The following is a 72,089-nucleotide window of genomic DNA, read 5'->3' as shown; positions in this document are numbered from 1 at the left end:
ATACAATGGACTCCAAATATATTAAATGTAATTCAATAAAGTTAAACTTAATTCAATAATGTTATGACCCAAAAACTCCTTTCCAATTGACAAGAAGATTACAGGGATGTTCTTATTCTCGTATGCACATTCCAATTCGCCAAAGAACATAATGTGAGGCCTTAGATAAAAGCTGGGGTCACTCTGGTCATTAATATTATTGTGAAATGTACATACAGATAGAATGTAATGAGTTATGTAAATATGACGAAAACACATTCTTTGAGTCTGTACCACTGTCTGAGTCACTAGCAGAAGTGAAGAAAACCGGTTTTTGGTCAGGCAAAAGATGTGTATTGACCTCTCTCTCTCTGTCAGATGTAAATTAAGCATTGTAAGCTAACACAATGGATGCCTGTTTATATATGAAGTTATCAAAGAGATGTGAAGTCTGCAGGGAAAAAGTAGCACGGGGGGGGAAAACAAGCCATGGGCAGTTAAACTGTCTCTGAGTACAGTGAACTTTGGGGTTCCCCAACCCGGATGCCTGCACCGTCCACTAGACCTGACTCCTCCTCTAATTACTAAGCCAGAGCCTACATCCCAGTGCATAAGAATGTCTTTTCGCAGTGGATTAGTGAGACAGGTGTTTTCATTTGTATGTGTCCAAAAGCTACAAGAACGGGTGAACACTTCGTATTAGCATATGGCACCCAGCTGTGTTTGAGTCTTTTTAATCTATTGTCATCTTTTCATGTTTGCAACAATATTTTAATAAAGAATTATTGGAGTCCAGGGGATCCCCTCCCAGCTCTGCCACTGGCCTAATGAATCATTTTACCCTCTCTCTACTTCACATTCCCTGTATCTAAAGCTGGGGATACTGATATTTACTTAGTTTGTTCAGGCATTTTGAGGTCTATCGATGAAAAGTGCTGTTTCAAAGATGAGGTTGATGAAGAGTATCCCCTATTTGCACATGACAGAATAAAGTCATTTTAAACCCCCTCCTCCTTTAAGTTAAGTTTAGTGTCTAGAAAATGTGTTATGATTGTGCTTTATATGTAAACATTTGTTTCCAGTCTTCTTACTCACTATTACTTGAATCTTGAACATTTGATAATAAACTTATTCTGCTGTCCTTTGTTGAAGGCAAAGTCTTGTGCTGAATGCGAGTATTTCTGTATGAGTTTGTGTGTCCTGGCTACCTCTGCTAGAGGACATGAGCCATGACGGTGTGTGTGCATGCAAGAGAGAAAAAGATAGAGCAAGAGGGTGAGCTTTGGCCATCTGCTAGACTGAGCGAGGTCTGCTCCATCTCCATGTTAGTGTGTGTCGAGTGAGGTGTCTATTTACAAGGTTATGATTTGCTGGTTATGATTATGCTGTCTGTATGTGTGTATCATTTTCATAGTTGAAGTTATGAATATGGGCTATATACTTGTATCTCAAATGTATTTAATTCCAAGTAGCCTCAGTGAAGCTTTTGGTCAGCTTCCTAAGAAAGGACTATTCTCAGAAAGTGCCCAATCAAGAAACACTTAACTGACAATGGACTTTGGGAGACACCAATCCACATCTAAGCTTTCCTGGGAATGTTCAAACTAACATGTAAACAATGGCATCGGCCTGCAAACTGAGTCATGCATGGACATGTGACTTGCCCATGTGACTCCAAACTCCATCTTGCTCCTGTGATTTTTCCACAGTAAGAACAGAGCGGTGTCCTTCCATGGGCAGAGAATATATAAGGCCCTCGAAACCCCTCCATTTTGTCTTCAGCCCTGCTTCTTACATCTGGAGGAACCTTGTTACAAACTGAAGCTCTGAACAAAGGACTGAATGACCCACCTCAGCTGTGGATGTACTCCAAATACTTGATTTAAACCTGCAGTTTATTCCATCGCTGCTACAAGCCTGAACCAAGAACTTTGCCATTACTGTATGTAATTGATTCCATTTAACCAAGTTTAGTTCTCATCTATATCTTTTTCCTTTTATAAATAAACCTTTAAATTTTAGATTTTAAAGGATTGGCAACAGCGTGATTTGTGGGTAAAATCTGAATTGTATGTTGACCTTGGTCTGGGGCTTGGTCATTTGGGATTCAGAGAACGTTTTTTCTTTTACTGGGGTATTGGTTTTCATAACCATTCGTCTCCATAACAAGTGGCACTGGTGGTGATATTGGGAAACTGAAGTGTCTAAGGAAATTGCTTGTATGTCTTATGGTTAGCCAGTGGAGTAAAACCAAAGTCCTCTCTGTCTGTCTGGTTTGGTGTGCCTTTGAAATGGAAAAACCCCAGCCTTGGGCTGTAACTGCCCTGCTCTAAGCAATTTCTCCTGAATTGGTACGTTCAGAAGTGTCCCGCCAAGGGCAGCATCGTTACGGTGTGTATGTGTCACTTTTGTCCACTGCTGGACGGAAGGGGACCTGACCATTGTGTATGTTTTCATTGATTCCAAGGCTTGAAGGAACCATTGTGTTCACCTAATCTGACCTGGTGTATAGCAGCACAGGTGAGACAACATCAATTCCACCACCACCCCGCCCCCCGCAAATAATTCCTAGAGAAGATCTTTTAGAAAAAAACATGCAATCTTGATTGAAAAAATTGCCAGTGATGGAGAATCCACCATGACCCATGGTAATTTTTTTCCAGTGATTAATTACTCTCATAGTTAACAATGTACACCTGATTTTCAGTCTGAATTTGCCTAGCTTTAATTTACAGCCGTTGGATCATGTTAGGCCTTTCTCTGCTAGATTAAAAAGCCCATTATTAAATATTTGTTCCCCATGTAGATACCTATAGACTGTGATCAAGTCATTGCTAAATCTTTTCTTTCTTAAGCTAAATAGATTGAACTCCTGGAGTCTATCACATGTTTTCTAATCCTTTAATTTATTCTCATGGCTCTTCTTTGAACCCTCTCCAAATTATCAACGTTCTTTTTGATCTGGACACCGGATTCCAGTAGCAGATGCACCAGTGCCTACTTGAGATTCCCTTCTATGGATCTAAGGATCACATTAGACCTTTTTGTATACAGCATCACACTGGGAGCTCATGTTCAGCTGATTCTCCACCAATCTTTTCCAGAGACACTAATTCCTAGGATACTGCCCCCCCATTGTGTAAGCAGGCCTACTTTTGTGTGCCTAGATGTATACATTTACATTTAGCCATATTAAGTGTGTGTGTGTGTGCGTGCGCATGTGTGTGTGTGCAAAACACATGTCTGTGTGTGATTGCTGCTGCTGGGAGAAAAAAAAGGAACCCTGTTCAGTGTGAATGTGTGTTTGTGTATATATGTGTGTCCCTTCCTCAGGAGAGAATAAGGCTGTGTGTGTGTGTGTGTTTGTCATTGCTACCCCGTTATGAAGAGAATGAGACCTGTTTCTTTTGTATGTATGTGTGCGCGCATATATCCGCTTCTGGAAAGAGTGAAAATTTGTGTGTGTGTGTGCGTATGTGTGTGTGCATGCCCTCCCCTTATGGAAGGAAGGAATCCTTGTGGGTTTGTTGGGGGGGGGTGTGTGCTGTCCCCTTATGGAAGGAATGAAACCTCATTATTGTTTGTGTATGTGTGTGTTGGGGCTGAGGGTGTGCAAGTTGTTGTTGACGCATTGAGACAGCTCAGTTTGGGCCCAGTACTGGGCTGGCAGGCTGTGCGGCATATCAGAATTAAGCAGAAATAACCGAGCTCTGAGGATGCCAGGCCTGGGCCAGCAAGGGCTTGCTGAGTATATCTACACTGCAATTAAAAACCTACAGCTGACCCAGGCTCATGAGGCTAAGGCTGTGGGGGTATTTAATTTCAGTGTAGATGTCTGAGCTAAAGGCTGACGCCCAGGCCTTACGAGGCGAGAGGGTCCCAGAACTTGGGCTGCAGCCCAAACCAGAACATCTACACTGCAACTGAACAGCTCCACACAGCCCGAGTTGGCTTCATGGGACAGTCGCGGGTGTCTAATTGCAATGTAGACATACCCTACTAAGGCTACAAAAACAACAAGGAGTCTGGTGGTACCTTAAAGACTAACAGATTTATTTGGGCATAAGCTTTCATGGGTAAAAACCTCACTTCTTCAGATGCATAGAGTGAAAGTTACAGATGCAGGCATTATATACTGACATATGGAGAGCAGGGAGTTACTTCGCAAGTGGAGAACCAGTGTTGGCAGTGCCAAGTCAATCAGGGTGGATGTAGTCCACTCCCAATAATAGATGAGGAGGTGTCAATTCCAGGAGAGGAAAAGCTGCTTCTGTAATTAGCCAGCCACTCCCAGACCCTATTCAAGCCCAGATTAATGGTGTTAAATTTGCAAATGAATTTTAGTTCTGCTGTTTCTCTTTGAAGTCTGTTTCTGAAGTTTTTTGTTCAATGATAGTGACTTTTAAATCTGTAATAGAATGACCAGGGAGATTGAAGTGTTCACTTACTGGCTTTTGTATGTTACCATTCCTGATATCTGATTTGTGTCCATTTATTCTTTTGCGGAGGGACTGTCTGGTTTGGCCAATGTACATTGCAGAGCGGCATTGCTGGCACATGATGGCATATATAACATTAGTAGATGTGCAGGTGAATGAGCCCTTGATGGTATGGCTGATGTGGTTGGGTCCTCTGATGGTGTTGCCAGGGTAGATATGGGGACAGAGTAGGCAACGAGGTTTGCTACAGGGATTGGTTCCTGGGTTGGTGTTTCTGTGGTGTGGTGTGTAGTTGCTGGTGAGTATTTGCTTCAGGTTGGGGGGTTGTCTGTAAGCGAGTACTGGCCTACCTCCCAAGGTCTGTGAGAGTGAGAAATCATTTTCCAGGATAGGTTGTAGATCATGGATAATGCACTGGAGAGGTTTTAGCTGCGGGCTGTATGTGATGGTCAGTGGTGTTCTGTTATTGTCCTTGTTGGGCCTGTCCTGTAGTTGGTGATTTCTGGGTACCCATCTTGCTCTGTCAATCTGTTTCCTCACTTCCCCGGGTGGGTATTGTAGTTTTAAGAATGCTTGATAAAGATATTGTAGGTGTTTGTCTCTGTCTGAGGTGTTGGAGGCATGTAGGTATGTATAGCGTATACCTGGGAAAGTGAGGAAACAGATTGTCAGAGCAAGAATTTCCCAGGTATATGCTATATGTACCTACATGCCTCCAGCTTCCATCCAAGACATATCACATGATCCATTGTCTACAGCCAAGCCCTAAGATACAACCGAATTTGCTCCAACCCCTCAGACAGAGACAAACACCTACAAGATCTTTATCAAGCATTCTTAAAACTACAATACCCATCTGGGGAAGTGAGGAAACAGATTGACAGAGCAAGATGGGTACCCAGAAATCACCTACTACAGGACAGACTTCAAAGAGAAACAGCAGAACTAAAATTCATTTGCAAATTTAATATAATTAATCTGGGCTTGAATAGGGACTGGGAGTGGCTGGCTCATTACAGAAGCAGCTTTACCGCTCCTGGAATTGACACCTCCTCATCTATTATTGGGAGTGGACTACATCCACTCTGATCGAATTGGCCCTGTCAATACTGGTTCTCCACTTGCGAAGTAACTCCCTGCTCTCCATGTGTCACTATATAATGCCTGCATCTGTAACTTTCACTCTATGCATCTGAAGAAGTGAGGTTTTTACCCACGAAAGCTTATGCCCAAATAATTCTGTTAGTCTTTAAGGTGCCACCAGACTCCTTGTTGTTTTTGTAGATACAGACTAACCAGGCTACCCCCTGAAACCCTACTAAGGCTGTGTGCAGTCCCAGGACTGGAACACCAGGGGGAGCTGCAGGTCACACCAGTGGTGCATTGAGAGACGTGTGTGTGAGGGAGTGAATTTGATGAGCACAGGGTCAGGATCCAGGGGAACTATCAGTATTGTGTGTTTGGGGCAGGACAGCCAGGACAGAGGGGGTGGTGACTCATGATTGTGGTGAATTGGCGGAGTGGGGAAGTAGTTTGGGGCAAGGAATAGTAGTGGTATTGTGGGTCAGGACTGAGGTACCTCAGCTGAGCTGTGAAGGGAACCAGGGCTGGAGTAGCAGGGGGCTGCTGGCTGGAATTAATGGCCATTGGCAGAGCTGCGTGTGTGAGACAGAGATGACCTAGCCGGGGGCTGCAGGTGAGGATCAATAAGCATTGACAGAGTGGGGAAATAGGGGGAACTAGAACAGGGGTGGTATAATGACACTGCATGAGATGGCTTCCCGGAGACTGGTATCATATTGAAACTTTGCCCTGTACTATATGATTATTAGTTTATAGAAAGGATGTCAGAGCCATCCCAAAAATGGGGGGATTCAGGGGCTCCACGGCTCCGCTCCCACCCCTCCTCTTTCCCCAAAGTCCCTGTGCCCGGCCAAGCCTGAAGCCGGAGCAGAGCCAGGGAGTCTGCCCCCCAACTGTGTCCCCAGCCTCTGCCCCCCCCAGGACAGGTGGAGGGTCTGTGCCATCTCCCCACAACTGCCCTTGCAGCTCTTATCATGGCAGGGTTAAAGCTCTGAGGCCCCCACTCAGCTGGAGAGAGCCGGGTGGAGGATAGAGCAACCTGGGGAGCTGTGGGGAGCTGGTGCAGAGTCACAGACCCTCCACGTGCCTTGGGCTGGGTGGGGAACTCACGGGGTGGTGACATGGGCAGGGGGACTTTTTTCGGCCTCACCCCATCCCGGGCTGGATGAGGGGTCCACACAGCTCCCACAATTGCCTGGGCTCCCTGGTCAGGCTCCAGCAGCTGCTGGCCTGGCCTGTGGGTGGGGCCTTGGGGAGAAAAGGAGGGGAAGGGGGTGGGGTCTCTGGCCGTCCTCCCCCATTGCAGCACCACTGGTTTATAACAATCAGCCTTGCTTTTTGCTGAGTTAGTCTCTTGCATCTATTTCGTACTGAACCAAAGTGTGATCAAGCAACTGACCGCACAATTTATTCCCAGGCACTGGGAGATTTGGAAGGAGGCGGACAGGGGGCAGGGTTGGGACATCAGGGTGTGTGTGGGTCGGGATTGAGGTGCAGCAGCAGCAGAGCTGTGTGTGTTGTGTGTGTTAGCCCAGAAATGGGATAGAAGGCGGGGGCCACAATCAGCATTAATGGGCATCGACAGAGCTTTATCGACAGAGCTTTACGGGACATGGAGGAGCCCAGGGCTGGTATTGAGGGGCACTGGCAGAGCTGTGGGGTGGGAGCAGCACAGGGCTGTGACAGCCAGGGGACTATAGTATCAGGATTGAGATGTGTGTGCGTGTGGGCCCAGAGATGGAATAGCATTGTGATAGTGGCTGTGGGTTAGGACTGAGGGGCACTGGCAGAGCTCTGTGTCTATGTGGGTCCAGAGATGGAATAGCATTGGGTAGGGGCTGTGGGTTAGGACTGAGGGGCACTGGTAGCACTGAGTGTCATGGGCAGACAGCAAAGCCTGTCACAATCCAGGTACTTTGGCTGATCTCTGTCATTGAGGCTTAGACACTTGGAATTGCCTTTCACTCTCTGCACCTGGGCCCTGCTGCCTCGGCTAACCCAGTGGGAATCTCCGGTTTGTTCACATGTCAGTTTCACTGCAATCCATTCCTTCCCCCTGCCCCCCCTGATTTTATAGGGATAATACCGATATTTGGGGCTTTTTTTATATGGGCTCCTATTACCCCCCACCTCCTGTCCCAAATTTTCACACTTGCTATCTGGTCACCCTATCCCCTAGCTAGGTGAGACTCTGGTGGAATTTATGAATGAAGGGATCACCCTTCACAGGAGCTGGTCAAACTGGCTTGACCCCTTTCACTTTACACAGTAGGGGCTCCTTGCCGTAGGAACAAACCCTCCCCCTTCCTTTGTCCAACATTAATCAATGTCTCTGACTTTCCTTCCTAATCAGCCTCAATGGGACTGCTGCCGCGACCTGCATTTCCCAACAGTGTTTCCATTCTAATGGCCTCCATGGGATCCATTAAAATGATGAGTAACTTTGTTTCTGCCACTGGCCCTTAATTCCTTGAGAGGTTTGTCAGATCTCCAGGCAGAACATTTCTCAGAGTGCTGATTAAGACATGAGGAGTTATAATGACCTCAGTGTCCTCCTGCAAATTCCTATAGCACCACAGGAGAGATTTCTCTTTAGTAGTTCTGTGTTGCTAATGACAGTGATTTTAATGAGCACATAACGAAGCAAGGATTTTTTATGTAATTATTATTTTTATCCTAAGCAAGAGTCAATGAAATTAATATGTTTCAAATGACACTGTTCAGGGTTCCTTTATGCTGGGGATCTGTCACTGCAGATCTGCAATCAGACCTACAGAAACAGCTGCATCCTTAAGGTCAAGCACTTTACACACTATGGACAGACTGTTCATTGCCACTTGTCTGGTCAGCCACCAGGGACTGAGATAGCTCTTGTTACAGTCTATCCTGTTGCCACTGCTGCCCTTAGCAGAATGTCACAGTCACACTGCAAGCCCCTTGTCAGCTCCAATTCCCATCTGCTTTGCCTGGGATATTAGTTTCCCACAGAGTCAGAAGGAATATCCTTTAGTTACCAAAAATCATGATATATTTTTAAATTAAATTTAATGTCCATGACTGTGAAAAGTACCCACACAGCAGCCCCTGCCTACATAAGAACATCCATACTGGACCAGACAAAAGGTCCATCTAGCCCAGCGTCCTGTCTTCTGACAATGACCGGTGCCAAATGGATCAGAGGGATTGAACAGAACTTGGCAATTATTGAATGATCTGTTGTCCAGTCCCAGCTTCTGCAAGTCAGAGGCTTATGGACACCCAGAGCATGGGTTTGCATCCCTGGCCATCTTGGCTAATAGCCACTGATGGCCCTATCCTCCATGAACTGCTCTAATTTTTTTAACTCAGTTATACTTTTGGCCTTCACAAAGTCCCCTGGCAATGAGTACCACTGATTGAGTGTGTGTTGTGTGAAGAAATACTTGCTTTTGTTAATTGTAAACCTGCTGCCTATTAATTTCATTGGGTGACCCCTGGTTCTTTTTTTATGTGAAGGGGAAAATAACACTTCCTTATTCACTTTCTCTACACCAGTCATGATTTTATAAACCTCTATCATGTGCACTCTAAGTCTTTTTTCCTAGTTGAACAGTCCCAGTATATTTAATCTTTCCTCATATGGAAGCTGTTCCATACACCTAATAATTTTTATTGACTTTCTCTGTACTTTTTTTCAATTCTAATATATCTTTCTGGAGATGGGGCAACTAGAACTGTAATAGTACAGTTAGCTTTTTTGATTGCTGCTGCACATTGAGTTGATGTTTTCAAAGAACTATCCATAATGACTACAAGATCTCCTTCTTGAGTGGTAACAACTAATTTAGACCCCATCATTTTAAATGTATAGTTGGGGTTATGTTTTCCAATGTGCATTACTTTGCATTTATCAACACTGAATTTTATCTGTCATTTTGTTGCCCAGTCACCCAATTTAGTGAGATCCCTTTGTAACTCTTTGCAGCCAGCTTTGGACTTAACTATCATGAATAATTTTGTATCATTTGCAAACTTTGCCATCTTACAGTTTACTCTTTTTACCAAATTGTTTATGAATATGTTGAACAGCACTGGTCCCAGTACAGACCCTGGGGGACCTGCTACTTACCTCTCTCCATTGTGAAAACTGACCACTTATTCCTACCCTTTGTTTCCTGTCTTTTAGCCAGTTACCGATTCATGAGAGTGTGGTTAGATGTTGATAGATGTTTGGCTGTGCGTGTGTGTTCCCTCTGTTTGCCACCTCAGCCCTGCACAGACAGATGGCATGGCAGACCTTGAGCAAACTGCCCAATGACCACAAGATCCGTTAAGGGATGAAGGCACCCAGCCAGGTTTATTGTCGAAGAAGCATGGCACTAGTATCCCACAGCCTCTATAGGACCACTAACACATGTATACCCATAACAACGGACCAGCTCAGTGAATAGCGGGACTTTCCATTCCTCCCTAGGCCAGACAACAATACTCCCTCTGAGATACATTTTTATACCCAATACAGACAAGTTAGTACTGCCCCTCTGACATAGTTAATTACTGCCCCCTGATGTGGCTAGTTATAACTCGTCACCTTGCACATGTGTTTGCGTAAGTACTCTGTAACTAGCACTTCTTAGGGATGTGTATTTCTGCAATATCAACCCTGTTCTTGCCAAATTCTGTAGACTTGCAAGCAGACAGAGCCTGATGTTTGCTCACAGCCTGACTTTTGTTAACTTTGCTTTATATTAAAAAGCTTGCCCACTACTTTAATTCAGGCCTTATACCCGGCCTCTGATACAAGGGCATATATCTTAGGCTCTCTTTCTACTACAGAGTGGTCTTATCCCATGACAGCTTACTTTGCTTAAGAGACTTTGGTGAGGGAAGTTGTCAAAGAGTTTCTGAAAATACAAGCACACTATATCCACTGGATCACCCTTGTCTACATGTTTGCTGACCCCTTTAAAGAATTGAAACAGATTGGTGAGGCATGATTTCCATGTACAAAAGCCATGTTGACTCTTCCCAAATAAATCATGTTAATCTCTGTGTCTGATAATTCTGTTCTTTACTGTTTCAACCAATTTGCTTGGTGTTCCAGTTAGATTTACTGGCCTGTAATTACCAGGATTGACTGGAGCTGCTTTTTAAAAATTGGCATGATGTTAGCTATCCTCCACTGAAGCAGAACTCTCTGTAACCTCAAAAGCTCGTCTCTTACACCGACAGAAGTTGGACCAGTGAAAAATATTAGCTTACCAAGTCTAGATGGGCAGTTAGACAGATGGATAGATAATTGGGTGGAGAAAAAGCAGGAGGTAAAATGGACAGACATCTTGATGAACAGAGAGCAAGATGGACAATTTGGTGGATTGACAAATGATTATACAGATGAATAATTAGATGGACAGTTAGATGGACTGATAGATAATTAGAGAGAGCAGTGGGAATACAAGCTCATTTACTCACACATACACACACGCATGCTCCCATCAGGCAATATGTTTCAAAAATGACCCAAAGGAGATAATTTCTATGGGCCAGAACCCAGAAGTTAGTTCACATGCCATGTCTGTCTTCCCTTAATGTGACTTCTGAGCCTACCTTTAAATAGGCCAATTGGCATCATACACAGTATTGTAGTTTTCATGTGGCTTCCTGTCAACTTCTTCTTCTTCTTAGGCCTGGTCTACACTATGACTTTAATTCGGATTTAGCAGCCTTAATTCGAATTAACCCTGCACCCGTCCACACAACGACGCCATTTAATTCGAAATAAAGGGCTCTTTAAATCGATTTCTGTACTCCACCCCGACGAGCAGAGTAGCGCCAAAATCGATTTTAGCAATTTGAATTAGGGTTAGTGTGGCCGCAATTCGATGGTATTGGCCTCCGGGAGCTATCCCACAGTGCACCATTGTGACCGCTCTGGACAGCAATCTGAACTCGGATGCACTGGCCAGGTAGACAGGAAAAGCCCCGGGAATATTTGAATTTCATTTCCTGTTTGCCCAGCGTGGAGAGCACAGGTGACCACAGATAGCTCATCAGCACAGGTTACCATGCAGTCCGATAATCAAAAAAGAGCACCAGCATGGATCGTATGGGAGGTACTGGATCTGATCGCTATATGGGGAGAGGATTCAGTGCTAGCAGAACTTCGTTCTAAAAGATGAAATGCCAAAACTTTTGAAAAAATCTCCAAGGGCATGATGGAGAGAGGTCACAATAGGGACTCAGATCAGTGCCGCGTGAAAGTCAAGGAGCTCAGACAAGCCTATCAAAAAACAAAGGAGGCAAACGGTCGCTCCGGGTCAGAGCCGCGGACATGCTGCTTCTACGCCGAGCTGCATGCAATTCTGGGGGGGGCCCGCCACCACTACCCCACCTGTGACCGTGGATTCTGGGTCGGGGATAGTCTCATCAGCTACACCTGAGGATTCTGCGGATGGGGAAGAGGAGGAGGAGGAGAACGAGCTTGCAGAGAGCACCCAGCACTCCGTTCTCCCCAACAGCCAGGATCTTTTTCTCAGCCTGACTGAAGTACCCTCCCAACCCAGTATCCAAGACCATGACCCCATGGAAGTGACCTCAGGTGAGTTTACCTTTCAAAATATAAAACTTGTTTTAAAAGCAAGCGTTTTTTAATGGTTACTTTGCCCTGAGGACTTGGGATGCATTTGCGGCCAGTTCAGCTACTGGAAAAGTCTATTAACGTGTCTGGGGATGGAGCGGAAATCCTCCAGGGATATCTCCATGAAGCTCTCCTGGAGGTACCCCAAAAGCCTTGCCACAAGGTTTCTGGGCAGTGCAGCCTTATTCTGTCTTCCATGGTAGGACACTTGACCACGCCATGCTTGCAGCAAGTAATCTGGTATCATTGCCTGACAAAGCCTGGCAGCGTATGGTCCCGGTGTTTGCTGGCATTCAAGCAACATCCGTTCTTTATCTTGCTGTGTAATCCTCAGGAGAGTGATATCGCTCATGGTAACCTGGTTGAAATACAGGAACTTAATTAAGGGGACAGAGGTGGCCGTTCCTACTGGGCTGTTTGCCTGTGGCTGAAAAGAAATCCTTCCCTGCAGTTAGCCAAGCGCAGGAGGGGAAATTGGCCCTGAGCTTTTCACGTTTGGCTAGCAGGGATCTTCCCTGTTACCAGCCACGCGGTGGGGTACAGCGATCATCCCAGAGAATTCATGGCGGGAGGGAGGCGGGGGGCTTAGTTTGGTTCCTGCAGGTATCTTCCCTGATACCAGCCACGCGGTGGGGGGAGGGGTACAGCAATCATCCCAAAGAATTCATGGCGGGAGGGGGGGCGGGGGGGTTAGTTTGGTTCCTGCAGGGATCTTCCCTGATACCAGTCACGTGGTGGGGGAGGGATAAAGCGATCATCCAGAGAATTGGATGGGGGGGTGGTTAGTTTGTTTTCTGCTGCTGCTGAATGTTAACAGGAAAACCGCAGCACTCAACGGGCTTTGCTTGGTATGTGGGAAAAGAGGGCACAGAAGCCGAAAGACAATGGCTTACCATGGCCGCATGCAAGCCGAATTCTGTTGCCCGGACCTGTGATCTCTAGCAGCAAAGCCACAGGCACTCAGTATTAAGAGGCAAAATGCGACCTTGCACAGAAATCACATGTGCTATGTAATGTGAATAGTGTTGGTCACCATGAAAGAGTATAAGCATTGTTCTGCAAAATGTATCTTTTTAAAAAATTCTCTCTTTTTTCCCCTCCCTACAGCAGCTGCAAATTCTTCAAGCCTCCCTCCTCCGTCCCGAAGGCTATCACAGATAAGGTGTCGGAAAAAGAAGACGCGAGACGAGATGTTTGCAGAAATCATGGAATCCACCCGCAGTGACAGAGCTCATCTGAATGAGTGGAAGGACACGGTTTCAAAGTATAGGAAAGAAGCCAGTGAACGTGAGGACAGGAGGGACCAATGTGAGGACATGAGGGACCAACGTGAGGACAGGAGGGACCAACGTGAGGAGAGGAGAGGTGGCGGCAGGAAGATCAGAGGAGGCAGGACGCAAAGCTGGGGCTGCTGCGTGAGCAAACAGACATGCTCCGGCGTCTGGTGGAGCTTCAGGAACGGCTGCAGGAAAACAGAGTGCCGCTACAGCCCCTGTATAACCCCCCTCCCCCCTCCCCATGTTCCATGTCCTCCTCACCCAGACGTGTAAGAACGCGGGCGGGGGGGGGGAGGCTATGTACACCTTCCCATTCCACCCCAGTGGACAGCCCAAGGAAAAGGCTGTCATTTTTTTTAACCTTTTTTTAGTGGCCTTTTCCTTCCCACCGATCCTCCTCCCAAACCCCACCCGGGTTCCCTCCCTCTTTTTATGATCTATTAATAAAGAATAAATGATTTTTAAATAATAGTGACTTTATTTGGTTTGAAATCAAGCTGGGGGAAGGGGGAGGGTGGGTTCCTTACAGAGAATGAATTAATAAAGGGGGCGGGTTTTCATGAAGGAGAAACAAACAGATATTTCACACTGTAGCCTGGCCAGTCATGAAACTGGTTTTCAAAGCTTCTCTGATGCACAGCGCTTCCTGGTGTGCTCTTCTAATCGCCCTGGTGTCTGGCTGCGCGTAATCAGCAGCCAGGCGATTTGCCTCAGTCTCCCACCCCGCCATAAAGGTCTCTCCCTTACTTTCACAGAGATTGTGGAGCACGCAGCAAGCAGAAATAACAATGGGGAGATTGGTTTGGCTGAGGTCTGAGCGAGTCAATAATGATCGCCAGCGACCTTTTAAACGGCCAAATGCACATTCTACCACCATTCTGCACTTGCTCAGCCTGTAGTTGAACAGCTCCTGACTCCTGTCCAGGCTGCCTGTGTACGGCTTCATGAGCCGTGGCATTAAGGGGTAGGCTGGGTCCCCAAGAATAACTATTGGCATTTCAACATCCCCAACGGTTATTTTCTGGTCTGGAAAGTAAGTCCCTTGCTGCAGCCCTTTAAACAGAGTAGTGTTCCTGAAGACGCGAGCGTCATGAACCCTTCCCGGCCAGCCCACGTTGATGTTGGTGAAACGTCCCTTGTGATCCACAAGTGCTTGCAGCACCATTGAAAAGTACCCCTTGTGGTTTATGTACTGGGTACCCTGGTGCTCCGGTGCCAAGATAGGGATATGGGTTCCATGTATCGCCCCACCACAGTTAGGGAATCCCATTGCAGCAAAGCCATCCACTATGGCCTGCACATTTCCAAGAGTCACTACCTTTCGTAGCAGCACCTGAGTGATTGCTTTGGCTACTTGCATCACAGCAGCCCCTACAGTAGATTTGCCCACTCCAAATTGATTCCCGACTGACCGGTAGCTGTCTGGCGTTGCAAGCTTCCACAGGGCTATCGCCACGCACTTCTCAACTGTGGGGGCTGCTCTCATCTTGGTATTCTGGCATTTCAGGGCAGGGGACAGCAAGTCACAAAGTTCCATGAAAGTGCCCTTACGCATGCGAAAGTTCCGCAGCCACTGGGAATCATCCCACACCTGCAACACTATGCAGTCCCACCAGTCTGTGCTTGTTTCCCTTGCCCAGAATCGGCGTTCCATGGATAGAACCTGCCCCATTAACAACATGATCTCTAAAGCACCGGGGCCCGCGGTTTGACAGAATTCTGTGTCCGTGTCCGTGTCCATGTCCTCATCACGCTTGTTGCTGCGCTGCCGCCGCTGCCTCCTCGCCTTGTTTTTCTGGTCCTGGCTCAGCATAAACTCCACGAGAACGCGTGAGGTTTTTACAATGTTCATGACTGCTGTCTTGAGCTGAGCGGGCTCCATGCTTGCCGTGGTATGGAATCTGCAGTGTTCACCCAGGAAAAAAGGCGCGAAATGGTTGTCTGCCGTCCGTTGCTTTCATGCAGGGAGGGAGGGAGGGGTGAGGCTGTATCCAGAACCACCTGCGACAATGTTTTTTGTCCCATCAGGCACTGGGATCTCAACCCAGAATTCCAATGAGCGCAGGAGACTGTGGGAACTATGGGATAGCTATGGGATAGCTACCCACAGTGCAACGCTCCAGAAATCGCCGCTATCCCCGGTACTTGGACGCACACCGCTGAATTAATGTGCTTAGTGTGGCCGCATACATTCGACTTTATACAATCTGTTTCCCAAATTCGAATTATATAAATTCGGATTAATCCCGTAGTGTAGACATACCCTTTGCATATGTGCTACGTCCCTTAGGTGGCATGTGATCTGGATTCTTCACCAAATTTGGTCCAGTGGTTGGATCATTAGCTTCCCCAGCCTGAGGCTGGGTAGTGCAACATGAATGCTGATCCATGCCCCCCCCTGTCAACTCATAACTAGAGATAGATCCGGGGGGTGAAATTCAGTCCTGGGGCCTGGGACTCACCACGTTTATTGGCATTTTTCAGATCTGAAGTTTTTCTCTTACATCCTGGAGTCCAGGAAGCCTGTTTCTGCTGTGAATTAGACCAGGACCACTAAGCAATTCACAGAGAGGCCAGGACAGAGCTGTAAGATAGTGACACTATCCAGTTGCTGCCAGGGATGCATATGCTCCCACTGATATATCAGGCCGTGATGCAATTAGCATCAGCAATTTGCAGTGGTGGTACTGTGGAGCACAGTTCTGCCTGGACATCAATGCTCCACGGGATAAACCAGGGAGAAATGTGGAACTTCAGGACACAGCTTCAGCTGGTGAAAATGGATGGAACTCAGTTGGCTTCCACAGAGCTACATTCATATCCACCAGCTGAGGACCTGGCTTTAGCTGTCCATGCTATGCAGCAGATCACAGTTCACACACATAGAGCAGGCAAATATATTCACTCACACACACGTATTAACCAAGAACTCATTCATTTATGCATATACACACAGACAGGCATGTGCGCACACACACATGGGCACACTGCAAATCCACACAACACATACACTGCAGACCCACTTTTAGAGGTGCATACGTACAAATTCACACATTGAAATGCATGCGCTCAAACACAGCCACACAAATACAGTGCACATACACTATCTCTCTCTCTCTCTAAGACATAAGCACATGTACAAAGAAAATCATTCTGATACATAAACCATCAAACACACACGTCTTTTCACAAAGATATATAAAGGCTGTTTTTTTTCACCCACACATTCACATTAATTCATATATGTAGTCTTATGATTTAATTCTCCATTCAGATTAGTTTACAAAAGTGTAACAGTAGTCATACCAACAGATTTCCTCCTGATTATGCCAACTAAAGGAAATGTACATAAAGGTATATGCTGTAAACCTAAAAAAACTTCCACACTTGCCTACCTCTCACCCTCTGCTGCCCCTAGTGCCCTTATACACTATAGTCGCCACTTCCCCATCCCCACCCTCTGCTGCCCCTAGTGTCCATTATTAAGTATAGTCCCCAGTTCCCTGCTCCTCGCCCTCTGCTGCCCCTAATGCTCATTATACAGTATAGCCACCCCTTCCCCATCTCCATCTTCTGCTGCCACTAGTGCCCATTATACAGTATAGCCACCCCTTTCCCACTTCTCACCCTCTGCTGCCCATAGTGGCCATTATGCAGTACAGCTGCTCCTTCCCCACCCCCACCCTCTGCTGCCCCTAATGCCCATTCTACAGTATAGCCGCCCTTCCTCACCCCTCACCCTCTGCTGCCCCTGCTGTCCATGAAACAGTATTGTCCCCTGTTCCCTGGTCCTAACCCTCTGCTGCCCTTTGTGTTCATTATAATGTATATCCACCCCTTCCTCACCCACATTCTCTCCTGTATCCTAGTCACATTTTATTATAGTAACACCATTCACATCCCTTAGCCTCTGCTTCTGTGTAGTCCCTGCAAACAGCATAGATCCCTTTATTTTCAATGGTCTCCCACCTCCTGTTGTCATTTCCATTTGTGATAAATTAGTGCAGAGTGGTTGGGTAACTCTATCAGCTCACTCTTTCCTTCTCATACCAATTATAGCATTGGACAGTCACTTGACATTCCCTTTTCATGATGTAAAACCCAGCCGATGTTAAAAGCAGTTGGCTAATCACCCCCAACATATGACACTCCTGTAAACTCTTGCATTGGGAGGCGAACAGAGGTTGAAATATATATACTTAGTTGAAATATACGTATTATGGTCTGAAAAGCCATTTGCTGAGTCAGTAAAGAGAGAAGCCAGATCTCCATCTGATGTGAATCAGAAATACTCCACTGAAGTCACTGTTTCAGGTCCCCATCTGGTGCAAATCAGGTTAGCTACACTGATGTTAATGGCCCAGATTTTGAGCAGAGTGTAAATCTGCATAGCTCTGTTCATATCATTGGAGTCCGATCCTTGAGGGATGTAAATTGACATAGGTCAGATTAAGTCAGTGGAGTTATGCCACTTTACACCAGCTGAGGATCTGGATGTAAGCATCCAGATGAGTGGTTCTGTCACTGTTAGACTAGTGGTTCTCTGCCATTTTTATCCTGAGTGCAACTTAATAAGTAAATGATCAATAGCGTCTCACAAATCAGTCTCACCTCCCAAAGCGCTGGTGCTTCTACTGCTGTGTGCAAATTAGTGAATCTCTAACCTATAAAATAGAATAATAGAATATCAGGGTTGGAAGGGACCTCAGAAGGTCATCTAGTCCAACCCCCTGCTCAAAGCAGGACCAACCCCCAACTAAATCATCCCAGGCAGGGCTTTGTCAAGCCTGACCTTAAAAACCTCTAAGGAAGGAGATTCCACCACCTCCCTAGGTAACCCATTTGAGTGCTTCACCACCCTCCTAGTAAAAAAGTATTTTCTAATATCCAATCTAAACCTCCCCCACTGCAACTTAGAATCATAGAATGTTAGGGTTGGAAGGGACCTCAGGAGGTCATCTAGTCCAACCCCCTGCTCAAAAGAGGGCCAATCCCCAGAAAGATTTTTGCCCTAGGTCCCTAAATGGCTCCCTCAAGGATTGAGCTCATAACCCTGGGTTTAGGAAACTGATGCTCAAATCACTGAACTATACCTCCTCCCTTCCAGCACTCACACCAGGACTTGAGACCATTACTCCTTGTTCTGTCATCAGGTAGTTGAAAACAGCAATCAAATCCACCCTCATTCTTCTCTTCTGCAGACTAAACAATACCAGTTCCCTCAGCCTCTCCTCATAAGTCATGTGCTCCAACCCCCTAATCATTTTTGTTGCCCTCTGCTGGACTCTTTCCAATTATTCCACATCCTTCTTGTAGTGTGGGGCCCAAAACTGGAAACAGTACTCCAGATGAGGCTTTACCAATGTCGAATAGAGGAGAATTATCACGTCCCTCGATCTGCTGGCAATGCCCCTACTTATACAGTCCAAAATGCCATTAGCCTTCTTGGCAACAAGTGCACACTGTCGACCCATATCCAGTTTCTTGTCCACTGTAACCCCTAGGTCCTTTTCTGCAGAACTACTACCTAGGTATTCGGTCCCTAGTCTGTAGCAGTGCATGGGATTCTTCCATCCTAAGTGCAGTACTCAGCACTTCTCCTTGTTGAACCTCATCAGATTTCTTTTGGCCTAATCATCCAGTTTGTCCAGGAGAGCTCAGTGATTTGAGCATTGGCTTGCTAAACACAGGCTTGTGAGTTCAATCCTTGAGGGGGCTATCTCCTCCCCATGCTGTGCTGCCCAGTACAGTAGTCTGGGAGCTTACCTTGTTTGTGAAGGCAGAGACAAAAAAAGCATTGAGTACATTAGCTTTTTCCACATCCTCTGTCACTAGGTTGCCTCCCTCATTCAGTAAGGGGCCCACACTTTCCTTGACCTTCTTCTTATTGCTAATATACCTGAAGAAACCCTTCTTGTTACTTTTAACATCCCTTGCTAGCTGGAACTCCAAGTGTGATTTGGTCTTCCTGATTTCACTCCTGCATGCCTGAGCAATATTTTTTATACTCCTCCCTGGTCATTTGTCCAAACTTTCACTTCTTGTAAGCTTCTTTTTTGTGTTTAAGATCAGTAAGGATTTCACTGTTAAGCCAAGCTGGTCACCTGTCATATTTACTATGCTTTCTACAAATCGGGATGGTTTGTTCCTGCAACATCAATAAGGATTCTTTAAAATACAGCCAGCTCTCCTGGACTCCTTTGCTCCTCATGTTATTCTTCCAGGGGATCCTGCCCATCAGTTCCCCAAGGGAGTCAAAGTCTGCTTTTCTGAAGTCCACGGTCCGTATTCTGTTGCTTTCCTTTCTTCCTTGTGTCAGGATTCTGAACTCAACCATCTCATGGTCACTGCCTCCCAGGTTCCCATCCACTTTTGCTTCCTCTACTAATTCATCCTGGTTTGTGAGCAGCATTTCAAGAAGAGCTCTGCCCCAGTTGGTTCCTCCAGCACTTGCACCAGGAAATTGTCCCCTACACTTCCCAAACACTTCCTGGATTGTCTGTGCACTGCTGTATTGCTCTCCCAGCAGATATCGGGGTGATAGAAGTCTCCCATGAGAATCAAGGCCTGTGATCTAGTAATTTCTGTTAGTTGCCGGAAGAAAGCCTCATCCCCCTGGTCTGGTGGTCTATAGCAGACTCCCACCACGACATCACCCTCGTTTCTCAACAGTCTCTCCGTCACATTGCGTCTAACGCATGCGTCTGATGAACTGGGTATTCACCCCACGAAAGCTTATGCTCCAATACGTCTATTAGTCTATAAGGTGCCACAGGACTCTTTGTTGCCTTTTACAGATCCAGACTAACATGGTTACCCCTCTGATTCTCTGGCAAATTGTGAATCCTAGCTCCTGGCAAGCAGCAGACTTCTCGGTTTTCCCAGTCGGGGCGACAGATAGATGACTTAGGCCTGGTCTACACTGGGCGGGGGGGGAGGGGGCGTTGATGTAAGATATGCAACTTTAGCTACGGGAATACCATAGCTGAAGTCCACGTATCTTATTCCAACTTACCTCCCGTCCTCATGGCGTGGTATCGATGGCTGTGGCTCCCCCGTTGAATCCGCTACTGCCGCTTGCTCCGGTGGAGTTCTGGAGTCGACAGGGAGCGCGTTTGGGGATCGATATATCGATCCCCAATAAATTGATAGCTACCCGCCGATACGGTGGGTAGTCTGGACGTACCCTTAGTCTCCCAGAGGAGGGAGTCCCCGACCACCACCACCCACCTCCTTCTCTTGGGAGCAGTGGTTGTGGAACCCCCATCCCTAGGACAGTGCATCTCATGCCTTCCAATAGGTGGAGTCTCCTTCTGCTCCCTTCCCTCAGATGTATCATCTAGTCAACTATCCACATTATTATCTGTGGAGAGAACATGAAAATGGTTGCTCACCTGTATCTCCATTGCTGGTACATGGACGCTCCTCTTTCTTCTTTTGGTGGTCACATGCTGCCAAATTTCTTCACCGTCCTTCTGTCCCCACTGCACAGCCTGCTCTGATTCTTCAGAACATTGTGCCTGTAGAAGCATATCCTGACGTCTGTCCAGGAAATCTTCATTTTCCCTTATGCAACGCAGGGTCGATACTTGTTTCTCCAGACCTTGAACCTTCTCTTCCAATATGGAGACCAGCTTGCACTTTGTACAGATAAAGTCACTTCTGTCCTGTGGAAGAAAGACAAACATGGCACAACCTGTGCAGGTTACAGCGGCTGAACACTCACCTTCCATATCACCTTCCTCTTAAGAGCTTCCTCAACTGTTGCAGTAACCACTCAGAGAAGCCCACAAGATAAAAGCCTCAGTGGGCTCTCCCCAGGCAAACTCCCTCTGTTAGCTTCTGCTGTTCGCCGCTCAGCTGGATCGCTGCTGACTGCCCTTTTATACTAGTCACTATATAACTATAAATAACAGTAATAATAGACGTTATAAATGTAACCCAACTAAAGCTTTTTATTTATTGCCCTTTATTTGGATTTGCAAATAATAAAAGTGCAATCATACAAAATCTGTGTGTGCCCTTCTTTAATTTACAAGTGTGTACAAATTATACAGGGCACGCTTTACATAGTTTGTTAGATATCTCTGACAGCAAACGAGAGGGAGATTTAGAGAGAGAGAGAGAGAGTGGCTGATAGATACATATGGTAGCTTTGTGTAGGCTGAAAGTTTCTCTCTCTCACCAACAGAAGTTGGTCCAATAAAAGATATTATCTCACCCACCTTATCTCCCTCCAATACTACAGTATCAGACTCAGCAATGATGTATGCAGAGGTAATACCACCTGTGACGGGTTGGATCACAGAAACCCCCTTGGGAGCTGCCACCTGATGTGCAAAAGACTACCTCTGCTCCTGTTTTCCCTGCCAGCTCAGGACTCCAGCACCCTGTCTTGCTGAGCCAGACACTCCCGTCTGGCTCCAGACACAGACCCAGGGTCTGAATCACTTGTCCCAAAGCTGCAAGTTTACCTGAAAACAGCTCGCAGTAGCGTGCTTGTCTTTAGAACTCAGATGCCCAACTCCCAATGGGGTCTAAACCCAGATAAATTTGTTTTACCCTGCATAAAGCTTATGCAGGGCAAACTCATAAATTGTTTGCCCTCTATAACACTGATAGAGAGATATGCACAGTTGTTTGCTCCCCCAGGTATTAATACATACTCTGGGTAAATTACTAAATAAAAAAGTGATTTTATTAAATACAGAAAGTAGGATTTAAGTGGTTCAAAGTAGTAACAGACAGAACAAAGTAAAACACCAAGCAAAATAAAATAAAATAAAATGAGCAAATCTATGTCTAATCAAACTAAATACAGATAATTTCCTCACCAGTTTCAGAGCACTCCCATTTACAGGCTAATCTCCTTTTAGCCTGGATCCAGCAATCACTCACACCCCCAGTAGTTACTGTCCTTTGTTGCAGTCTCCTTCAAGTATCCTGGGTGGGGTGGGGTGGAGAGGCTCCTTCTTTAGCCAGCTGAAGACAAAATGGAGGGGTCTCCCGTGGGTTTAAATAGACTCTTGTGGGTGGAGACCCCCCCTCCTCCTTCCTATGCAAAGTCCAGCTCCAAGATGGAGTTCTGGAGTCACCTTGGCAAGTCACATGCCCCTGCATGACTCAGTCTTTACAGGCTGACGCCATTGTCCACATGGTATCTTGCATGTCTCCAGGAAGACTTCTCATGTGGATTGGAGCATTCCAAGATGCATTGTTCCCCAAGTGTTTCCTGATCAGGTACTTAACCTGGTGAATTCCTTTCTAAAGAAGCTGACCAAATGCCTCACAAAGCTTACTTAAAAACCAAGCAAGCATACAGCACATATTCTTAACCTTAAGTAGAAAATGATATATATATGTACAAATAGGATGAATAGATATAGTAGACCATAGCCTTTACAGAGATATGTTACATGGCACAGGCAGCACAAAACATATTCCAGTTATGTCATACATACATTTATAAGCACCCCCTCCCCATAAAGCCTTATGGGGTACACTGTCACACCACCCACCTATGCCTACCCAGTAATCCCCTGCTTAACAGCTCATCCTCACTTTACATCAGTGATCCCCAACCTTTTTCATCTGGCGGGTGCCAGACGACTAGCCATGGAGGACTGTGGTGACGGACGAGCATCCGCAGAAATGCCGCCGACAAGTGGCGTCATCCAGAGGCGTCACTGCTGAAATGCCACCGAAAGTCTGAGCTAGGTGCCTGGGCTGTCCATAGAATGTATGGAGAGAGATAGACACCATACAGCGTGATCCACAAAAGCACTTACAGTAGGTGGGGAGATGCCTTAGCGGTGGGAGCGTCCTTAGCCCTGCCCTTAGTCTTTTGGAGATAGCTGCCTGAGTCCAGGCTGTGCGGAGGTGCCTCTCTCTGCTTGAGATTCACAGACAGGAGCCCCTCTCCTGGTAACAGGCAGCTTGGGAACCTCAGTTGTTTCTTGTGACACTGAGCTAGGTGCCTGCCTCGCTACCCACAAAATGTCTGGAGCAGGAGGGATGGAGCTGCCACTCACCTTATAACTTTTAGCCCAGTGGTTAGAACACTGATATGGGATGTGGGGGACCCCCGTTCAATTTCCATCTCTCCCTGAGGGTGAGTCAGGATTTGAAGAGGTCTCTGCCAGCTTCCAGGAGAGTGCGCTAATGGCTAAGATGTGAGGTACCCTGACAGAGGATTCCCTTGGTCTCAGTCCTGTTGAAGCTATTTCATCATGGATACCTGACTAAATGGGTCTCCATCTCCCAGGGGGTACCTTATGCACCAACCTGCAGAGACATTCTCATCTCTCTCTCTCTCACCCAATATCTACATATCCATATCCCCATGGTTACGGCACACATCTCAAACACAAGAATCATTCATGCAAATCCTTTCCCCCCTTAGCATGAGAATCATAGACTCATAGAAGATTAGAGTTGGAAGAGACCTCAGGGCCTCATCTAGTCCAATCCCCTGTTTTTTTTAACTTCCAGCATCCCTTCCCATCTCTTCTTGATCCACTCAATGTTAATCATAGAAGTTCAGGGCTAGAAGAGACCTCAGGAAGTCATCTAGTTCCAGCCCCTGCTGAAAGCAGGACCAACATCAACTAAATCATCTCAGCCAGGGCTTTGTCAAGCTGGGCCTTAAAAACCTCTAAGGATGGAGATTCCACAACCTTCCTAGGTAACCCATTCCAGTGTTTCACCACCCTCCAAGTGAAAAAGATTTTCCTAATATCCAACCTAGACTTCTCCCACTGCAGCTTGAGACCATTGTTCCTTGTTCTGTCATCTGCCACCTCTGAGAACAGTTGAGTTCCATCCCCTTTGGAACCCCCTTCAATTAGTTGAAAGCTGCTATCAAATCCTCCCCCACTCTTCTCTTCTGCAGACTAAATAAGCCCAGTTCCCTCAACCTCTCCTCATAAAGCATGTGCCCCAGCCCCCTAATCAGCTTGACAAAGCCCTGGCTGGGATGATTTAGTTGGTGTTGGTTCTGCTTTGAGCAAGAGGTTGGAGTAGATGACCTTGTGACGTTATTGATATAATCTGGGACCGTATAGATCATTGTTGCAACCAAGGTTCTGTAGTGGCACCCAGATCTTTTATAAAGGGGATCAAATGGGATGTCTAAGACAAGGTTATGGTTTACTGGTTATGATTATGCTGTCTATATGTGTGTATCAATTTTGTAGTTGAAGTTATGAATATTGGCTCTATACTGTCTGTATTTCAAACTTATGCTATGCTTCTGGGTGACATCCCAGACAAACTGGTGCTAGTTCTGCCTAGCCTGCTTGATGGCCCATTAAGGACCATCAGCTATACAATGGACCCATTGAGAGAAGGCAGATACGTCTTGTAACTCAACAAAGTATGCAGGAACTGGCCCATGTGATTCCAGACTCCATTTTGCTGGGATTTTCCACAGTAAGGACAAAGAGGTGTTCTTACATCTGGAAAAGACTATATAAGGCTGATGCCTCATCTCCATCTTGTCTTCAATCCTGCTTCATACCTCTGGAGGAACTTTGCTACAAGCTGAAGCTCTGAACAAAGGACTGAGGACCCATCCCAGTGGGGGATGTATTCCAGAGACTTGATTTAAACCTGCAGTTTATTCTATCATTGCTGCAAGCCTGAACCAAGAACTGTGCCATTACTGTATGTAATTGATTCCATTTAACCAATTCTAACTCTCATCTCTATCTTTTTCCTTTTATGAATAAACTTTTAGATTTTAGATTCTAAAGGATTGGCAACAGCGTGATTGTGGATAAGATCTGATTTGTATATTGATCTGGGTCTTGGGCTTGGTCCTTTGGGATCAGGAGAACCTTTTTCTTTTACTTAGGTATTGGTTTTCATAACCATTTGTCCCCATAACGAGTGGCACTGGTGGTAATACTGGGAAACTGGAGTGTCTAAGGAGATTGCTTGTGAGACTTGCGGTTAGCCAGTGGGGTGAGACCGAAGTCCTCTTAGTCTGGCTGGTTTGGTTTGCCTTAGAGGTGGAAAAAACCCCAGCCTTGGGCTGTAACTGCCCTGTTTGAGCAATTTGTCCTGAGTTGGCACTCTCAGTTGGGTTCCGCCAGAACCGCATTGTCACAGACCTCCTGAGGTCTCTTCCAACCCTTATCTTCTATGATTCTGTGTTGAACAAAACCATCCTCAAGACAGACCCCAGGGGCACTCTGCTCGATACTGGCTGCCAACTAGATTTCGAGCCATTGATCACTACCCACTGATCCCTACGATCTAACCAGCTTTCTATCTACCTTATAGTACATTAATCCAATACATACTTTTCTAACATGCTGGCAAGAATACTGTGGGAGACAGTATCAAAAGCTTTGTAAAGTCAAGATATGTCAGGTACATCGCTTTCCCCATATTCACAGAGCCAGTTATCTCATCATAGAAGGCAATCAGGTTGGTCAGGCATGACTTGCCCTTGGTGAATCCATGCTGACCACTCTCCTCTCCTCTAAGTGCTTCAAAATGGATTCCTTCAGAACCTGCTCCATGATTTATCCAGGGACTGAGGTGAGGCTGGGCTATCTGTAGTTGCCCAGATTATCCTTCTTCCCTTTTTTAAAAGATAGGCACTACATTATCTTTTTTCCAATCATCGGGGATCTCCCCCAATTACCATGAGTTTTCAAAGATAATGGCCAATGGCTCTACAATCATATCAGCCAACTCCCTCAGTGCCCTCGGATGCATTAGATCTGGGCCCATGGACTTGTTCATGTCCAGCTTTTGTAAATAGTCCTTAACCTGTTCTTTCACCACTGAGTGCTGATCACCTCCTCCCCATACTGTGTGCCCAGTGCAGCAGTCTGGGAGCTGACCTTGCCTGTGAAGACCGAGGCAAAAAACAGCATTAAGTACTTCAGCTTTTTCAACATCATCTGTCACTAGGTTACCTCCAATACTGAGGGTCCGACACTTTCCCTGACCTTCTTGTTGCTAACATACCTGTAGAAAACCTTCTTGTTACCTTTAACATCCCTTACTAGCTGCAACTCCAATTGTGCTTTGGCCTTTCTGCTTAAACCCCTCCATGCCTGAGCAATAATTTTATACTCCTCCATAGTCATCTGTCCAAGTTTCAACTTCTTGTAAGCTTCCTTTTTGTGTTTAAGCTCACCAAAGACTTCTCTGTTAAGCCAAGCTGGTTGCCTGCCATATTTGCTATTCTTTCTGCACATCAGGATGATTTGTTCTTGTGGCTTCTGTCAGGGTTCCCTCCCCACTCTGAACTCTAGGGTACAGATGTGGGGACCCGCCTGAAAGACCCCCTAAGCTTATTTATACCAAGGCACAAATTCTTCCTTCTCCTTGGACGATATCGCTGCCACCACCAAGTGAGTTAGACAAAGATGCTGGAAAAGGACCACTTGGAGTTCCTATTTCCCCAAAATATCCCCCAAGCCTCTCACCCCCTTTCCTGGGGAGGCTTGAGAATAATATACCAACCAAATAGATAAACAAGGTGTTGGAGAAAAACACAGTTCTCACTCTTTGGTTGGTTGCAGCAAAGTCAGATACTTTATTCTCAAGCAATTTCATAGAGGGAGAGAGTGCACTAGGACACAGGGTTTCCCCCTCCTAGGCAGGTCTCTCTACAGGTAAACAATTGCAGCAAGCATTTATAACTTTTGTTACAGACAATAATGAGCAACAGCTGCATTTTGTTTATACATAGATCATCCTGATAACTTACTTTTCTCACTTATTTAGACTCTAGTCTATATTCCATCTTATCTACACAAGGTCGCAACAACTTCTTACACAGTTCTTTACCACTCGCCTCACACAATTCTCACTTCTACAAGAATTGTGTTATTAGGGTTACAGTTAGCCTGACTTTTGCTAACAGAAGAGACTGTTTGCATTGAAATCCCCTTCCAATCCCTGTCAGGCCTTGCTCTACTTCCACAAAGGTAATCACAGACCAGACCCTTGGGTTTTTAGGACATTAAAAACCAATCAGGTTCTTAAAAACAGAACTTTATTATTAAAGAAGAAGTAAAAGAATCACCTCTGTAAAATTAGGAAGGAAAGTAATTTTACAGGGTAATAAGATTTAAAACACAGAGGATTCCCCTCTAGGCAAAACTTTAACGTTACAAAAATCAGAAATAAACCTCCCTCTTAGCAAAGGGAAAATTCACAAGCTAAAACAAAAGATGATCAAATGCATTTCCTTGCTATTACTTACAATTTGTAATCTTTGATGCTTATTTCAGATATGGTTTTAGGAGATGTGTTTTTCCTGCCCTGGTCTCTCTCTGTCCTAGAGAGAACAACAAAGAGAGCACAAAACAAAACCTTCCCCCACATATTGAAAGGATCTTCTTCCCTTTTTGGTCCTTTTGGTCAGGTGCCAACCAGGTTATTTGAGCTTCTTAACCCCTTACAGGTACAGGAAAGATTTTATGCTACCCTGAGCTGTATATTTATGACACGCGCCCCCAAATCACAGACGGTGCTGGACAGCCTTCTCCACAATAGCTGTGATTCCTTCCTGGAGCTCTAGGAGAAAACAGAGTTAATAGGAAACATGCACTTCTAGATATACTACTGATTATATAACATTAGCAATATTTTTCACATTTCAAGGATGATTTTAACCAGTTGATTCTGGGAAACTTTCATGGGAGGGTGCATCAACTACTTTGTTAGAAGCTCCTGAAATGTGTTGCATTTCAAAATCAAAATCTTAGAGAGCTAAACTCCACCGAAGAAGTTTTTTGTTATTGTCCTTGATTGTATGAAGCCACTTCAGTGCTGCATGGTCGGTTTGCAGGTGGAAACGCCGTCCCCAAACGTGTGGGTGTAGCTTTTCCAAAGCGTATACAATGGCATAACATTCTTTTTTGGTGATTGACCAGTGGCTTTCCCTCTCCGACAGTTTTTGCTGAGAAACACGACAGGTTAGAATTCTTGAGCTGGTCCTTCCTGCATTAAAACTGATCCCACACCACGCTCTGACATATCTGTGGTTACTAGGAACAGTTTCTCAAAGTCTGGGGCCCTTAGCACAGGGTGAGACATGAGTGTCGCTTTAAGCTAATTAAAGGCCTTCTGACACTCTTCAGTCCAGTGAATTGCATATGGCTGTTTCTTTTTTGTTAGGTCTGTCAGTGGGGAGGCTCTGGCGACGAAAAAGGAAGGAGACAGAATGCCAGGTCGTGGTAGCCGAAAAAGCCTCTCAGGGACTTTTCTCTGGGGTTTTTATTATCTTACTTTTCTATTTACAACACTTATAAGTGGTTGAATTTCTGCGCATAGGAGGAGCATACAATACTCATCAACATGACTTAACAAGGTCATATCTTGTGCACGTGAAAGCGAGCAGCGAGGGTGATGATTAGGTCAGCCAATACATTTTTTAATCACAGGTGTGGGGGTGTAGGCCGCTCCAGCCTTGCAGCCACGGGCGTCGTGTGCCGCAGCCGTGAACTAGCAATTCGGGAGCTGTGTGTTCTTACATTCCCTCCTTTTTTGTTTTAAAAGCGGTGTTTATACGGGGCACCCTCGCAGGGTCGCATACACAGTGCTACCAGGCTAGGTATACATTGAACGAAGCAGCACAGTGAAATGCCAAGGACCAAAATTAGGACCCCATATTGCAAGAGGGTTTTTATCTACCCAAAAGGTAGCTATGACTAGAGGTAATCCCACTAAGGAGGGGAGATATCTTGGCGTATGGCTTGGGTGTATTGTTTTAACATATTAAGCTGCTGCTGTATACGATTGCCATTATTAGTGAGATTGAAACAGCATATCTCCTTTATTGTCTCACATTCCAGATGTTGCTGCAAAAGTAAGTAATCGATAGCGGCTCGATTATCTAGGATGGCGTGCCGTAATTCTTGTTGCTCCTCATTGAGGAGCCCAATGGCCCGGGAGGTTGAATTTATGGTTTTTGCTAACAAACATGCTAATTTTGCTATATTATTGCCTTGAGCTATGGCCAGCCCAGGCAGGCCTACAAGAGAGGCTGCAAGAGAAATATATTCTGCTTGACTTAATAGACTAACATTACCATTACATGTCATAGGCAAGGGGACACTACTACGCTTAAGGCAGGGCGGAAAAAGAAGCAACGCTTTTTGCGGCATGATGGGGACCAAACGACTCAAACAACATTGAGTATCAGAAAGATTTGCGGGGACATAATTAAACGTGCGACGGCCACATGTAAAGAACCAACCGGATGGCAATTCGATGTGCCCAAAATTAGCCGACACATTCTGCGGTTTGGTACAATTCCATAAGGCCTGGCCAGTCGCCAAACACCCCCCATGGGGCTTATAATTAGAGCAATTAACTACTTTGGCACAAGTATTATTGGCATGGTTTGCCACAAAGGGGGTATAAAGTTGTACTGCCCGCAAGGGGAGACAATACATAGCTTCTCCCCAGCGGGTAAGAGTGGAATATTGTATGACAGATTTATTAACAATATTATTAAGGCCCAACTGCATATTCACTGGTATGTCGCTAGGTGGCTTACAGACAGGAATAAGGCAGGTACTTAACAAACTTTGCATTTCCGGGGTAGCGGCTAAGCAAAAATTAGATTGATTTAATACTTGCGCCAGGCGGACCCAAATGTTAAACTGCAGCCGCTGTTCCATCTGGGGCTCGCCTTGACAACCAGGAGCCAGCAAAAAAACCCCCAGTATACACAAAATAAGGAGCGAGTTAGCATTAAGGCAAGCTAGCAATGTCACAAGATAATTTTCTGCGGTAGGTTCCAGCTGCTGCTGCACCCGCAACTGCTCGGCCTGCAATGAGAGGGCCTTAACTTGTCTCTAGGTCATGCGCTGCAGGGGCTGAGGTGGACAGAAAAGAGCTGTTGCAGAGTGAGAAAAAGGGCCAACAGGTTGTCATCACAGGAGGGCGACACATAGGAGCCTGGAAGAGACTTAAGAACATTAGTAACATAACCCATAGGCTGTATAATTTTGTTAATGGCGCGAAGATCCTGCAGGAAGCGCCATTTACCAGATCTCTTTTTAATAACAAATACGGGTGTATTAAATGGGCTAGTGGATTCCTTCAAATGCCCTGCCTGTAGTTGGTCATTGACCAAGTGCTGGAGGGCCTCCAGCTTTTCTAAAGGAAGCGGCCACTGCGCAACCCAGACGGGCTCGTCAGTGAGCCAACGGAGGGGGAGGACCGTACGCCTAATCATCAATATGGATGGTGGCAGCAAACTGCGTTAATAAATCTCGGCCCCACAGGTTGACGTGGACGGGGAGAATGATGGGCCGGATACGGGCGCGGCGGGTGCCCTGGGGCGCCCTAACCTCCAACCATCGGGCGCTCCGTTGCGAGTCCTGCGCCCCGCCCACACCCCAGACAGCCGGAGCCTGCTCCGTGGGCCAATGGGCGGGCCACTGCGCGGCGGCGATGATGGTGACGTCTGCCCCAGAGTCGATGACACCCTCGAACGGCTGATCGTCGAGGCAATAAACGCGTTTAGGTTGGGGTGATCCAATGTCTTTAACGACCGCTGCTACTTGCGGGTGAATAGTGCGCTGGCTGGTAGACCCGAAACCGCTGGTTCGGGGGACGTTTCTTCCCCCTGCCGGAAGGGAGTAGGGCACAAGTATAAGTTGTGCCCAGGCATCTCCCTGAAACAGTTGTTTTGGCAGATGACTCCACAGCTGAACATGGATAATTCCACCATAGTCCGAGTCCACCACCCCAGGCACCACAAACAAGCCCTGCTTACTGGCGGACGAGCGGGGCAGAACAAGGCCCACCGTGCCCTCCGGCAACGGGCCCTGAATTTGAGACGGCACAAGGAGGACCTCTCCAGGAAGAGTTATATCCATATTTTTCTGATTGACAAGGTCAATCCCCGCACTGCCCCTAGTGGCGGCGGGAACATCGTGCACGGAGAGGGGCGCGGCCTTTGGCCTCGGGCTGGTCGCAGGCCCGACTACGAGTTTTCCGGGGGGTTGTCCTGGCTGGTTGTTAGGGCCCGGTTGTCACCCCCAGCTGAGCGACACTGCGCCGCCCAATGGTAGCCCTTTTTGCATTTGGGACACAACGTGTGGGGCCTCTGGCCTGCTTGGGGTTTGTTTCGGCACGCCCCCCCCCCGGGGGCCCCGCATTCCCGCTGAAAATGCCCTGGCTTTTGGCAATTAAAGCAGTTCTCCTGAGGCTTCTGCCCCTTGTGCAGGGCAGCAGCCAATAAGGCCATCTGATGGGTCTGAGTGCCTACGTCAGCACATGCCTGTAGCAACTGTGCCAGGGTGTACTCCGGGCACCCGACCACTGCCTGCATTGCACGGCGGCAATCTGCATTGGCGTTTTCATAAGCCAGCTTTCTCATAAGCTCAGTTTGGGCCTCTGGGTTGTCGATCTGCCTTTGGACTGCCTCTTGGAGGCGGTCAATAAACTGATGGAACGGTTTGGCGGCACCCTGCCGAGTAACCGCAAAAGACTTAGAGGACTCGCCCGTAGCGGGGACCCTACGAAACGCCCGACGGACGCACTGACCGATAATGGGATAAGCGGCCTGTGGCGTTCTCACCGCCTGCTGGGGGATGGTCGAAAACTGTCCCGTGCCATATAACTGCTCAGTGAGATAGGCCCCCCCACCCTGCGCGGCCCCAGTCTTGGGGGATTAACCAATAGCCGTTCGACACACCTTCCAAGATCCCCAGGGTGAAAGTAGACCGCACCCCGGTCTCGCGAACCGCCTTGCGGAGCTCGCGCAGAACCGAATAGGGGAGTGCCTGCCAGTCCACGATCTGCCTTCCGTTACCGTCATCCCGCCAAGAGACGGGAAACGCCTCAAACCCACAGCTGGATTCCTCATCGGTCAAGAGACCGGCCTCACGCGCTCGCCGCACCGCCGCAGCGACAACGCCCCCCCGACCGACAGGGTCAGCTGCAGGTAAGAGGTGGGTGGTCCATCACCTGGGGGCAAAAGGGAGACCGGCTTGGGACCATCGGGGCTGACCCTCCAGCGCCTCCTTACAACACTGCCAGAGCAGCAGGTGCTGAACCGGGGCACGGGGTTCACTATAGAGGGTGGTCCCAATCCGTATCCAATCAAGAAGCCGCAACGACCCGCAGACCGGATACCAGGGGCACTGGCGATCTATTTCCCTTAGAAGGTCCTCGATATGAGCGACCGAGACAACGACACATGATCGTTGCCGTATAATCTTTTGTAACTCCCTTGCATGCTCCTTCTGGGCACTGGAAAGTCCCCCCTCCATACTCACGAATCAGGGGCGGCAAACGGCCGCGGAGGTGCACTCAGCATATCCAGCCGGTGAGCAGGGGGGATCACGTCGGGGTCACCAGATGTGGCGACGAAAAAGGAAGGAGACAGAGCGCCAGGTCATGGTAGCCGAAAAAGCCTCTCAGGGACTTTTCTCTGGGGTTTTTATTATCTTACTTTTCTATTTACAACACTTATAAGTGGTTGAATTTCTGCGCATAGAAGGAGCATACAATACTCATCAACATGACTTAACAAGGTCATATCTTGTGCACGTGAAAGCGAGCAGCGAGGGTGATGATTAGGTCAGCCAATAAATTTTTTAATCACAGGCGTGGGGGTGTAGGCCGCTGCAGTGTGCCGCAGCCGTGAACTAGCAATTCGGGAGCTGTGTGTTCTTACAGGAGGCGATTTGGCTGTAGTGTGGTACAAAGGATTGGACCTGTTTCTTTGACTTTGGGATAGACCACATTTGGATAGCATTCACTTTGGCCTGTAGGGCGTTGATAGTTCCTTGACTCACCTGATGTCCAATGTAAGTCACTCTGTTTAGGCCTATTTGACACTTTTTAGCCTTAACAGTTAGTCCTGCCTCCCTTATGCTCTCGAAGACTTTTTGCAGATGCTCCAGGTGTTCTTCCCATGAATCAGAAAAGATGGCCACATCATCAAGATAGGTGACTGTAGATTCTCCCAATCCGACTAGGAGACAATCTACAAGTTTTTGGAAGGTGGCGGGTTCATTTCGCATCCCAAAAGGGAGCACATTAAATTCATACAGCCCTACATGGGTGATGAAGGCTGACCTTTCCTTGACAGATTCATTCAGCGGCACTTGCCAGTATCCCTTGATTAAGTCTAAGGTAGAGATGAACTGGGCATGTCCCAGTTTCTCCAATATCTCATCTGTGCGTGGCATTGGATAATTGTCTGGGTGAGTCACAGAATTTAGCTTAGGGTAGTCCAAGCAAAAGTGTATTTCCTTATCTGGTTTGGGAACTAGAACCACTGGAGTTGTCCATACACTGTTAGAGGGGCGGATTACACCCATCTGTAGCATGTCTTGGATCTCCCCTTCTATAGCAGTTTTGGCTTGAGGAGACACCCGGTAAGGTTGGAGTGGTATGCCCCTTCGGTCCATCTCGGGGAGCTGAGAACATCGGCGTGAAGCTAGTGCTCAGTTCTTTGATCTGCTGTCACGGCACACATCAAAGGATCATGGAGAGGTTCACCTCTTCCATGCCACAGTCACTTTTTCCTTCATAGTAGACACCTGCAGGCCACTCAGTGTCATCTTGTCCCTGGGCTGTAAACTGACAAACCTTTAATTCTCTGGAATATAAGGGCTTTAGAGAATTAACATGGTACACTTTAGGCATTAGGTTTGAGGTGGGGGTTACTATGAGATAGTTGACAGCTCCCAGGCACTCTTGGACCATGAATGGCCCTTCCCATGATGCTTCCATCTTATGGGCCTGGAGCACCTTCAAGACCATGACCTGGTCCCCTACATTGAAGGAACACTCACTGGCATGGTTATCATACCAGGCCTTTTGCGCTTCCTAAGCATCTTTTAGGTTTTCTCTAGCAAGGTATAAAGAGTTTCAGAGGGTGTTTTGTAGGTTGTTCACAAAGTCTAGAAGGTTAATTTCTGGAGAAGGCATAAACCCCTCCCATTGCTGCTTCACCAACTGTAATGGTCCCTTAACCTCACGGCCATACACAAGTTCAAATGGTGAAAGCCCTAAATTGGGATGTGGTACAGCCTTGTAGCAAAGAGAAACTGCTGCAACACTAGGTCCCAATCATTGGAGTGTTCGTTTATGAATTTACGTATCATGGCCCCCAAAGTTCCATTAAACGTCTCCACCAGGCCATTTGTTTGATGGTTGTAAGGGGTGGCAACCAAGTGGTTCACCCCATGAGCTTCCCAAAGGCTTTTTATGGTCCCTGCCAGGAAATTAGTTCCCGAATCTATAAGGATGTCAGAGGGCGAACCTACCCTGGCAAAAATGTCTGTTAATGCCTGGCACACACCTTTAGCCCTGGTGTTGCTTAGAACTACTGCTTCTGGCCATCGGGTGGCAAAATCCATGAAAGTCAGTATATACTGCCTTCCTCTGGGTGTCTTTTTCAGAAAAGGACCCAGAATATCCACAGCTACTTGCTGAAATGGAAGCTCAATTATGGGGAGTGGCTAAAGAGGGGCTTTTACCTGGTCTTGGGGTTTTCCCACTCTTTGCCACACCTCACAAGACCGGACATAGGTAGAAACATCCTTGCCCATTTCCTCCCAGTGGAAGGATTTCCCCAAAGGGCCTTTGGTCCTGTTCACCCCAGCATGGCCACTAGGATGATCATGGGCTAAGCTTAGTTGGAACTACCAACTCATGTCTCTGAGCATGCTAGTCTTCCTGGTGCCCACCAGCAAGAGTTTCCTTGTATAAAAGTCCTCTTTCTACAACAAACCGTGATTAGTTAGAAGAGCTCAGAGGCAGTGGGTTGCTCCATGCCACCATCCAAGCTCCCTGGAGGCTTTCATCTGCTTCCTGCTTGGCCTGGATCTGTTCCCTTGATGCTGGGGACATCAGTTCCTCACTGGACTGTGGACTTGGGCTTGGTCCCTCTGGAAGCAATGTAGGTGATGGGGCTGTTCTGTGGACTGTGAACCAGGGCTGCCCAGAGGATTCAGGGGGCCTGGGGCAAAGCAATTTCAGGGGCCACTTCCATAAAAAAAAGTTGCAATACTATAGTAACATGTATTTGGAAATGTAAAAAATAACCAATGAAATACATTCAAAAATTAATTTTTAATAATTTGAAAATACACAAAATACATTATTTAAAAACATTAAATGCTTTAATGATATGTATACATTTGCAATTACATAATGCTTCTTATGAGGTCATTTTTTACAAATTGTTCTGAACATTAATTATACAGCTGCAAAAGTTTTCCTCGCTTTCATTTTGGCAAACTCATTATTAATGTCATCATAATGTATGTCTTTGGCCATTTCATATTCTATGCTCAAAGTAAGCAAATGGTTCAGCCTGTCTTCCCCGGTGGCTGAACGCAAACAATTTTTAATCAATGTTAGCTTACTAAATGCATGTTCTCCCGATGCTACCGACACTGGCAACACTGTTAGTAGGCGTAAACAAATACAAATCTGTGGAAATGCATTTTCCAACCCTGTTTTGAAGAGAGTATTAAGAAGTGTAAGTGCAGAGGTTATATGTCCATCGACTCTTAAGTTGGAATCTTCTTTAATTTTGTAAAAGATTCTAAGTTCCTCTTTAAGATTTTCTCTCTGGAGGTCTTTTGGATATGCTGTGGCCAAAGTGTCAACAACATTTTCTATAGAAGATTCATACACTTTATCTGGCAGACACAAAATGCGTGAAAATAAATTTGAGACTTCAGCCATTCTTTCGCCAAGACCTCCTAGCTCTGACAGAAGAAAATCCTTTGTCAGGAAGAATACCTGTACTTTGAACTTAATATCAGGAGAGTCAAATGTATAGTCTGCATCCCCTGTGTCATCAAAGAGTCACTTGTTCTTCCGGATCTTTCAGTCACTTTTCATTTTTGGGTCAATGCCGAGGCTTGAAGCGACTTGTTTGGCTTCTTCAAAAAAAATTGGCCAAGAATCTTTCATTGTTTGAATTTTCTTGAATAAGTTGCTCATGTGTTTAGCTCCCTCTTTCATTGTTATTTTGGTGCTTTGTAGCACCTTGTTCTTATCATCAATACACTGAAGCACTTTAAACCATATTGTAATAAGAAGTACAAATTCAAATGGCTTAAGCCACTTAATCAAACAGTCAACATCTGCCTGGATTTCCGGAGGTAAATGAAGCTCCTCTTCAATTTTAATTAAACTTTCCAGCACGCCTGTGTGATTTTTGATTAGGGGGTGAACAGCATCAACTCTTGCACTCCACCTAGTTTTAGATACAGAGTGAAAAGATATATTCGTAGTGTTCTGCAAAATTTTCCATCTTGCAGGGCTAAGAGCAAATACTTTATAGCGTTTCTGGACATTTCCAAAATATGTTTTTACCTCTATGCTGGTTTCCATAGTGTGGCTGCCACAGAGGTTCAGTGTGTGAGCACTGCATGGAGAAAAATAGGCTTGGACATTTTCTTCTTCAAAATTTCCTGACATGTTAGAGGCATTGTCATATCCCTGCCCTCTGCACCAAGAGAGTTCTAAGTCACATTCTTTTAAAAATCTCTTTATCTGTTCTGCTATATCTGCACCAGTCTTCTTTTCAAAATCTACTAGTTTAACAAATCTTTCATGCACATTCCATTTTTTGCATCACATATCTGTTAAGAGCTGGCGAGTTGTTTTCTGAGGGGGCCACATACATGACAATCAGGGTCCCGTAGAAAGTGGTGACCACAATGAGGTGGGAGGAGCAGGTAGAGAAGGCCTTTTGCCTCCTGGTGGTGGAAGGGATTCTCAGGATGGCCCTGTCTGCTGTACACCACAGTGACTCCCATGTTTAATCCCATCATATACAGCCTCAGAAATCAGGAAGTTCGAGAGAGTGTGAAGAAACTCCTAAAGGCAACGGTTTTGAAGGGTGGCAAATTCAAGATCACATTATGCAAATAAGAATAGGAGCTTCTATCTATCTAATCTAATCTATCTATCCAATACCCCCTACACCATGGTGTTTGGGGGTGATCATCCTTCTTTTTTAACCCCTCTTGAAATCAGCTACAAACATTGCAATGACCTTGAAAACCCTGACAGTTAGGGGAATTGGTGAGTAACCTGTGATGAAGGATTTCTGGCACTACCTGTAACCCTTGGAAATGAGAGAAACATTGGGGAAGTTGATTGTAAATTAAGAATGGCCCTGTAGCTAAAACAGAGGACTGACAGTTAAGAGATTTTGGCACTGGTCCTGACTCTGCTGGCAGTCTCATTTTGCAAGTCACTTCCTTTCTCAGTGCCTCAGTTTCCATAAGTGTAAAATGTGTTGTTATTAATCTCTGTAATGTATAGCTTTAAAATCCTTGTGTATTAGACTTTATAGAGAGGACATTATATATTAATATTATTGTTGTTGTCACCGTTTCAGGGTTAAATGCACCATTGGCCCTCTTCCCCCACACCTCCAGCCTTCCTTGAGGGCATCCATGTAAGGTTTTAGTCTTCCCAGTTGCCACTTCTTTAAACTGGGGGGTTTAAAACTTTCAGTCCCCTGCACCTCAGTAGCTCTGACCAGTGTCCAGCACCAGTGGTTAACTCTTTCTCCAGAGGCTATAACAGTGTATAGCAGTTGCCAACCCCTTCAAAAAGCAAAATACATTTATTCTTAGAGCAAAAGCATTACAACAGAGAAAACATATAAGAAACAATAAAAGAATCTATATCATTGGTTCTCAGCCCACAGCCTGCAGGCCTCATGTGGTCCAATTAGCACACATAGGGTTACCATTCGTCCGGATTCCCCCGGACATGTCCGGCTTTTTTGAGTTAAAAATAGTGTCCGGGGGGAATTTGTCAATGTCCGGATTTCCCCCCCATGCAGAGCGTGCGCGGCTTACAGGGCAGCCGGCTGGATCCTGCCACTTGCATGGGGCTCCGGCAGCCTGAGCCCCTCCTCCACTTCCCCCCTCCTCTCCCCTGCAACTTGACACCACTCCCCTCCTCTCTCTCCCTCCCTCCCCCTCCCCCCCGCATTCGCAGATCGCCAGACGGCCATTCGCCTTGGGCCTCCGGCAGTCTGGAGCTCCGACCCTGCTCCCCTCCCCCGCTGCCGAGCGCGCTGCTCTGCAGCACAGTAAGGGGGTCAGGGGGTCAGAGAAGCGGCAGGGAGGTTCTGGGGGGGTAGTCACGAGACAGGGAGGAGGGGGGAGGGTTGGATGGGTCAGGAGTTCGGGGGGGCTGTCCGGGGGTTGGGGGTGTAAGGTTTTGGGCAGTCAGGGTACAGGTGGGGGGGTTTCAGGAGGGGGCAGTTAGGGGACAAGGCACAGGGAGGCTTAGGTAGGGAGTGGGGTTCTGGAGGGCAGTTAGGAGCAGGGGTCCCAGGAGGGAGCAGTCAGGGGACAGGGAGCAGAGGGGTTTAGATGGGTCAGGAGTTCGGGGGGGGGGGCTGTCCGGACGTGGGGGTGTGGATAAGGGTTGGGGCAATCAGGGGACAGGTAGGGGGTAGGATCCTAGGGGGCCAGTTAGGATGTGGGGAAGGTCTCAGGAGGGGGCAGTCAGGGGACAAGGAGCAGGGAGGCTTAGGTAGGGGGTGGAGTCCTGGGGGGCAGTTAGGGGCAGGGGTCCCAGGAGGGGGCAGTCAGGGGACAAGGAGTGGGGAAGAGGATTGGGGATTCTGAGGGGCAGGAAGTGGGAGGGAGTGGAAGGGGCAGGGGTGGGGCTAGGGCAGGACGGGGGCGGGGCTCCTCCTGTCCTCTTTTTTGATTGTTGAAATATGGTAACCCTAGCACACACCTGCAGCCCAGCTGTGTGCTAAAAGCTGTAGGGCTGCATGGGACCAGGTTACTGGCTGCTTAATGCTGTGAGGTCTGGGATGCCCGGCCGAGCAGGGTGAGGGTTCAGGGTCACCGCCCGGCCCCACATGGCAGGGGCCAGCCCCACATGGCAGGGTCTGGGGCTGCTGCCCAGCCAGCGCTGAATGGTGGAGTCCTGGCACTGCTGCCTGGCTGGCACCGCAGAGGGTCCTGGTTTGGTGTTGGGGCTGCCAGCCGGCCTGCAGGGTCAGGATCCAGGCTACCGCCCAGCTGCTTTGGCCCCATGTGGCCAAGCCCAGTGTTGGGGCTGCCACCGCACCCTGCACAGAGGGATCCAGGGTGCCTGCACTCCTGGCCCCACTTTGCGGAGGGGGTCTCTGGGTGGGAGGCACTGGGCATAGAGGATCTGTGGGGGGACAGAGTTGGGGGACATGTTGTGGTTCTTAACCTGGGTCCCAGATAACATATTGTGGCCTGCATATGCATCCCACAATGATAAATAGGTTGAGAACCACTGATCTATATCCATGCCAAAAGTTTACGAGAGTCACCCCCCCACACGCTCCAGCCTAGACTGTGGTAAGTGTCAGATTTTCAACCCCTACAACTGGTTTTGTCCCCTTCATTACAAGTACAAGTCAGTTTTCAAATCAGGAATCAGATCCTTATGCAGCTATGGCCTTTGATCTCTGGCCCCTTGGAACAGGTAATCACCAGCCAATTACTCTCTCTTCATCAAGGACATAGATGGGATTGTTCAGTTTTCATTAACCCACCCCCAGGGATTCCCCAGAAAACCCACTTAGAGCTTATATTGTCCCAAAAGTCCACGCCAGTCTGGCACATTTCAATACAGTCATTTGAACTTCTTGCACTACCCAGGTCCCCCATTTGTTACAATTACTACTACTACAATGGAAGTGATGCACCGAGTAACTGTAGATATACTTACTAGCAACTGAGAGCCCATGCTGTCAAGAACTGAGGCAGCTGAGTCAAATAATTCACCCTCTGTACAGCCAATGAAATTGCTGCATGCAAATTAGCTGTAGGGGTAACGTAGTGGTTGGGTGAAATACCTCCAATATCACAACAGTCTAGGAGTCCTGGACTGAATGTAGCTGAAAGGACATGCTGTAACACAGGTGTATTTCTGAAAATCTAAATGGCTGAGCACTTAAAAATTGGGAGATAACAGACCAGAAAACCAACCCCTGGCTCATTGTCCCAGTCCCATTCTACTTGCCCACTCAGTCCCAGGTCTCAACTGCTTAAGACTTGTCATCCCAGTCCCAGTCTCCTTGCCCACACAGTGCAATTCCCTTTTCCTAGCTGGATGCGAGGAGGACTGTCTGTCTGGAGCGGTGGGGTGAAGAGCCTGGCTAGAGGGGTAGGGGCCCTGTTGGAGGAACTCTCTGGACCAGTGGGGCAAGGGGATGGCCAGAGTGGGGGAGAACATCATGGAAGGGAGGGGCCTGGCTGGGTGGAATTGACCAAAGTGGGAGACAAGGAGCCATGCTGGATTTGCTAGACAAAGCATAAATATACAGAGGCTTGTAAGGATTAGATTTTAATCAGTGAAAGTTGATAAACATTGATTTCATCATACACATACATTCAAAACTGCAGTGAGGAAAATGCCATCAATAATAAAAAATGTCCAGGTAGGCAAAGAAAAATGCTGCTTGAGAACTACTTATGAGTTTGAGTTAAGGATATTTCCTTTCCTTTATAAATTTAGATGTGTGATGTTGACAAGTCTCTGTGTGTTAACAAATACAAAGGTTAAAATTTTTGAAACTTAACATCCATGGTCATAAAAATAATAATATCTCACCCCCCAATAAAGAATGCTTAAAACCCATAGTTTTGTGCAAATGAGAACATTTAAAATCACTACAGATTTGAATAAAGCTTAAAAAACAATGTTATCAGTCAAAATGGTTAACAAAAGACTAAATGAAAATAAAATTACAAAAACACTTATATACATATAATGTATATGTGTGTGTGTGTGTAAAATAAAATAAAAATACTGTATATATAATACATAAAAATTACAAAATATATATATAAGAAAAGGTTTCAGAGTGGTGGCTGTGTTAGTGTGTATCAGCAAAAACAATGAGGAGTCCTTGTGGCACCTTACAGAGTAACAAATTTATTTGGGAATAAGCTTTCATGGGCTAAAACGCACTTCATCAGATGCACAAAGTGGAACCATACAGTAAGCACGGATAAATACACAGCATATGAAAAGATGGGAGTTGCCTTACCAAGTGGAGGGTCAGTGCTAACGAGCCAATTCAATTAAGGTGGAGGTGGGCTATTCTCAACAGTTGACAAGAAGGGGTGGAAATTACTTTTGTAGTGCTAATGAGGCCAATGTAAACAAGGTGGCCCATCAACTCCCATTTTTTTAATAAAAAAAAGGAAAAATTGAAAATAATATGGTGTTTGTTGAAAGTCCATGGGATCTGCACTCCTAAACACATGTCAGGAGCTTTGTATAAAGCTTATATAGGGTAAACTCATAAATTGTTAACCCTCTATAACACTGATAGAGAGATATGCACAGCTGTTTTCTCCCCCAGGAAATAATGACACGCTCTGGGTGAATTAATAAGTCAGAAGTGATTTTACTAAATATAAAAATTAGCATTTAAGTGGTGCTAAGTAATATCAAACAGAACAAAGTAAAGTATCAAGCAAAATAAAACAAAACCACGCAAGTCTAAGCCTAATACAGTAAGAAATTAAATGCAGGTAAATCTCACCCTCAGAGATGTTCCAATAAGCTTCTTTTACAAACTATACTTCCTCCTAGTCTGGATCCAGCAATCACTCACACCCCTGTAGTTACTGTCCTTTGTTCCACTTTCTTTCAGGCATCTCTTTGGGGTGGAGAGGCTATCTCTTGAGCCAACTGAAGACAAAATGGAGGGGTTTCCCAGGCCCTTATATAGTCTCTCTTCTGGGGTGGAAACCCCTTGTCTTCTCCTATGCAGAATCACGGCTACGAGATGGAGTTTTGGAGCCTCCTGGGCAAGTCACATGTCCATGCATGACTCAGTTTTCTCCAGGCCGATGCCATTGTCCACATGCTAGTAAGAATGTTCCCTGGAAAGCTCAGATGTGGATTGGCATCTTTCAATGTTCATTCTTACTTAAGTACTCCCAATTATTTGAATAACCCCTTCAGAATATGCTGACCAAATCTGTTTTATGTTCTTCCTACAGCAAACATTTTAAATATAAGCATAGAGCCAACGCTCATAACTTCAGATATAAAAATGATACATGCATACAAATAGAATGAATACATTCAGTAGAACATAGCCTTTGCAAAGATATGTTACATGACGTATGTAGCAGAAAACATATTCCAGTTATGTCATATTTACATTCATAAGCACATTTCTATAAAGGATTATGGGGTGCAACATCACAACACTATTCAGACAAAACATTAACACCCCCACTTGTTACATGTGTCAAATAACTATTAAAGGAACAGGGCAGTATTGTAGAGGAGGAAAGTGAGTCAGAGAGAGGTTATGTGAAATACCAAAGGACACACAGTGAGTCACTGACAGATCTAAGAACTGAACCCATATTTCCTATACTCCCAGCCAACTACTGTGTTATAACCAACAGAAATATTGTTTGCCTTCATGGAGTTAAATGACTAATTAAGAATAAGGACACAAGCCCATTTCAGGCAGTCACATCTCCCCACTCTTTTCTTTCCACCAAGAAGCAAATTTTCTACCTACCAGCCTCTTCAGGGCTTCGCGCACTTCCCTGTTTCTCAGACTATATATGAGGGGATTCACCATGGGGGTCACCATGGTATAGAAGATGGAGAAGACTTTATTCAGATCTAGGGAGTGGTCAGCGGCTGGTACCACATACATAACAATCAGAGTCCCATAGAATGCGATGACTACTATAAGGTGAGATGAGCAAGTGGAAATGGCTTTTTGTGACCCAGTGGTGGAAGGGCGGTTGAGGATTGCAGATAGGATATAAATATAGGACACCACCGTTAACAAAAAGGGGATCAGTGTCAGAGTGGAAGACAAGAAGAAGGAGGCCTTCTCAAAGAGGTAAGTATCTGAGCAGGCCAGTTTCAGGAGCGGGGAGAAATCACAGAAGAAATGATCTATTTCATTGGGACCACAGAATGTTAAGCTCGACATGAACAGAATAGTCACCAAGGTGATCAAAAAGCCACTGATCCAGGAGGCAGCTGCCAGGCAAAGGCACATGCCCCTGTTCATAACAGCTGCATAGCGGAGCGGATTGCATATGGCTAGATACCGGTCGTACGACATCATGGACAGGAGGAGACACTCGGTGCCACCCAAGGAACCGAACAGATAAAACTGGGCCATACAGCCACTGAAAGAGATCGATTTTGCCTCAGTGAGGAAACTGGCTAACATACAGGGGAATATGTTGGTTGTGTAGCAGATCTCCAGGAAGGAGAGGTTACCCAGGAAAAAGTACATGGGGGTATGAAGGCTCCGCTCAGCAGACAGTGTGATGAGCAGGAGGGTGTTTCCTGCCAGGGCTATGAGGTAGAAAAGTAAAAACAATGCAAAGAGTAGGATCCGTACTTCACGGCTCTCTGAAAATCCCAGCAGTATGAACTCCGTGACTGACGTTTCATTCCATGGGAGGAGCTTTGCCATATAGGATTTAGCTGGAGAAAAGTGACATGAGAATGCAAGTAAGTATTACGGAGACAAATCTGAAGTTCTTACTCTGTCTTTACTCATTCCTCAGTAAGGGCTAGATTCTGGCCTGATTCGTTTGGTGCTGGGGCCAGCACAAGAACTATTCAACACTTCAGCCCAAAGTGCACTTTGATACAGTTCATCCCCGTGTGTGGTCCAGCGGGGGCACTGACTCTATGGCTCCTGGCTCCTCAACCATCATCTCTCTTGGGCAGAGACTCATATATCCCTCCCTCCTAACCCCCAGCATATTTCCAGTCTTCACAGTTCCCTGACTGTTTTGTGAATTTCCCAGTAAGACTATCTGCCTCACCAGGCCTGCTTTGCTTTCCTTCCTCGGAAGCTATAAACAGTATAATTGCTCACTGTTCAATTACCACACCGCCCTTTCTAAGCAAGTGCATTGATTCTGAAGGTGAGATCATTACAGAGAAAACACTAAGAACATAAGAACGGCCATACTGGGTAAGACCAAAGGTCCATCTAGCCCAGTATCTGTCTTCCTACAGTGGCCAATGCCAGGTGCTTCAGAGGGAATGAACAGAACAGGTAATCATCAAGTGATTCATCCCCGTCACCCATTCACAGCTCTGGCAAACACAGGCTAGGGACACCATCCCTGCCCATGCTGACTAATAGCCATTGATGGACCTATCATCCAGGAACATATCTACTGTATTTTCTGGCGTATAAGACTACTTTTTAACCCAGGAAAATCTTCTCAAAAGTCGGGGGTCGTCTTATACGCCGGGTGTCGTCTTATAGGGCGGGTGCTGAAACTTCCGAGCCAGACTGGAAAATCTGCGGTCGCCGCATATGGTGGTGGGAGCTCAAAAACGGCCGCGGCCGCATCCCCGCCCGATGACGAGGTGAGGGGGCGCCTCACCGGGAAGGTGTAAGTGAAGGGCGGAGCAAGCTGCAGGCGTCCGGGACGCCCGGGGTATGGAAAAAAGAGCTAGAGCGGCGCTGTGCCCAGAAAAACACGCCTCTTTCACCTGTCTGGCCCGCCCTTGTATCCTATTACCGTACCTCCTTCTCTGCCTCTCAGATCTCGCTCCTGAGGACTGCAGTGAAGCGGCGCAGGCACGCATGTGCGAGATCTGAGAGGCAGAGAAGGAGGTAATAGGATACAAGGGCGGGCCAGACGGGTGAAAGAGGCGTGTTTGCGCTACCGCTCTGATAGTCTTGGAGACAGGGAGGGCTGGGCAGGCAGGGAGAGCTGACCAATCCAAGCAGGCTTTGTATACAACAACCAGCCAATCGCTTGCCGTGATTGGCTGGTTGTTGTATACTGGGTACCACATACAGTACAGCACCAGTATCTGTACCTGTTCATACAGTATAGCACCAGTACATACAGTACAGTATACAAATGTCCAACAGTCAAAACCCCATCATGGCTCCACCAGCAAGAAGAAAGAAATATGAAGCCAGTTTCAAACTTAAAGTTGTAAACTTTGCCATGGAACATAATAACTGCGCTGCTGCAAGACAATATGGAGTAACAGAAAAGATGGTTCGGGACTGGAAAGCAAATGAAAAAGCATTAAAGAGTATGCCAAGGGGTAAGTGTGCATTAAGAAGAGGCACTCCACATTGGCCAGAACTCGAAAAACATGTAGCAGACATGGTGAATGAGCATCGCCAAAACGGTTATGTAGTGACACGAAATAAAATACATTTGTTTGCACTTCAGTGGGCCAAATCTAACCCAGATCACAGCAACAGATTTAAGGCCACTGTATCCTGGTGTACTAGATTCATGGGAAGGCATAATATGGTACTGAGGCAAAAGATGAAAATTGCCCCAAAATTACCTGCAGATCTTGATAGCAAAGTAAATAGTTTCCATCGATACGTAATACAACAGCGCACTAAACATGGCTATGCGTTAAGTAGTATTGGAAATATGGATGAAACTCCAATGAATTTTGATATGGTTGGAAATAAAACTGTCCATCAAAAAGGTGAAAAAACAATTTTAATTAAAACAACAGGACATGAGAAGTCCAGTTTTACAGTGGTACTAGGATGCACAGCTGATGGCGCCAAACTGAGACCAATGATTATTTTTAAAAGAAAAACAATGCCGAAATTCAAGTTCCCTGTTGGTTGTTTTGTACATGTGAATGAAAAAGGCTGGATGGATGAAGAAGGGGTAAAGCTATGGTTTGATAATGTATGGAGCAGGCGACCAGGTGGACTTATTCAAAAATGTAGTCTACTGGTGTGGGATATGTTCAGGGCTCATTTAACTCCCAGCACCAAGCAAATACTTGCAAGACTAAACACAGATGCGGCAGTTATTCCTGCAGGATTGACATCGTTGGTACAGCCACTGGATGTGTGCCTAAACAAGCCATTTAAAGATCGCATTCAAGAACAGTGGAATGAATGGATGGTTAGCGGCGAAAAGTCATTCACAAAAGGAGGAAACATCCGTGCTCCACAGTTGGATGTTTTGTGCAAGTTTGTCATAAAAGCCTGGAATGATATTGATGCGGAAACAGTAATCAAGTCTTTCAAGAAGTGTGGCATATCAAATTCATTAGATGGTATGGGGGACGACTACTTGTGGCAAGATGAAGAGGAAGCCGAAGCTGAGACCACACCATCTGATACGGAATTCTATCCATACGATGACTGCCTTACAAATGTATCACAAGATGTCATTGATGTACTTATGATATCAGATGACGAACAGGAGGATTTTGAAGGCTTTTAAAGGGAAACTGTCACGCCAGCAAAACCTGTAAAAATACCGTAGCTTGCAGTTATGATGGGCGTTGCTAACTCGCCAGGGACTTGCCCGGCACTTGCTCTCTCTCTCTTGTTTGTTATCTTCCTCCTATCATCATCAGTTCCAGTTTGGTTGACCGCTTAGAAAACAAACAGCATGGCAGCTCCCATGGGTTTATTGTCTTATCCTTCCTTTCAGCTTTAGAGTGAATTAGGAAAAGTTTAATCCACTTGCACTGTTTTATGTTTACATGTTTGATGACAAACAGCCTTATGTTTATAAGTGACAGTTTTCCTGCTAAGTACCTGCATGTCATAAGCATTTGAATTAAAATTACCATATTGAAATCAAATCTGATGTTTTTTTAATTTTTTTTGGTGTGCGTTGGAAGAGGGGTAGTCTTATACGGCGAGTATATCCCAAACTCTATATTTTAACTGGAAAAGTTGGGGGTCGTCTTATACGCCCAGTCGTCTTATACGCCGGAAAATACGGTAGTTCTTTTTTGAACCCATAAAACAAAGCTACACACCTGCTAATGACCTCACTAGAGACCACCCCAACTCCAACCAGGGCACTGGCCGGTCCTTCAAATACCACTAAGGGTATTTTTTGTGCTTACAAATTCATAACTGCCTTGGTTCAGAACAAGTACACCATGCATCTATGACTCACTTCTTTATACAGTTTCAGTCTTTGACCTGCCCTCATTTAAGAGCTGATCTATAGACAAAGGGTCACCTTTTCCCTCCCCGTGGGGGTTACATTAGCATACACCTCTGTTTAGAGATTTCCTGAGGAACCCATTTAACTTAAAAAGTTCACGTTGTTCCAAATAGTTCTTTGAAGCTCATAACCCTTCCCAAGGTTTTCATTAGTCAGGTCTCCTCCTTAGAGACATTACATTCATCCCACAATAATACATAAACATTTGCATTTTTAATACAATGAACTCCTAAAATTACTTAGTTCAATAGGGTTTAATGTAATTCAGTAAGGTCTGCCCAGGATATTGCAGGAAATTGCCATGTATGTCACAGATTTATGCTCCATTTAAATTGCACTTGGAACTTTCGTAGCGCGTAGGCTTTTTGCTGGACAATCTGAACATCCATTTCATGCAATCATTTCATCCACTGAGTGATATTTTACCCCGTGACTAATCCCAAGTGCTATTCAAAATGACAAAGGATGGCTTTCTCAAAGATCAGAGCCTGAAACCATTACTCCATTTTTTCCCCTGGTTTATACAGCCAAATTCCCACTGAAGTAATCATGAGTTTGCTTGAGCTAGGACTTTAGGAATGGCCATTATTTATGCAACCTTCATCCACTTTGGAAATCATAGTGTGGGGCCCTGGGTTTTAGAGATGCTCATACCAATTACTTCAGCTGCAGTCATGAACTCTTACTAGAGCTAGTTGACGTTTTCTGAATTTAAATTTTTTGGACAAAAGAAAAAGAGGATGAAATGTTTCCCAGACTTTTCATGGTAAATTTCCCCCCTTTTGGCAGCAGCTGTAGTACTGATCCCTTCTGAAAACTGGCCTCTAGATCCCGTCATCTAGAAATAGATATCACTTATCAGAATCAAGAAAAATTAACACGTGTCAATACATTAACTTCCCATCATACCTGGCCAGATCCTTATCCAATTTAAATCCACTAACGCCAGTAGAGGTAATTCATTTTTACACCAGTGCAAATGAGATCAGAATCTGGCCTGTGTTTTCTTTGTAGAAATGCACTATATAGGCCCTGATCAGAATCACATGTTCAGTAATTATTCGGGACAGTTATCAGTCACCTTTCCTTCCTGATGTTTTCTTCTTCTTTCCATAAGAATTGCAGATAGAAGGAGAGAATGAAGGGGATGGATTTAAACCTCTTGTCCTCAAGTATCACTCTGTCTGGTAGCCAACAAATGAAAAAGTAACCTCTCCTTCTACCTAACAATGTGATATTTATAGCAGACAGCAAGATCTCCTTTAATGCTCTTGAGGGGCATAAGAATTACTGAGCTGGAGAGTGTGACGGGTTGGATCACAGAAACCCCCTTGGGAGCTGCCACCCGATGTGCCAAGACTACCCCTGCTTCTGTTTTCCCTGCCAGCTCAGGACTCCAGCACCCTGTCTTGCTGATCCAGACACTCCTGTTTGGCTCCAGACACAGATCCAGGGTCTGAATCACCTGTCCCAAAGCTGCAAGTTTACCTGAAAACAGCTCACAGTAGTATGCTTGTCTTTGGCACTCAGATGCCCAACTCCCAGTGGGGTCTAAACCCAGATAAATCTGTTTTACCCTGCATAAAGCTTATGCGGGGCAAACTCATAAATTGTTCGCCCTCTATAACACTGATAGAGAGATATGCACAGCTGTTTGCTCCCCCAGGTATTAATACATACTCTGAGTAAATTACTAAATAAAAAGTGATTTTATTAAGTACAGACAGTAGGATTTAAGTGGTTCAAAGTAGCAACAGACAGAACAAAGTAAGTCACCAAGTAAAATAAAATAAAATGCGCAAATCTATGCCTAATCAAACTGAATACAGATAATTTCCTCACCAGTTCCAGAGTGCTCCCTTTTACAGGCTAATCTCCTTTTAGCCTGGGTCCAGCTATCACTCACACCCCCTGCAGTTACTGTCCTTTGTTTCAGTCTCCTTCAAGTATCCTGGGGGGGGGTGGAGAGGCTCCTTCTTTAGCCAGCTGAAGACAAAATGGAGGGGTCTCCCACAGGTTTAAGTAGACTCTCTCTTGTGGGTGGAGACCTCCTTCCTATGCAAAGCCCAGCTCCAAGATGGAGTTTTGGAGTCACCTGGGCAAGTCACATGCCCCTGCGTGACTCAGACTTTGCAGGCCAACGCCATTGTCCACATGGCATCTTGCGTGTCTCCAGGAAGACTTCTCATGTGGATTGGAGCATTCCAAGATGCATTGTTCCCTAAGTGTCTCCTGATCAAGTACTTAACCTGGCAAATTCCTTCCTAAAGAAGCTGACCAAATGCCTCACAAAGCTTACTTAGAAATCAGGCAAGCATACAGCCCATATTCTTAACCTCGAGTAGAAAATGATATACATGTACAAATAGGATGAATAGAGATAGTAGACCATAACCCTTACGGAGATATGTTACATGGCACAGGCAGCACAAAACATATTCCAGTTATGTCATACGTACATTTATAAGCACCCCCTCCCCATAAAGCCTTATGGGGTACACTGTCACAGAGAGCTAATAATTTTTTTTGACGACTGAGTAAACAGCAATTTTAATTACAATTGTAACCTCAGATGAAGCAGTATTGCAATAGCCAATCCATTATGGGAGGTCTCTAGTGGATGCAGAGAGTAGTCTGCAGCATGAAATCCTCACTGAAACATGCCAACCCCACCGTATTCCTGCTGTACTAGTGAAAAACACTTATGCATGTCATTAGCTTAATACATGAGTAATCCCATTGAATTTAGGCATAAAATGCCCCACATGCAAAAGAGTCAGTAGAAAGGCCTATCGAGTGCGTAACCCACTGCCTGCTTGGTGTGGCACTCTGTTCCCGTGTAGTAGCACCTAGACCAGCTAGAGATTACAGAGTTTACAATAACCTGAGCTAAGACGCGCATGGCTTTTAACTCCTGCAGTAGAGGCTCATGCACTAAGCTTTAGAGGTCCCAAGTTCGATCCCACCTGCTGATGACCATGATCTGTTGGTGTTACAAGTACAAGGCTATTCTTGTGTTTAATGTATTGTATGAAAATATGTGAGCTATCAACTCAGTTCTTGCACATGCTTCAGACTGTGAGGCCCTGGAGGGGAAATCAACCTGTGTTGACTGCACAGTCCCCGTTAGAAATTAAAAGCAGTAGAGCCCCATATGTGGCCTTGAAAAATCCCACCCTCTGTAACACGGGGACAGATTTATTGTAGGGTTATGTTTATAAATACAAAGTGGTCATGCAGACCCTAGTGTAACAAAGTGGAGTTCTTTACTTCAACCTAGGAGCTAGACCATGTACAGCTGTTTACCAGTCTGCTACTCCTTCCGAGCAGGCACGGCTGGTACTTTAGTTCAATCAGTAGACACACATGTTTTTTGATCCAGAGGTCTTATGATCAGTTCCCCAAGATGACCCAGCCAAGGGTGCCCTAACACTAGGTTAAGAGGAGCTGTAGAAGTAGATAGGTTGAAAGTTACATCATGTTTACAGAAGGTTACTTCCAGCTGGGGCAGACATACCCCCACTAGTTTTGACTGAGCTAGCACAGTAAGGTAGCAGTGTAGCAACAGTGGTGGCGGCAACAGGGTGGGTTGCCTGTCCTGAGGACATCAGTAGGGGTCTCGGTGGGATTCTGCTTGCCTGTGCTGCCAAAGCTGCCCTTCTCTTTTTAGTCAGCTTGCTTGCTCAAAGCTAGTGCAGGTATGTCTAACCCAGCTGCCGTGTAGATGTTTCCATAGGTAGAAGTGGAACTTGTAAGGATGCCTATCAAAGAGTATTAGGGATAATACAGTCTAAGAAAGCAAGAAAAACACGGAGTGATGGAAGATCACAAAAAGGATGTTAGACATATTTGGTGATTTTTTTTCCATTTTATTAAACTTGCTATTGTGATATTCCTACCCCCTCACACGCACATGGGTCCATCCCTGCAGCTTAATTATATTTGCCTTGTGTCAAATATAGACCCTTTCACTCTGTCACCTGTCTCTGCCCATTTTCAGCTAGCGCCACCCCCCTCAGCCTCAGACTGACATTTACCCAGGTCAGAGGCCACAAACAAGGACAAATCAGGCCTGAAGCTGGGCTATTCTAAGAAGACAAAGGGAGTTAGGAACCTAATTCCCATTGTTGAGCGCCTCAGTCCCTTAAACTGTTTTGTGCACCTAACTCACTGGGGAGCTTTTAAAAACCCTAACCTACAGCAGGCTTTAAAGGGTTTGTGCTGGTTTCACTGAATTTTCCCCCAATGCATACAGTGATTACCACCCATCATCATTAGCACCTCATTGCTGGCAACGATCATGACCAGAGTGGGTTGGAAATTGGAAAGACTTTCATGAATTTTTTTTTTTCACATTTTATATTGAAAAATATTATCTAAAATATTCCTGTTAGAAAATTTTAATTTCTCTGCATTTTCTGGGGTTATTCTGGTTTGGATGGTTGGTTTTCCCTCCCCATCCCCTCCTGTCCCTTTCTCTTGTCTCATCTGCCTCCTTCCATGCCCTGCTGCCCCCACATTTCCCCCTTTTTTACATTTTCCATTTTGCCACTGAGAAAGGGGAGTAGGGAAAGAGAGGGGAAAGGGGGGGAAATAAAAAGAAAGGAGAGAATTAAAAAATAGTTTTCAATTTAATTGAAAGAAATGGAAAATGATAGATAGATAGATAGATAGATAGATAGATAGATAGATAGATTCACAAACATTACCAATTTAGAAAAAGGACAATTTTTCAACAACAAAATTCAACCAGCTTTAATAATTACCAGAGTCACTGACTCCGTGGGTGCTCCAGGGACGGACCATCCACGGAGAAAAAAATAGCAGATGCTTAGCACCAACTGGCAGCCAAGCTCCCCCACTCCTGCCCAAATGCCTTCCCTTCCCTCCCAGTGCCTCCTGAACACTGCAGAACAGCTGTTCAGCAGCATGCAGGAGGTGCTGGGAATGAGGGGGAGGTGCAGGCACACAGTGCACTTGGGGTACGGGGTGGAAATAGGCAGGGAAGAGGCAGGGTGGGGATGGGGCTTTGGGGGAACGGGTGGAGTGGGGGTGGGGCTGGAGGCAGAGCAGGGGCTGAGCACCCCCCAGGAAAAATTAGAAGCCAAAGCCTGTGATAATTCCTAGCCATACTAAAAAAGAAATAAAACAAAGTCATATATGCTAGATGGACCCCTGATCCCAGGTCAACACATATGAGTTTTAAATTGAATGACAGTCACACATGTCAAAATACTCAGTGTGTGCTTGTTTCCCCAAGATTTTGAAGCATCTAATGACCATCCACATGCACTATCTCCAGGTTATTTATCCTAAATAATTTAGCTCAGATTCTCTGAATCATTCTAAAAGCCACAAGTTTCCTGGCAGCTTTTCCCAGGGCCTGCTTGACCTCTTTGTTTCTTAGGGTGTATATGAGAGGATTGAGCATGGAGTAAAGACCGTGTAGAAGACAGAGAACACTTTATGTAGGTCTCCCATCAGGTTATGGTTTGGCAAGATATACACAATCATTAGGGTCCCATAGAAACTTATCACCACAATGAGGTGAGAGGAACAGATGGAAAAAGCCCTCTGCCTCCCAGTGGTGGAAGAGATCCTCAGAATGGTAGTGATGATATGAACATAGAATGTTAAGGTTAATAGATATAGGGGAAAGAGTTTCAATGGCAGACAGTATGAAAGCCAGAAGTTGTATCTGGTGGGTGTCGCTGCAGGACAATTTTATCGTTGGTGTGAAGTGACAAAAGAAATGGTCAATTTCATTGAGGTCACAGAAAGTTAAAGATGACATTAGAAATATTATTATGCTAATAGGTAGAACTGCTCTGAACCAAGACCCAGCTGCTAGCTGAAAGCACAACCTGCCATTCATAAGGACTGCATAATGCAGGGGGTTACATATCGCTAAATACCGGTCATAAGACAACACGGCTAGGAGGTAACACTCTGTACATACAAGGAATCCAAAGAAATATAATTGCACAATATAGCCGCTAACAGAAATGATTCTGTCCCCAGTCAGGAGACTGGCCAGCATCTTGGGCAGGATGGTGGAGGTGTAGCAGGTCTCCAAGCAGGACAAGCTCCCCAGGAAGAAGTACATGGGGGTGTGGAGGTGCTGATCAGCCACAACTAGTGCAATGCAGCAGATATTCCCAACCGTGATCACACTGTAGATCACTAGGAACAACAGGAAGAGAAGAATCTGTAGTTCAGGTTGATTCCTGAATCCCAGGAGGATGAATTCTGTGCTGGTTGATTGATTCCTCCAATCCATGTTTGCCTTGTGTTGCATCTATGGGTTATAAAAGAAACTGAATTTAGTTTAAAGAATATCATGTTATATTTTGATGCAATATTTTTTATATCAATCCTGCACCTCCCTTGCTGTTTATATTCCCCAAAATTAGGTCAAGAACTTAGACTAGGAAATTTAGATTCCTCCTCTTTCAACTCGTGGAGTAGATTTTAAAAATTCTGGTATCCTACTTCCTCCAAAAAAAAAAAAAAAAAGCACCTTGCTAATTGGAGACTTGACTACTGCCATGACATTTTAGATCATCTGTTGATTTTCTTATATATTCTACCTCCCAAGCCAAAAAATGCCCCTTTTCAGAGGGGTTTCCATAGCTTATGGTAGTCATCAGGTGATGTTTTATTGTCTGCATGTATAATTAAATAACTCTTGATGCACTTTAATGTTCATTACAAATATGTCAGTGTCCTGCATATGGAGGAAATCCTCCTGCAAGCAGACACTGTTGTTCAGTCTATGACATCTATCTTTACAAGTGATTACATTTTTCAGGGAGAGAGGATAATATGGGCCTGGTGATTTTGTGGCTAAGGTACCAACCTGGTAAGCTGGAGAGCTGGGTTTGAACATCTTTCTCTGTGAAAGGCTCACAGCGTTACCTTGGACAATTCACTTAGACTGGGATTTTCAAAGTTGACTTTGAAAGTAGAACCACTAAGGGACTTAGGCCTGGTCCCCACTAAGCCCCCACTTCGGACTAAGGTACGCAAATTCAGCTACGTTAATAACGTAGCTGAATTCGAAGTACCTTAGTCCGAACTTACCGCGGTCCAGACGCGGCAGGAAGGCTCCCCCGTCGATGCTGGGTACTCCTCTCGGTGAGCTGGAGTACCGGCGTCGACGGCGAGCACTTCCGGGATCGATCCCAGAACATCGATTGCCTGCCGCCGGACCCTCCGGTAAGTGAAGACGTACCCTTAGACACTTCACTGCCACTTTAGGGGCCTAACTCCAACACTGAGGTGACACTGACATCCTCAGGACTCCCACTCTGCCTAACCCTAAAGGCACCTAAAGTCCCTAAACATCTGCCGGTGGCATGTGCACAGCTACCTTAGTCTTGATGCAGCTAGTGCCTAAACCCAGGTGGGATTCACAAAGAAAGCTTTCCCCTGACTATCTCACCTGATCTGGTAGGTGTTCTCAAAGCACGCCTAACCCATGAGGAGGAGGAGGAGGAGGAGGTTATGTGTGCTGTAACCGTGTTTTGGGCACCTGCATTTCTTCCTTTCGGGAACCTGTGAATGGTAATATATTGACCAACCTCCTCCTTACAATATTTTCATTTATCAGCTAGAAAAAGGAGAAAAAGGATTTTAAAACAGAAAACAGCCTTCACTCATATATAGTCTCATCCTGTCTTACACTTCACTACTAACTAAGGTGTCCTCTGAAATTACAGGAACAGAACTTGGCTATGTAAAATCCATCAGGCCAGCCCATTGACTCCTCATTGACAGCTTGCCCTATTGTTCTGCCTTTCTCATCGCTAGTGGGTGAGGGTCTCTCACCCTTGTTCTCTTTGACCCATGCTATTCAATCTATGATTTTCTAATCAGGCATAGGATCCATCAAGAGCTACCCAAAACAGGGCCAGCTATGGCTTTTTTGCCACACCAGGGGAGGGCGATGAACCCGGCCGCGGCCCTGCTATCCCCAACCGGCAGGAGCGCCGGGAATAGGGCGGCCCCACTGTTCCTGGCTGGTCGGAGCGCTGGGGAGAGGGCAGCGGGCCCGGCTGGGGTTCCGCTCTTCCCGCCCGGCTGGAGCGCTGGGGAGAGGGCGGCGAGCCCAGTCACGGCCCCGCACTCCCCTACGGGCCGGAGCACTGGGAGTAGGGTGTCCCCGCTCTCCCCAACTGGCTGGAGCCCCGGGGGAGGGCGGTGAGCCCGGCCAGGGCCCGGCTCTCCCTGACTGTCCGGAGCACCTGGAGGAGGGCGGCCATGCTCTCCCTGACCGGCCGGAGCACCGGGGGAGGGCGGCGAGCTCAGTCGAGGACCCACACTCCCCGATGGGCCGGAGCGCTGGGAGTAGGGCAGCCCCACTCTTCCCGGCTCGTCAGAGTGCCGGGGAGAGGGCGGTGAGCCCGGCTGCGGCCCCGCTCTCCCCGACCGGCCAGAGTACCGGGGAAGGGCAGCAAGTCCAGCTGCAGCCCTGCTCTTCTCTGCCGGCCGGAGTGCCGCGGGAAGGGCGTCGAGCCTGGCTAAGGCCCCACTCTCCCCGAGCCGCCGGAGCGCCGATGGGAGGGTGACGAGCCCGCCAGGGGCCCTGCTCTCCCCAACCGTCCGGAGCGCCGGGGGGAGTTCAGCAAGCCCTGCTGCGGCTCCGCTCTCCCCAGCCGGCTGGAGCCTGGGGGAGGGCGGCGAACCCACTGGGGCTCCGCTCTCCCCGGTTCAGCGCCTCCCCCCTCCAGGTTCTGCCCCAAGCACATGCTTGGTAGGCTGGTCCCTGGAGCCGGCCCTGACCCAAAAGAAAACCCCCATGATGATGGCAGTGCCAGTGTTTGCTCAGTTAGAACCATTCGGTCTCTATGGGTTGTAAACATTAGCCTGAGGTAGGTGAGGGAGTTGGAATGCTCTGTTCCTCTTTGTCAGCCTAACACATCATCTTGGAAGTCAAAGGGTACGTCTATACCCAGCCGCTAGTTCGGCGGCTGGCAATCGAACTTTTGGGTTCGACTTATCGTGTCTTGTCTGGACGCGATAAGTTGAACCCGGAAGTGCTCGCCGTCAACTGCGGTACTCCAGCTCGGCGAGAGGAGTACCGCGGAGTCGACGGGGGAGCCTGCCTGCCGCGTGTGGACCGAGGTAAGATCGAACTAAGGTACTTCGAACTTCAGCTACGTTATTCACGTAGCTGAAGCTGCGTACCTTAGTTCGATTTGGGGGGTTAGTGTAGACCAAGCCAAAGACATAAATCATGTTTTGGGCTACACATTGAAGTATGCATTAATACCTATGGTGATATTTTGTCGTAAATACTGATCTACCTCGAAGGCATAGGTGCAGGGTATACAGTTTGGTTCTCCGCACCCCCACTATAAACATTTTTTCAGCATTCCTGGTCAGAAGTGTGTTGTCATGGCTAATAAATATATAAATATATAATTGTGATGGGCTCAGACAGTACGCAGTTTATTATTGCCAATAAAGTTATAAAATAATTCTGGATTTGGGAAGAGGGCTTTTCAGGTTGACTCCTTGTGGCAAAAAGAAATCTATTATTTTATGGTTTTAAAATTATTTGGTACCTTTTGATGCATATAGTTCCAGAGATCATTATCTATCTATCTACCTACCTATCTACTGATTATACCAAAAGACTTTCCAATAAACATACAATAAGTAGACAGGAGGTTCTCAAATGATCTTGTTCTCCTTGAAGTCAATTTTAAAATTCCCATTAATTACACAGTCTGCATCATGGGGGCCAACAGTTGGTGGTGATTTAGGGCCAAAGTCTGTGCCCAATCACATGGATGCAGGTCCAGTTGGTTCATGGCATAAATAATACAATCAATTTCAATCAGTGGGAACAAAGAAAACATTGCTTGAAACTTTCCTTCAGCATATGAATGATCAGCTTCATGTTTTATACGAGTCTAGGTGTTAAATGTCCCCATAGGTCATTAACTGTAATTTTTTTTTCTTGCATTTATCCTAAAGAAATGGAAGTGGTGTGTAGGGTGTGAATACAGGGGTGCTTTTGGTCATACGCCCTCAAAATACTTTATGTTCTTTCCAATTTATCCACATCCTTTCTGTAGTGGGGGGCCAAAAACTGGATGCAATACTCCAGATGTGGCCTCACCAGTGCTGAACAGAGGGGAATAATCACTTCCCTCGATCTGCTGGCAATGCTCCTACTAATTCAGCCCAATATGCTGTTAGCCTCCTTGACAACATGGGCGCACTGCTGACTTATATCCAGCTTTTCATACACTGAAATCCCCAGGTCCTTTTCTGCAGAACTGCTGCTTAGCCAGTCGATCCCCAGCCTGTAGCAGTGCAAGGGATTCTTCTGTCCTAAGTGCAGGACTCTGCACTTGTCCTTCTTGAACCTCATCAGATTTCTCTTGGCCCAATCCTCCAATTTGTCTAGTCACGCTGGACCCTATCCCTACCCTTCAGCATATCTACCTCTCCCCCTATCTTAGTGTCATCTGTGAACTTGCTGAGAGTGCAATCCATTCCATCATCCAGATCATTAATAAAGATATTGAACAAAACTGGCTCCAGGACTAACCCCTGGGGCACTCCGCTTGATACTGGCTGCCAATTAAACATCAGGGGGTAGCCGTGTTAGTCTGTATCTCTCTATGCATCCGAAGAAGTGAGGTTTTTACTCACGAAAGCTTATGCCCAAATAAATCTGTTAGTCTTTAAGGTGCCACCAGACTCTTTGTTGTGTTTGTGTCAATTAAACATCGAGTCATTGATCACTACCCGTTGAACCCGACAATCTAGCCAGATTTCTATCCACTTTATAGTCCATTCATCCAATCCATACCTTTTTTTAATTTGCTGGCAAGAATATTGTGAGAGATTGTATCAAAAGCTTTACTAAAGTCAAGATATATCACGTCCACTGCTTTCTCTATATCCACAGAGCCAGTTAGCTCATCATAGAAGGCAATCAGGTTGATCAGGCATGACTTGCCTTTGGTGAATCCATGTTAACTGTTCCTGATCACCTTCCTCTCCTCCAAGTGCTTCAAAATTGTTTCTTTGAGGACCTGCTCCATGATTTTTCCAGGGACTGAGGTGTGGCTGACTGGTCTGTAGTTTCCCGGGTTCTCCTTCTTCTGTTTTTTAAAGATGGGCACTACATTAGCCTTTTTCCAATCATCCAGTCATCTTGAAAACTGTGTGCAGATCTGGTCACTCCATCTCAAAAAAGATATACTGGAATTGGAAAAGGTACAGAAAAGGGCAACAAAAATTATTAGGGTTACGGAACAGCTTCCATATGAGGAGAGATTAATAAGACTGGGACTTTTCAGATAGGAAAAGAGACAACTAAGGGGGGAATATGATAGTGGTCTATAAAATCATGAGTGATGTGTAGAAAGTAAATAAGGAAGTGTTATTTACTCCTTCTCATAATACAAGAACCAGGGTCACCAAATTAAATTAATAGGCAGCAAGTTTAAAACAAAGAAAAGGAAGTCTTTCTTCACACAACACACAGTCAATCTGTGGAACTCTTTGCCAGAGGATATTGTGAAGTCCAAGACACTAACAGGGTTCAAAAAAGAACTAGATAAGTTCATGGAGAATAAGTCCATCAATGACTATTAGCAAGGATTGGCAGGGGTGTTGTCCCTAGCCTCTGTTTGCCAGAAGCTAGGAAAGATGGATCACTTGAGACTGTCTGTTGTGTTCATTCCCTCCATAGCACTGGCATTGACCACTGTTGGAAGATAAGATAATGGGCTAGATGGACCTGTGGTCTCACCAAATATGGCCGTTCTTATGTTGCCTTTGTTCCAAAAACTTGTCAAAGGTCAGATGTATTATTCAGGGTGGGTGTCATAGACACAAAAGTGAATATTATTGTTTTAAAAACCATGCTCATTGCTAAAATATTGAACAGCTCAGTCTGACCTGCCATTCAGATCAAGTTAACGTGTTTTTTATTCCCATTGTAACACAGACCATTAACAATTATTTTATTCTATTATGGAGGCAGAAAGGGAAGGAAATATTTGAAACTTATACAGTTAATGATCATTTCATTTTAACAATCTCCCTTTTCCCATTTTCTTTACTTTTTAGCTGGTCAGCGTTCTTCAAAGGAAAAGTGTTTCACCTGAATGACAAATGGCCTTTTTTAAATTAAAAGCTTTTACCAAAAACTTGCTGAGTTTGTCAATTATTTTTGTTATTTTTTCTCAAATATTTTGTAAGATTTGTATTAACATTGTAGAAACAAGTCTTATTTTAAAAATATATAGCTATAATGAAAAACTATCAACAATTTTGAAAACTTTAATTTCCTGCACAATTGAGTCACTTTTAATCTTTTTTTTAATTTATGAAATCTTCAAAACTTTTTTTTATTAATGTAAAACTCAGTTTTTTCTGTAAACAACAAAAACTTGAAAACTTTTAAAATCAATATATTGGGGTTTGTATGTGAAAAAGTTCCAAAAATAAATGAAAATGTTGGTGGAGGGGGAGTTATACTTTAGTTTTAATGGTCAAATCCCACACTGGAGTAACCAACAAAGATCCATGAAAGTCACCTGGGGATATGGGACATAAAATCATATATGAAGGAAATCCCTGTAATGACAGTAACTGTAGATGATATTGTTGGCAATGGGGTTTGTTGCAGGGATAGGTTCCTGGATTAGTGTTTTTGTTGTGTGGTGTGTAGTGCTGGTGAGTATTTGCTTCAGGTTGGGGGGCTGTCTGTAAGCGAGGACTGGCCTGTCTCCCAAGGTCTGTGAGAGTGAGAGATCATTCTTCAGGATAGGTTGTAGGTCCTTGATGATGCGCTGGAGAGGTTTTAGTTGTGGGCTAAAGGTGATGGCTAGCGGTGTTCTAACTAACCCAGGAACCTATCCCTGCAGCAAACCCCGTTGCCAACTCTATCTGTATATCTATTCAAGGGACACCATCATAGGACCTAACCACATCAGCCACACCATCAGGAGCTCTGTCAGGGTTCCTTCCCCACTCTGAACTCTAGGGTACAGATATGGGGACCCGCATGAAAGCCCCAAAAGCTTATTTCTACCAGCTTAGGTTAAAACCTGGTACACTGCCAACACCAAGTGACTTAACAAGAAACAGGGAAAGGACCACTTGGAGTTCCTCTTCCCCCAAAATATCCCCTCAAGCACTTACACCCCCTTACCTGGGGAGGCTTAAGAATAATATCCTAATCAATTGGTTACAAAGTGATCAAAGACCCAAACTCCTGGGTCTTTGGACAATGGAAAAATCAGTCAGGTTCTTAAAAGAAGGATTTTATTAAAAAGAAAATGTAAAAATTATGTCTGTAAAATCAGGATGGAAAATAACTTTACAACGTAATCAGATTCAAAGAGCCCAGAGGAACCCCCTCTAGCCTTAGGTTCAAAGTTACAACAAAACAGGATAAACCTCCCTCTAGCAAAGGTAAAATTCACAAGTTGAGAAAACAAAGATAAACTAATATGCCTTACCTGGCTGTTACTTATAAGTTTGAAATATGAGAGACTTGTTCAGAAAGATTTGGAAAACATGGATTGATGTCTGATCCCTCTTGGTCCCAAGAGCGAACACCACCAAAACAAAGAGCACAAACAAAATTCTTCCCCTGCCCCCTTCCCCCAAGAGTTGAAAGTACCTTGTCCCCTTATTTGTCCTTTGGGTCAGGTGTCAGCCAAGTTACCTGAGCTACTTAACCCTTTACAGGTAAAAGGATTTTGGTGCCTCTGGCCAGGAGGGATTTTATAGTATTGTATACAGGAGGGTTGTTACCTTCCCTTTATAGTTATAACAGGCTTGTTCACCTGCACATCTACCAATGTGATATAGGCCATCAGGTGCCATCAATGCCCCTCTTCCATGTACATTGGCCAAACCGGATAGTCTCTACACAAAAGAATAAATGGACACAAATCACATGTGAAGAATTGGAACGTTCAAAAACCAGTCGGAGAACACTTCAACTTCCCTGGACACTCAATTACAGACCTAAAAGTGGCAATTCTTCAACAATTGTCAAAAACAGACTCCAGCAAAAACTGCAGAACTGAAATTAATTTGAAAACTGGACACCATCAAATTAGGCCTGAATAAAGACTGGGAGTGGATGAGTCACTGTTACTCACACCTTCTTGTCAACTGTTTAAATGGGCCACCCTGATTACACTAGCCTCATTAGCACTACAAAAGTGATTTTTAACTCCCTTGGTATTTTACTGTTAAGAGTAGGCCACTTCCACCTTAATTGAATTGTCTTGTTAGCACTGACCCCCCACTTGGTAAGGCAACTCCCATCTTTTCATGTACGGTGTATTTATATCTGCTACTGTATTTTCCACTCCATGCATCTGATGAAGTGGGTTTTAGCCCACAAAAGCTTAGGCCCACAAAAGCTTAGGCCCAAATAAATTTGATAGATCATACACTCCATTTCATGTCACCCTCTATAAATGAACTCATGAAAGCCACAGAGTTCCTGACAGCTTCTTCCAGGGCCTCCATGACCTCTTTGTTTCTCAGGCTGTAGATGAGGGGGTTGGCCAGGGGAGTCATGATGGTGTAGAAGACTGAGAACACTTTGTTAAGCTCTCGCAGCATCTTGGGTTTTGGTAAAATATACACAATGCCATAGAATGTACTAACCACAATAAGGTGAGAAGAGCAGGTGGAAAATGCCTTTTGCCTCCTAGTGCTAGAAGAGATTCTCAGGATGGCAGTTATGAAACAAACATAGGATGTCAAGGTTAATAGAAATGGTGGTAAAGTGAATAGGAAGGAGCCCAAGAAGGTCACAAGTTCCATCTGGTGGGTGACACTACAGGACAGTTTTATCACTGGTGTGAGATCCCAAAGAAATGGACCATTTCTTTTGTGGCCACAGAAAGTTAATTGTGACATTAAAATTATTATTATGGTAACAACCAAAAATGCACTTAGCCAAGACCCAGTTGCTAGGTGGAGGCAGAACCTGTCATTCATATGGGTTGAATAATGCAGCTAGAAGGTAATATTCTGTACCTACTAGACAACCAAAGAAATATAATTGCACCAAGCAGCCGCTAACAGAAATGGTTCTGTCCCCAGTCAGGAGACTGGCCAGCATCCTGGGCAGGATGGTGGATGGGTAGCAGGTCATAATTCAAAATGATCTGGACAAATTGGAGAAATGGTCTAAGTTAAACAGGATGAAGTTTAACAAAGACAAATGCAAAGTGCTCCACTTAGGAAGAAAAAATCAGTTTCACACATACAGAATGGGGAGAGACTGTCTAGGAAGGAGTACGGCAGAAAGGGATCTAGGGGTTATAGTGGACCACAAGCTAAATATGAGTCAACAGTGTGATGCTGTTGCAAAAAAAGCAAACATGATTCTGGGATGTATTAACAGGTGTGTTGTGAGCAAGACACGAGAAGTCATTCTTCCGCTCTACTCTGCTCTGGTTAGGCCTCAGCTGGAGTATTGTGTCCAGTTCTGGGCACCACATTTTAAAAAAGATGTGGAGAAATTGGAAAGGGTCCAAAGAAGAGCAACAAGAATGATTAAAGGTCTTGAGAACATGACCTATGAAGGAAGGCTGAAAGAACTGGGTTTGTTTAGTTTGGAAAAGAGAAGACTGAGAGGGGACATGCTAGCAGTTTTCAGGTATTTAAAAGGGTGTCATAAGGAGGAGGGAGAAAACTTGTTCACCTTAGCTTCTAAGGATAGAACAAGAAGCAATGGGTTTAAACTGCAGCAAGGGAGGTCTAGGTTGGACATTAGGAAAAAGTTCCTAACTGTCAGGGTGGTTAAACACTGGAATAAATTGCCTAGGGAGGTTGTGGAATCTCCATCTCTGGAGATATTTAAGAGTAGGTTAGATAAATGTCTATCAGGGATGGTCTAGACAGTATTTGGTCCTGCCATGCGGGCAGGGGACTGGACTCGATGACCTCTCGAGGTCCCTTCCAGTCCTAGAATCTATGAATCTATAAGGTCTCCAAGCAGGACAAGTACCCCAGGAAGAAGTACTTCGGGGTGTGAAGGTGCTGATCAGCCGCAACTAGCACAATGACGAGGATGTTCCCAGCCAAGGTCACAATGTAGATCACTAGCAACAATTGGAAGAGAAGGATCTGCAATGCAGGGAGATCCCCAAATCCCAGGAGGATGAATTCTGTTATGGTCATTTGATTTCTCCACTCTGTGTTTGCCATTGTCATATCTAGGGAACACAAACAAATCCAAAAATCACTACTTGAAGAGAATAAACTTAAACCACATCTTCTTTTAAATTCCAGAAATGTTCAAAACTCATCATTCCCTGCTATTTACCTTTCCAACAATTGGATCAAAACCCCAGACCATGGTATTCATTTGCATGGTATCTCTCATTTCAGAACAAAACATGCATATTCTGCCATCCAAACTCCACTAGTAAAATATCAAATAATGGCTCAGGCTACCCAACTTACAGGTGGTTGCGAAATTGCTTTTTTTGTTTGTTTGTTTCTTTTTTTCCTGAAAAAATAAAGATGAAAAAGAAAAAAAAAGTTTTAGTCTACAGTTTTTGCTCATTGTTTTCAGTGTTTGGGGTTTGGTTCTTCAAAAGAAAACAAAAACAGAAAATTTAGCAGAATATGGAAATTTTCACAAAATATTCCATTTAATTTAAAAAGCCATTTTGCTTCAAAAGATGAATCTCAGTGAAAAAGTTTTCAGTCTCTGAATACTGCTAATGAAGTGTTGTCATAACAGTTTTGATTCTTTGCTCACTTTCTGTCATGCGCTAAATATAGGAGCAGAAAAAAAGCTTCCCTTCAGTAAAGAGTCCACTGCTGACGATGTTCATTATTTGATTTTTTGGGGGATTCCCTTATTGCTCTTTAGCGTTTTTCACTCTTGTAGGTGCTGTGATATGATTGTGATTGGTGTGGGATATTTACCTGAATAGAAGTGACAAGGACAACACCAACATCTGTGTAATGCCATTCTCAGAGATCTAGTCACGCTCCCCATGTGGGACACATGTTAGAGTGTTATCAGGGGTTACAAATGCTGAATCACATATGCTCTAAAAAGTCAAGTTTCATGAATCCCCTCTGTGACAAGATCGTCAATATAGTATGGTGGGTCCTGCATTTTTCTTGGTGGGTGGGGCTAAAATACCACCCCTTAACCCTGCTCTTGGGGCACTGAGGGCCCCACTAGTGGCCCAGGAAGGTGGTAAAGGAGGGAAGCGGGGGAGGGGTCTGGGTTTGTTCCTCACTCTGAGTCCCAGCCCCTTTCAACTCCTGCAGGGTCTTACCCTCTTCTCCCTTGGGTGGGGTACCTTCAGTCCTTAGACACTGGGGGAGCAAATGTCCCCTCCCCCTGCTGGGGCAGGGTCTCCCTTACTTCGGTTTTCTGTTCCTCCAAGTCTAACAACATACCTCCAAGCTCCAGTCCTCTCTCCTGCCCCCTGACTGCCTGAAGCAGGGGGTTTTATCAGGTTTCTAACAGGGCCTTAATTGATTACAGGTGCTCCAATTAACCTGTAGCAACCCTCCCTAGTCTACAGGGAACCACGCCTTAATTAACCTAGGGTTTATATACTTTCCTTCTACCACTTCCCACTGCTCCCTGGCCCTCCTGTATCACACCTCCTAAAAATGAATATTTCCAGGGATTTTCTCCTTTACCTGAGTATAAATTATAAAAGCAGTGATTTTGGAAATATAAAATTTGTTTTTATGACATGCTTATTACACACTATTTATTATTAATTATTAATTATCATTTGTGGCAAATTGCTAGCACTATTATGATGGGTACCGCACTTTGTGGGGGGTTCTGGGTGCCATTTTTGCCCCTGAACTAGGGTATCAACTGTCCCACTAGTGTCCCAGAAAAGGAAAGTAAAGAGGGAGGGACCCAAGCCCGCCCTCTACTCCGGGTCCCAGCACAGGGGCCCTAGGGATAGCAGTGAACCGCTTGAACTAGCGATTCCTTCCCCTGGGTTACTTCCCTCTCCGGCCCTTCAGCTTGTGGGGCTTCCGTCCTAATTTCTTCCCTTTTAGCTTCCGGTATTCGGTATGGTCTTAACGTCACTCTTACTCCAGGACTGGTGATGATATGATGTTGGACCAGTGTTGTATGGCCTGGCTGTGTACAGAACACGTCTTGGTTTCATTGGATCATATCAATGACCTCTGTTCATTGTTCTGGGGTTAATTCGGGGGATATCCTCACCTGCCCCTGTGGGTCGTCTGTCCGGGGTGGAGCTCCCTGAACGACCAGGCACATCTCTCGGTCATGCCAGGGCTTCAGTAAGTTGATGTGGTAGATCTGCTCTGGCCTTCGGTGGTCTGGTTGTCTGACCTTATAGTCCTCCTCCCCAATGGCTTCCACTATCTCATACGGCCCATGCCAGCTGCCCAGGAGTTTGCTTTCTGTTGTCGCCACTAGCAACATCACCTGTTCTCTCAGTTGAAATCTCTGTACTTTCACCCGGCAGTTGTAATATGTCCTCTGGGCCTCTTGTGCTTTTTCCAAATGTTCTTGTACTATGGGGGTCACTCGAGCTATTCGCTCTCTCAAAAGCCAGGAGGTATGCTTCCAGATCATCCTCCTGTGTCATTTTCTGCAGGCAGGGGCTGGCCTGTATGGTCCGGGTCCCATTGTAGCTGCGGTTCTGCTCCAAAAGGGCCTTCATCTGGTTCACCAGCTTCTGCAGCAGGGCTCGGCCCTGGGCAGCCTGGCTCAGCAACAGTTAGTCTCCTGCTGCATCCGAGTCACCTCCTGTTGGGCGGTTGCTTGGACCTGTGTAGCCTCCTGCTGGGCCACAGTGGCTTGTATTAGGGCCTTGACCACGTCGTCCATCTTGGGGATGGGATGGTTTTGGCTAACCCTGGTTTAAGTCCACAGCGCGACTGTCCCACTCTTGACACCACATGTGGCAAATTGCCGGCACTATTATGATGGGTCCCATGCTTTCTCCTCTTGTGGGGAGTTCAGGGTGCCAATTTTACCTCTGAACTGGGGTATCAACTGTCCCACTAGTGTCCCAGAAAAGGGGAGTGGAGAGGGAGGGACCTGGGCCCACCATCTACTCCGGGTCCCAGTCCAGGGGCCCTAGAGACAGCGGCGAACCACTTGAACTAGCGATTCCTTCCCCTGGGCTACTTCCCTCTCCGGCCCTTCAGCTTGTGGGGCTTCCTGCCCTCTCTCCACTTGGGCCAAGTTTCTCCCAACCCCTTGTGTCTGTAGAGTCCCTCTGCTCTTCCCAAGCCGGGTTTCCCTTATCTAGGGTCTTGGTCTTCTGGCCCACCACAGCACTTCTCCAAACTGCTTTCTGCTCCAACACCAAACCACTCTGCTTCAACTCCTCCAACTGTCTGATTGAAGCAGGGGTTTTTTATCAGGTGACTGGCTTCAGGTGCTCTAATTGAGTTAATTGGTTTCAGGTTCTCTAATTAATCTGTAACAGCCTCTCTTCCCTTTACAGGCAATAAGGCTCTCATCATCCTGGGGTTTACATATCTCCCATCTATCACTCTCTTGCTGCCCTCTGGCAATGCTATATCACACATTACAGTATTTGTATTATATTATGAAAATGGAAACACTCTTCCAAGATCTCACTTTCGTAGCTTCTATCACTTTGAATAAGCCTGTTATAAGACAAGGCTCCTATGTTTCATCAAGGAGAATCAGATGTGAAACAGCATGAAGGTATTTAAAAAGCCAACGCAAAGAGTTCCTCTTACACAAGCATTCAGGTCTCGAGCAGTCCAGGCAAACAATACATGTTACAACAAAGCTTAAACTTGTTCGTCATAATAATTTTAAAAACAATACTAGCTGCCTATTTAATTTTAAAAACAGCAAAAAATATCCGCCTCCTTTTCAATTTGTTATAAGGAGTCTTGAAGTTTAAATCTCCTCAGTTTGATAGATATGCTTGCTTTGATCTGCTTAGCCCTTGGAGGCCCAGGGGCTCCGGGCTGCTGGCCCATGCTGCCCAGGGTCTGTAGGGACAGCTCTGTCTGCCATTAGGGAATTTTTTCCCAAGAACTCCCTGTAACATTTTGCGAACCCCCAGGGGTTCGCAAAGCCACGTTTGGGAACCTCTGTATCATATCATCGGATGTACAACATCTCCACATCTTGCTTGATATTCGTAATTTTATGCAGCCCCATGGTTTGTTAATATTATCATTAATAATAATAATAATGTAAGTATTACTGAGTGCATGAGTGCAGGCAACTGGGCTAGATGGCCTCTCAAGGTCCCTTCCAGTCCTATGATTCTATTTTCTGTGACCAAACTCACTTATTTTTAACACTAGGGATTGGCCATCCTGCCAAAACCAAAAATAAAGCAGCAGCAGATCCTACCCAATGACAGACACAAAGACACACTCATATACTCACAGAAAGAAACACAACAAATCAAACACACACACACAAGGATTGCCAACCCCAACCATTCAAAAATCATGAGTCAGGCCCCCAAAATCGCATGAGGTTGGTTGAAAATCATGAGATAAACAAAAACCAAACAGAAATTGCAGGGTGCTTTTTTTTGCATTCTTGTTTCTGAGCCTTTCGGTGTATGTGGTCACATTTTCAAGCGTTCCCCCACCACTGTGATCACAACTGCAGCAGGGTCACAGACAGAGTGAAATTCACCTGTAGCAATGACAAAGACAGACTCATGTCCCACTCACAAGCCTGAGGATTTTAGAATACGTTTCCACTGCAATCACAGGGTGTGATGGCAGCACGGGTAGATATAAGCACACTAGCTTTTATCTAGTGAACATAAGGACCAAAAGCCATGAAACAGGGGCAGCACGGGCTGTACAAACCTGGCCCAGGACTCTGGGTACATACTTGGGTGGTAGCCTGCTGTTGGCCAAGAGAAATGTTATACGTACTGCACACTATATTTATATGTATTGCATATCACATGATATACATTAGCACAAAGTTATGCTAAATTTTATTAGGTTCACTCTTGCTCCCTTGTGACAAGAGCTATATGTCCCACAATACACGGCAAGGCTAAATGGAGTGTTTGGCACTAGAGAATATAAACCCTGTCAAAATCAGGATACATGAGTGTTCTACCCTGGTACAAGTTAAGGAATGCCTTCATGCCTCACTGGTTTGGAATGCTGTGTTCAAAAATAAGAGCTATAGGGTACATCATGGTAGCAGAAAAAACAAAGTATAAAATCATGACTAGTGTGGACAAAATAAATAAGGAAGCGTTATTTACTCCTTCGCATACCACAAGAACTAGGGGGTCACCAAATGAAATTAATAGGCAGCAGATTTAAAACAAACAAAAGGAAGTATTTTTCACACAACACACAGTTAACCTGTGGAACTCCTTGACAGGGTATATCATTGTGAAATTGCACTCCATATGATTTTATGAAAATCTGCTAATGAGTGTGAATATAATGAACTGGAATGTGGTTTGGAATCGTGATGGCTCCCATTAACCAGGACAATTGATTGTAAATGGCTCTGTTTACTTGTAAGCCTTTTTGTATATGTGGGTGCCAACAAGTGGGTAATGAAGTCTTACAGTGACATGTGATCATGCCACCTGAACTGGAATCCATCTTTAACCTGGTGCTTTTCCATTTAGAAGGATGGATGAGAACCCAGAGAGAGACAAAGGATTCTCGCCTTTTGCCAAAGATATATAAGGGGATAGAACAGAACAAAATCGGGTACCAGTCATGAGAAATCCCCTAGTTACCACATGAGTTGGAGCTAACAAGAACTGTACCAGAGAAAGTATTGGGCCCAGACTAGGAAGGAGTCCAATCTGTGAAAGAAGCTTATTGGAACATCTCTGAGGGTGAGATTATCTGTAATCAGTTTCTTAATGTATTAGGTTTAGACTTGCATGTTTTGTTTTATTTTGCTTGGTAACTTTCTTTGTTCTGTCTGTTATTACTTGAAACCACTTAAATCCTACCCTTTATACTTAATAAAATCACTTTTGTTTATTAATTAACCCAGAGTAAGTGCTTAATATCGGGGGAGCAAACAGCTGTGCATCTCTCTCTATCAGTGTTATAGAGGGTGGACAATTTATGAGTTTACCCTGTATAAGCTTTATACAGAATAAAATTGATTTATTTGGGATTTGGATCCCATTGGGAGCTGGGTGTCTGGGTACTGGAGAGAGGAGCACTTGTTAAGCTGTTTTCAGTTAAGTCTGCAGCTTTGGGGGTGTGGTTCAGACCATAGGTCTGTGTTGCAGCAGGCTTGCGTGTCTGGCTCAACAAGACAGGGTTCTGGAGTCCCAAAGTGGCAGAGAAAATGGGCTCAGAGGTAGTCTCAGCACATCAGGTGACAGTCCCAAGGGGGTCTCTGTGACCAAACCCGTCACAATCATGAAGGCCAAGACTATAACAGGGTTCAAAAAAGAACTAGATAAGTTCTTGCAGGATAGGTCCATCAATGACTATTAGCCTGGATGGACGGGGATGGTGTCTATAGCCTCTGTTTGCCAGAAGCTGAGAAGAGGCGACAGGGGATGGATCACTTAATGATTACCTGATCTTTTCATTCCCTCTGGGCCACCTGGCATTGGCCACTGTTGGAAGACAGGATACTGGGCTAGATGGACCTTTGGTCTGATCCAGTATGGCTGTTCTTACGTTCTTAAGTAAAAAGCTGATTGGTAAATTCTTGTCTTGGGTGATCTATAGAGTTCTTGTAACTGGTATACAATCAATATAACTAATTCGGGGGGGCATACTTTGGGAGTGTACCTTCTGTGCAAGATGAACTGACATGATACATGGAACAGTTTCTCAGAAGTATCAGTAACACAGTAACTCTTTCCTGTATTGCACTGTTATTGACTTTTAGCAGTAAATTTAGGTATTTTTAGTTACTTAGTCTTTTGAACCCTTATGATCATGAACTACACATGTGCTCAATCTTCTTTTTCTTTCATTTGGCTGGTGTAGAGCAGCAACTACCATGTCCCCTGAGGTTGATCGAGCCAGATGGCTCCATCAGGAGTAGCAGAATTTATTGCAGGGATGCGTCCTTCATATATGTAAACTGGGCAGTAGGTGGTGATGTTTGATGGTCTGTCATGGGGATCTGCCACACCACACCATGGAGTCCTTGATTTTCCATTTGTGCATTAGATGTCTGCATCAGCATAGTTGGTTTGGATTCAGTTCAGAGTTGACCAAGATGTCCGTGTTCAATCAATTGACTGTACTATTAGTCAGCACCACACTGAAGTGCATGCTATTGTGGCGTCACTTGGTACCAATGCTAGCTAGATTAAAGCTAACACAGGTATGATGGTGATGATGATGATGATGTTTTGTATTGCGATTGCACCTTGGTCCCCAGTCATGGACTCAAACCCTATTGTGCTAGGTGCTGTACAAACATAGAACAAAAAGATGATCTCTACCCAAGGAGCTTTCAATGTAAATACAAGACAAGAGACAACATGTGGATACAGATAGGCCAACAGGGGAGTACAAGGAAACAATGAGATAATATTGGTCAGCGTGGTAGGTAGTGGTCTCAACTCCCCAGTTTTCTAACTGTTGTCAAAGTTTTTTTGGCAGATATTATGGTAAAGGAGATTTTTAATCAGAAATGTGAAGGAGAATAATGAGGTAGCTTTGTGGATGTTTATGGGGAGCTCCACCCAGGCATGAGGGGCAGCATGGGAGAAAACATGAAGCTGCTTGTTTGAAAACTTAATAAAAGGGCAATGAAGGCTGGCATTGATAGGCTCATCAGAGGTGGGAGTTGACATCTTGATAGTGAAAGAAAGATGGGGATAGGCCAGGAAGGACCTTGAAAATGAAGGCCAATAGATTATGTTTGATGTGATGAAGAATAGGGAGCCATTGGAGGGATGCAAAGAGAAGGGTGACATGGTCAAAGACATGAGCTAGGAAAAGTGTCCCCAAGAAGAGCTACTCTGCTTAACAACTGGCCTCATGTAACTTGCATGACCTTCAACTTGAGAGCAGATTTCAGTTGTGTCCCACTACAGAGGGCATCAAAGTAATCTGCTTTGGAGCTGACCAAGTCATAGAGGGTCCACATCTCAGAAGAAAGAAGGCCTCTTCTCTGGATGTGGATAGACCTCTTGCCTGGTGTTGGCTGAAGCTACTGGGAATCTAAGTCCCTACCTCCAGTTCTGAACTCAGGTAACAATTGGTGGGTGCATTCCCTCAGTCAGCTGAGGGAAGGATGGTCTTGTGGTTCAGGAGACTTGGAGGAGACTTGGGAGATCAACTCTGCCAAAGATTCACTTGTGACCTTAGGTAAGTTATATAGAGCCAGATTTTTAAAGGTACTTTGGCGCCCAATGGAATTTTCAAAAGCATCTAGCTGCTTAACAATGGGTGATTTCAATGGGTGTTACGTGCATCGGTATTTTTGAAAATCCCATTAGGCTCCTAGATACATTTAAAAATCTGGCCCTACATGCCTATCTGCATCTTTAGGTGCCTAAATACCTTTATAGACATGGTCCAAGGATAATTTTGAAAATGGGACTTAGGATCCTAAGTCATTTAGTTGCTTTGGACAATTTGAACAGTAGGCAAAAATTTTCAAAAGCAAGAAAATAACTGTGGGTGCCTAAGTCCTCATTTAGGTATTTGAGGATTAGAATTTCAAAAGCATTTCAAATTTGTGACAAAATTAAACGTCCCCCCCCCATCAGAATTTCACCTTTTTTCATCAATGTTT

At 45.5% G+C, this 72,089-nt stretch overlaps 1 protein-coding gene across 1 annotated transcript; it reads right to left on the bottom strand.

The window, feature by feature from the left end:
* Positions 1 to 42,864: 42,864 nt before the first annotated feature.
* On the bottom strand, positions 42,865 to 43,836 carry LOC128846833 (olfactory receptor 6B1-like). Its single transcript, XM_054046072.1, has one exon. It carries the CDS (start codon positions 43,834 to 43,836, stop codon positions 42,865 to 42,867), a length of 972 nt encoding a protein of 323 aa, XP_053902047.1.
* Between the last annotated feature and the right edge of the window lie 28,253 nt (positions 43,837 to 72,089).

The sequence above is a fragment of the Malaclemys terrapin genome, chromosome 12 (assembly GCF_027887155.1).
Source record: "Malaclemys terrapin pileata isolate rMalTer1 chromosome 12, rMalTer1.hap1, whole genome shotgun sequence".
Taxonomy (NCBI): domain Eukaryota; kingdom Metazoa; phylum Chordata; order Testudines; family Emydidae; genus Malaclemys; species Malaclemys terrapin.
Note: the sequence above shows the minus strand (reverse complement) of the source record. Positions and strands in the feature narration are given on the sequence as shown.

What these genes read in the sequence shown, in the direction of transcription:
- LOC128846833 (XM_054046072.1), bottom strand. Translation starts at nt 43,836, where the DNA reads ATGGCAAAGCTCCTCCCATGGAATGAAACGTCAGTCACGGAGTTCATA.